At 40.4% G+C, this 60,948-nt stretch overlaps 4 protein-coding genes across 4 annotated transcripts in view; 3 read left to right on the forward strand and 1 right to left on the reverse strand.

Annotated features, from left to right (window-relative positions):
* Positions 1-18,603, forward strand: part of LOC309404144 (dermatan-sulfate epimerase-like) — a gene marked incomplete at its 5' end in the record, with an annotated part of 201,936 nt that extends 183,333 nt beyond the window's left edge. The window contains 4 exons of the mRNA XM_081998527.1: positions 8,380-8,633; positions 12,516-12,755; positions 14,255-14,462; positions 16,384-18,603. Of these exons, the coding sequence (XP_081854653.1) occupies positions 8,380-8,633; positions 12,516-12,755; positions 14,255-14,462; positions 16,384-18,145 (2,464 nt within the window). The 3' untranslated portion in view covers positions 18,146-18,603. The remainder of the gene's footprint in view (positions 1-8,379; positions 8,634-12,515; positions 12,756-14,254; positions 14,463-16,383) is intronic.
* Positions 18,604-32,507: 13,904 nt separating this feature from the next.
* CALHM6 (calcium homeostasis modulator family member 6) lies at positions 32,508-35,271 on the forward strand (the record flags this gene model as incomplete). Its single annotated transcript, XM_081998454.1, has 2 exons — positions 32,508-33,032; positions 34,855-35,271. The coding sequence occupies 2 exons, from the start codon at positions 32,508-32,510 to the stop codon at positions 35,269-35,271; spliced, it is 942 nt and encodes a 313-aa protein (XP_081854580.1).
* A 3,896-nt stretch (positions 35,272-39,167) lies between these two features.
* Positions 39,168-58,347, reverse strand: TRAPPC3L (trafficking protein particle complex subunit 3L; the record flags this gene model as incomplete). The annotated part of the gene is made up of 5 exons (XM_081997426.1): positions 39,168-39,287; positions 40,327-40,512; positions 53,205-53,304; positions 55,082-55,179; positions 58,306-58,347. The coding sequence occupies 5 exons, from the start codon at positions 58,345-58,347 to the stop codon at positions 39,168-39,170; spliced, it is 546 nt and encodes a 181-aa protein (XP_081853552.1).
* CALHM5 (calcium homeostasis modulator family member 5) lies at positions 41,260-45,098 on the forward strand (the record flags this gene model as incomplete). The annotated part of the gene is made up of 2 exons (XM_081997425.1): positions 41,260-41,799; positions 44,709-45,098. The coding sequence occupies 2 exons, from the start codon at positions 41,260-41,262 to the stop codon at positions 45,096-45,098; spliced, it is 930 nt and encodes a 309-aa protein (XP_081853551.1).
* Positions 58,348-60,948: the final 2,601 nt, after the last annotated feature.

The raw sequence follows: 60,948 nt of genomic DNA on the forward strand, positions 1-60,948 counted from the left end.
GGATTTGACTTCTGCTGACATGACATACTGCAGAATTTAATTTAAAAAAAAAAATCCAGTTGGATGAGTTTCCTCTAATTTTCATGGAGGTACAAAATAAATTTAAGCCTTATCAGAAAATTAAAGTGAATTTTGGTAGTGTGTGCAGTAGTTGGATAAAACAAATAGTTTAAAATGTCACACTCGTTATATGGCCCAGCATGTCTGGAGATTAAAGAGACTGACATTTTACATTTCATCTTTACATTAGCAAGGCTCCTCAATAGTCTACATATAGTTCAATATATCAGGATACAATTATGAGGAAGTTTACTGATAATTGATACATGCATGGAAGTGGCATGTGATTTAAGCGCTTTTGTCTTTTCTCATGAATTACAAGTCATTTTATGTCGCGTCATAAAGCACAACCTTAATTGAGTTCCCATTCACATAGGCTAACAGCGCTTGAGCTGTTTGTCATAACAACTGATGCTGATAGGCATGCTGCTCATAACAGAGCATCTGTAATTGCTACATCCTGGAATAGGTTTACATTTTAAAATAAACAAAGGGGCAATGGCCCATAGCTAACTATAACAATCCCCCAAAATAAATATGGGAACAGACAATGTTTTGGAGACTAGCAAGAGCAGGGAAATGTGGTGCACTAATATTTCAATAAAAATAAATTAACTTTAATGTTTTTGCCTGTAAAAATTAAAAGCTGACGTTAAGTAACTCACTTGGTTTTCCTGGGATTTGATATCTAGATGCTGTCTAAAATCCTAGGGAAAATTTGTCTTTCTATTTAAGTCATATTATCTTATTTTACAGAGAACAGAGGCTATAGAAGCGTTTTCTGGCATGTTATCTCTGACTGGCCCCTAGAGCACTCCCCACCAGAAGTGCGTTTTTGGCCGAGGGGATCTGTACTCGTGATTCTTTCCATATGCTGCCTCGGCCTGTTCCTGCACCGAGCGGAGTGATGTAATCGGAGTCACACATCATGCAGAAATAAAAGTCCAGTCAGATTCTATGTTTTGGACTAAGCAGTGAAAAACTCCCTTACTAAGCCCTCCTTATAAATAAATGCCTTAGAAGTTCACAAATTTTGCACCCTTCTTAGAGCAGGAGAGACGTCCCCGTTTGCAATTGCCAGACAAGGGGTTTTTGTACCTTTTTTTTTTTTTTTTTTTGGCACGTAGTTGACACACCATTTTTAAAGAGAAGTATGTTACCAATGCACAGTAAGGTGTGGGATTTGACAGCAAGCCTGGCTCTGGGGGCTTCATAGGGGAGATAATTACTGTCAAGCCCATGCAAACATTCCAAGGAAATAGCAGCAAGCAAGGAGAAGCTAACAGAGGCTTCAACATAACAAATCTGTTATATTGCAGACCTTTCTGCTATTTCTTATTAACCAGCAACCCTATAGCCTTCTGTTAGTCCCTGTTTATTGAAAGTATTGGAGCATGCTATAGGGCCGTTGCTGTTAGTATCCAGATAGTACTCGGTGTTGAACAATATGGATGGCAAAGTAAAAATACAGAAATATAAATAATTCAATGTGTAGATGAATGTATAACTAAAATTCACATGTGCCAGGCTGAAATAAAGCGAGTCTGTGCTGACACCACAAATTTAGAACATCTGTTTGACTCCCAATGATCAACTAGCAGTCACATTCAAAGAAAACTTAGGAGGTTTTCATAAGACTGTGACATAGAAGTTCATATAAAAGAAGCTGGGGGGATGCTGAAATAGTCTCCTACAGGGAGGAAGAAAAAGAAAAGGAAGGGTAGGAGGATGAATTTTGTATCTGGAATATATATTATGTTAGTCAGTGAAATGTCAAACCCTTGTACTGTTTTTATCTTTTTCATATGTAGCATTTAAAAATAGAAATTGTGCATGACTCTGAAATTAAATGGCTAGTTGGATTTTGAAGAGTTTCACTTACAGCTTCTTTTTTAATTGATAGGATGTCTAGGAGATAAACTGGTGCTGAAGTTTTCTGGTAGACACAGAGAGGTCACTTTGTGGCATACCTGGTATAAAAAATCGCTACAACAAGAGCTAGAGGTAATCTAGGGAATAACAACCTAACTAGATTTCTGTGTCTGTTTAATATGGCACTGAGAACTACTAAAACAGACTGAGTTCTTGTTTATTAATGTGTCAAAACAGAATGATCATGATTGATACTAACAGCAAACCCAGTATGAAAAGGACTTTCTTGTGATCAAAGCCAAAAATGAGCAAAGAGGGCCTGAAAGAAGCTTTAGAAGCAGTAGAACAATGATTATGAGGTAAACCTGTGAGGAAACAGAAAGAGGATAGAAAGTAGATGAAGATTTCCAAAGGAGTAAAGTTTTAGTTGTCTCCTCAATGCCTAAGCAGGATAACCTTCCTTTTATAGTAAGCTTTTAAAACTTCTGAAAAACGTTGTCTATATGTTGCCCTTTTTTTTCCATATTGATATTAATGTAGCCCTTTACATTGAACCACTCCTTTGCCTGTCTTCCCACGAACTGAGCTGTGATGAACAGGAGCATGAACAGCAGAGTGGCTGCTGCTGAAACACGACTGGTAAAGAGATGGGGGCAAACTTATTATGTTTTACCTTAGACACCAGAAATATAAATCATCAATTTTTCAAGGATGTTTTTTATTAACATTTTTGTTGTTGCAAATGACCAAGCACTTAGATTGTGCAGATAATGGCTTTTTTGGTTTTGGCAACCAGCCAGAAAAATGTGGAAAGGGTGAAAGCTGAGAGATTGTTTTGGATGAAACAGATATTTTTTTTCAAGGATTTTTCTTTTTTCTTTCCAAAAGAAAAATGGGAAGATATTGTTCCATCAGTGAAGAAAATATTCCATTTGAGCACAAGAAAATATTTTGTTTCAGAGGCTTTCTAAGAAAAATACTGAAAACTGAGTCTAGTTTATAAAATAAATGTTGGTGGTCTCATTCCCCTTGATACGTATACTCCCTCTGGCCACAGAAGAATGTTTCTCTCCTTTGCCTGATGGAAGGTTTAAAGCTGTATCTCCTTTCCCCAGAAGTGGGTCAGAACAATAGCAAGGGTCTGTGGAGTGCCAGGGCATTGCCATTGGCATCAGCCTTGGGAAGACTGTACAATTACACAATCGATTTCAGGATCAAGGGGTCAGTTGGCCCCATTACATGCCACATTTGCAGCCACACTTGACGTTTCATGTGCATTAAACTCAACCATGCTGTTAGTTAGCCACCATATCCGCGATGGACTGCATCAAAATGCACTAGAGGGCTGTCCTTGAACTAATTTTCACCTGTAAGCCTTTAGAAAAGAGTCCCGACTCATTTCCTTTGCATCCACCTAGTGAGAGTGAGAGGTTCCGTACTGGGGAGGGACTACTGGCGTGCTTCCTTCAGTCATTAGCTTAATCTGTCCTCAACCTCCAAGAGTTGTTCTGCAGTAAGTAATTTGTCACAGGAAAGTTTGGGGCATTAAACTTCAGGATGTGGATTACTTGTGTAGTGTATGTGTCAGGATGTGCTTAATGCTTCATTTTGCATGCAGTGATGCCATATTACTTAGTGACACAGAGGCTAGAAATCAGACCTCACACTGCCCGGAAGGCTATTCTGTTCTCGCGTTAGAGAGTGTTATTTTCCTATTTACTTCAATTTGGTTTTGGGCATAAACTGCAGCACAGGAATTTCCACCTCAACACGAGGAAAAACTTCTTTACTGTGAGGGTGATGGAGCACTGGAACAGGCTGCCCAGAGAGGTTGTGGAGTCTCCTTCTCTGGAGACCTTCAAAACCCGACTGGACGTGTTCCTGTGCAACCTGTCCTGGGTGATCCTGCCTTGGCAGAGGGGTTGGACCAGGTGATCTTCAGAGGTCCCTTCCAACCTCTACCATCCTGTGATTCTGTTTTGAAGAAACTATTTTTCTTGTTGTTGTTGTTGTTTCAAGGGGACACAGTACTGATTTTTACTTCCTATCCAAAATTTTATACCATTTGCATACTCATTTAGAGCATTGAATTGCCTTTAATGAAGGTGCTCTGTACGGTCTTAGCCTTGGGCAACGCAGTGCATGCGTGATGGTTCTTGACAACATAAACTGATGACTGAAGAATTGAGTCTTAACTCCACCTTCAGATTCATTGTTTGTTGTAGAAGGTGACAAATTTGAAACAGCCACTACATCACACCATGCTAAAATTCTCAACACATGTAGGAAAACCATACTACTTATCCATAATACCAACCTTATCCATGATCTCTTATTTCTCCAGTTTCTTCATGGAGGATTTATATCAAGCTCAATGTTTAAAATAAAGTAACAAAAATATTTTATGTGATACAGATCAAGAAAACTTAAAAGAACATGCCAGGCATGTATTTGTCCTGTGCCATTTACAGAATTTGTCCAGACATCAGTTCTTCATGCAGAATGATGCATATGGCTTTGTATGTATACAGAGTTTGATCATTAGGCAGAAAATTCATTCAGCACCTTTTGCTCTTTTATAAACCTTCTTAAGTTTCCAGATAGGCACCTCTTCCAAATACAGGTATAGATGCACAAGTGTAAAAAAAAAAAAAAAAAAAAAATGTTCATAACATCTGTAGGGATGTGTTTAAGGTTTACCTGTTATAATATGCTTTAGAATTTTTGGAACAGTGCCTTTGCCAAAAGTGTTTGCTTGCAACTAGTTGCTCCATTTTATTTGTTATAACGAAGCCACTACAGATATTTTTATTTACTTTGGATTCTTTTTTATAACATTTGGTACTTTTAAAATACCAAGGAGGATAATACAGCATTGAGGTGAAGGTTACTTGCTGTCTTCAGACACAGTTAATTGCTAAGCTGAGGTTCATACTATCTGATGTTAAGCTTTTACTCCTGAGAGGCTTAGAAAATCGTTGTTTTCCAGTGCAAAGCATTGGGATGTTTTTACCTATCTTTATTTGTATAAATACACACAACCTTTCTTTAATATTTCAGAGCAGAGTAGTTCATATCTAGCCCTAAAAACTCTTTCTTCGCATAAATACGTTCTGTGCAGGCCTATGGTACCATGCTTTCCCACAGTTTATCAGCTCGGCTGTTTACCAAATCTGACACTGGAGATCCCTTTGAAAAAATGAGAGCGTAATTTAGACACAAAAAGCATTTAATGCTTGCTACTTAACCATTCTTCTTGTGAATCATGTTCCACATTGTTTGGTGTACATTTCTTGGGTCCATTGAAATTCAGTTAATGGAGGTGCACCAATTTATATCGGCTAAAGAGTTATTACTTCAAGGGAGCTTCATTTTAAGAACAGATGTTGGCTGTGGTTTTGTATGTTTAGAAATGAGGGTCTTTAAATTGTCATCTTTAATTTTCTGTATTACTTCAGTGCATCTCCTCTGTTAAATTCTATACAAAACTTACTATACAGAATTGCAATTTGAGGGAAGTCATGACAAAATTAACTTTGTCTAGCCTGAGGCAGATAACTATGCTAGTATGTAGGCTTAGGATGCCTAACATAAGGTTTTTTACACTGAAGGTGTTTTGGGTTTTTTTGCTGAAGAAGTCAACAACTTAAATGCAGTCATAACTTAGCATATCCTATGTAGAAGAGCACTTTCTGTTTTATCACAAGTGGTGCCACAGAGACTAATATACAATCTTGTACTACAGAATTTGATGCAGTATTGCATTCAAAGAAAAATATAAAATTAGCATATGTCTTAACAATGAACTTTACAATAAATCAGTTCCCCTGTCAAGTCCCATTTAAGTTGAAGTCGGGTAAAGATCATTAAATTCTAATTAGCAATTTATATGTTGTTATAAGGATACTGAACTTTGAATTTAATGTCTTAAATTAACTCAAATTCCTTCATTGTTCTTTTCTTTCCCCCTAATGTATAGCTTAGCCTCAATCACTTTTTAATTGTTCCAGGCAGAGGCCTTTAAAGTGATAGTTCCTGTACCCATCTGAACTCTGATTTTTGAATGTGCAGAGGTTTAGTGAAAAGCAAAACTAAAAATACTTTAGAAGTTAGGTTTCATGATATAGCTGGTCAAAGGTATGTTCATGTGTCAAAGGATTTCTGACAGGAATCGTAGAATCACAGAATCATTAAGGTTGGAAAAGACCTTTAAGATCATCAAGTCCAACTGTCAACCCAACACCAGTGCCAGGGTGTTCTGTACAACCAGTGTAGAATGCAACTTCAATTTTATGTATATGACTAACATAATTTTAAAAGCTTTTTGAATGATAAGCAAAGATTAAAAAGCAGAAATAGAGATGCAGAGAATGAACTGAGAATGGCAAATAACCAGTTAACTCAGATTTTCAATTTCTGCCTCAGTGACACAGCATAAATATATCTGGAGAGTAGGAAGGGTTGCTTGCGCAGTTCAGCTATGTTTTCTTCCAGCTTACTGGAAATATGGAAGGAATGAGCATTTAGGAAAAGCATGTATATGTTTTGGCTTACAGGTCTGTAATTTTTTGCACAACAATTAAGCAAAAACATAAATAAGAATCTTACTATACCTGATTGGAAGCCTTCACTGATAAGTTTAGAGTTTGAACCAGGAACAAAACGATAAAGAGGTGTTCCCACCATTGACTACAGAGAATGGCATGTAGATGTGGAGAAGATGAGTAGTAAATTTCTAGAACTTTTTTCCTGATGCTTTGACAGTTATTTGTTACCACACTTATAGCTGTCTTTTAATATTGTTCACAACCATATTCTGTCAATGCTTGTCTGTTAACTAAGAAACAAAATGGTGCAAACAAAATAATCCAATCTAATAAAAACCCTGGTTCAGAAAAAAAGGTCAAATCCTGCTGCTCAAGTATGCATTCATGTATTTAATTAAAAATCTGTGAGATAGCGATTTCATTGAAAAAAAAAGTAAAAATGAATGTATAACTTCACTCAGCAGAAGATGGGATTGAAGCTGAGAGAAGGTAAACACTTAAAACTGTTGTAAATGCAGCTAATCAAAAAGCCTACAGAGGCTTTCCTTACATACAAGTATGAATGTGCCGAGTTCATTTGAGTTCTTCCAGTGGTGTTAGATGTACTGAAATAAAAATGAAAGATAATTTTCCTCACTTGTTGATGTTGCATTTTACCTTAGTTGCTGTGCCCAAGGCTGATGGTCATAATTTCTACTTGGTTCATTTACGCACTTTGAATGCAAATACATGCTCCTATAGCAGAATGAATTTTTTTAAAACATCTTACTTTTTGGGTTTTTTTTCTTATCTGCTCACACTGCTGCTTATACAAATAAAGATGGAATCATATTTATAGAATCATAGAATAGTTGAAGCTGGAAGGTGTACATCTTCAGAGGCACAACACAATTTCAACTGATTGCAGTAGGATACTCTCTTATCTCAACAATTTAAAATTCATCTCTGTAATAAAAAACATACTGCAAAGTAAGTGAAAGAAGAGAACAACGATGAGAACGATGAAAGCAACCGATGACTGTTCAATGTATCAAAGATTTTATTTTCACTATGTATTCCTTCATGGTTTTTTTGTAGAACCATGGCCTGAAAGTACTGTCAAGTCTTTGATACCCAATATATGCTTGATTTAAGAGAAATATTTGTTCTGTACTACCTCCACCTCCATTATGAATTTTCTTGGTACAAGTTTACCATTTTGCTAGGTTCAACGTAATCATTTGATACAAGCACGTGGTTCCTGGAAAATAATTTTGAGTAGTGGTGTCATTTTACCTCTATTTTATGTTAAACACTGGGTTCTTTTAATGCTATTAGGTATGATAATTTGAACTGTAGTCATGAAAGTAAATTTCATCATCTCTACTTCTAGCATTGAATGCATATGTGAAATGAAGAAACAGCATTGTGAGTTATTTTATTACGCTTGCTTTAAAGACGACTTCAGTCCCATAGCCACCATTCAAGAATTTAGCAACATTTGGCTCCCTTGGAAAAGAAAAAGATTGTTATGGGTTTTTGAAGGACTATAAACTATGGGATATTACTTTCTCACAAAAATGCTGTGAATCTTCCTTCGTATAAATAGATTCTGTTTCTGTACAATTGATACTCTGCATATCTGTTTCCCCTAGCAAAACCCAGAATATTGCAAACATCGTTTTAATATGTAACAACTTAATCTTCTAATAAAATTGATGAGCTTTGAAGGTTAATGTTGTATATACTTAGGAAAGAAAAAAATGGTCTCAGAGACTTGGTACATGGCTTACTACTGTGTTAAAATTCAACATGAATTGCCAAACTTCAGAGACATTAAGTCATGCACAATTCACAGTATGTTAATGGAGAAAAATAAGTAGGTGAAGCTCAATTAATTGGCATCTTTCTTTATTGACAGGCTAGTGAAGGACGCCCCATGGGATGAGGTCCCTCTCGCTCACTCCTTAGTTGGTTTTGCCACTGCGTACGACTTCCTGTACAGCTATCTTAGCAAGACTCAACAGGAGAGATTTCTTGAGGTAATTGCCAATGCCTCGGGATATATGTACGAAACATCATACAGACGTGGATGGGGTTTCCAGTACCTCCATAACCACCAGCCTACCAACTGTGTGGCCCTGCTGGCTGGAAGCCTGGTTCTGATGAATCAAGGTATGTGCTAAACCACAGGAACGTTTTTCTGAAGTGTATCAACTCAATCAGCCATTTATGCAGCAAAGTTCAGGAACTGATACAAATGCTTCGGAGAGTACAGCAGTATTGGGTTTGCTCTTTGGTTACTTAGAAAAATTTCATTTACTGAATCGAACAAAAATCTGTGAGCAGATGTACAAGGTATAATACATATGCATTTATACCTACACATACAAATTCAGTTGTCTAACTGATTCTGGAATTCTTACCTCACTGTAAGAATTAAAAATCCTGTTGTGTATCATCTGTCCAGTCCAGATTTACAGACAGGATCTTTCAGGGTAGATTATTAGTGATGCACTTGGTCTCCTTACACCATGTGTTGAGAAGGTCAGAAACACCCCATGCTCTGAGCTGGGAGCTAGACAACAGGACAACCTGGAGTTTGGTCCAAGACTTCTGTCCAGTCTCCCTGAGACAGCTGCAAAGGTGTAACTTTATCTACCCAAAGGCCACAGCTCAGGACCTTTCTTTCCAGCATCCTTTTCTATGGAGAGGAGCAGGGCTTTACCTTTTTGCCTCTGAACTGTGCCCTTGCACCTCCCAACCTTCATCCAAGAGGTGTCTGTGCCAGGTGTCATCTTCTTTCCTTTGGGCACTTAAACCCATCCTTCCCAGTTCCCAGGTGAATAACCTCACCTTGTTGCTTTTGGCTGCTCTGCCTGAGGGCTTTCCCTCTCCTCCTGTTTAAGTGATACACAGTGTAACCAAGAATGCAAGTCGTGGAGTCGGAGGGAAAGAGCAGATAAGAAATCCTGGTCCCAGTGGTACTTTAGCTGAGAGGTAGAAGTCATGGAGCCAACTCCAGCGTATAAGAATGCATCAGTATTTTATCAAGTGATTATTTAATATATGCCAGAAGTATTTTGAAAACACGATGCTCGATGGAACTACTTATTTGCTGCAAGTCAAGGCAAGTCTGGTTTCTGGATGCTGATGTACCTTACCAAGCAAAGGTACATCTGCACATCACTGGAGATTTCAGACACCCAAAGAAGTGTGAAAAAACAACTGTGGCATCTACTGTGTTCAAGGGGGGTGGGGTGTGTGTGTGTGTCATCCTTTTGTTAAGTGTTTGTCATAACAAGCGCAGTCACTGATGTGCATATGCTGAAAAGCAGCAAGAGTATGTGTGGGAGTTATTCCTTTTCCTCTTATCTTGCCTTCCACAAATTGAAGACTCAGATAATATTTATTCAGTGGGTTTTTCTAAATTCCTCATAATTCCATTCTTCCTCAAGCCTCCGTTGTTGCAGAAAGCTGGCAGTTTGCAAGATGACTCTGTTTTTCATTAAATTGTAGACCATAAGTATGCTTTATGGCAAACAATGGTAACATCACAAATAAAGTTGGGCAATATTTCTTTCACCAAAGGTTGGGGAGGGGGGGGCGGGGTTTGGGGGGAAAAGCAAATTCAGCAACACTTTAGCAATTTGAAAATAGTGGTGATATTTCAAATGAAAATAGGTCAAAACAGACTGTATATTTCTAAATGAAAATTCAGCTGTTTTCAGTATAGAGCAACTTTATTTTTTTTTAAATGGAAATTTAAATTGAGTTTTTCTGTTGGTCTAAATTCAAAAATAAAAGTTTTTTTAAAATTCTTATTCCAAGATGAGAGACTTTTTCTGAAGGAGGAAAAGAAAAAGGGAGGAAGAAGGGGAGTGAACATACTGTTCTTCCTGGATCAGATGCATAGCAATTGCAAATAGTGTATCCCAGTGTAGACCTTTCTCCCAAAAGCTTTAAACTCCAACTAACAATTTTAAACACAATTCAGCTATTGAAGCATGCAGAGACTAAATAGCCAGCTTAAAAACCTGTGAACATTATCATAGACTGAAAAATGAAACTAATTGAAATGAATTCTAGGCACACATATATAGTGAAGTCTTTGTAGTAAATAAAATATTTTAAAAAGTAAAAGTATTTTAAAAAAATAAAGTAAATACTCAGCTATTCAAAAAATAAAATTGAGTAAGGCCTAACTTGATATAGATACTGCATATTTTAGGTGAGATTTGTTCTGGTTTGTTGTGTAGCCTGACAGAGTATTGAGTCTCTTTCTTTTTTTCATTCTAATGTATTATTACTCTTTTAATATACTACAAGTGTAGGATTATACCATAAATATACACTAAGTAAACAGAACGTATATGCATCACAGTGGTAAATGCCCTGTGCTGAACCATGGAAAATACCATTCTTGCAAGTGCAGTAGTCAAAAGCTAGCTATTGTGGCTGTTATGTCACAAGGGAAAACAAGAGTGGAAGCATTTGGGATTTTATTCGGACAGACTGCTATGCTGCCAACTCCATCAGAGTAATGAAGTAGTGTCAAGATAGCTGTGAGTAAAGTAAGTGGAAGTAAGGAGGGCCACCTGCCCCTGTTGTTCAGGTCTTCCCCATCGTAGTTATCTCTTCAGCCAGCGCATAAAAATACCATGTTAGATTCAGGTTGTCTAACTTAGACGTTGCATTTTTTTTCTCTCTGTTAACTGAGCAGGATTTGGCAGCCTTGCCTAGCAGGATGTCTGAATTGCTCATCAACTCTGCTGAGCATAAATAGTAATTGTGGCGGTGAAAAGAAACGGTCTTAGTAGCAGCTTTGAATGTAGCTCATACTCCCTTACCCCGGCACGTGCACTTCATTCAGCAGGCAACGCTTCGCCACGTAATGGGGCGTAATTTATGCCAGCGGAGCTCTGAAGTCTGGTTAAATCTGTGTCCAGACACTTTGAGCTGGGTAGACTCTAAGCTGCCATATAGAAGCGCAAGGCAGTTGGTCTCTGTTTAGTCCTACGTCTCTAGCCAGTGAATCCAAAAGAAAATAAGAGAAGGCACGTAGCCTTTCCTCTGCTGGGATCCACGTGCTGACTTCTGCAATACAGAAATGCAGTGCTGAGGCTCTCGTGCTTGTGCTTGGTTCCTTGGTAAGATCTGAGAAGGTCTTCTTGCAACCTCTTCCCAGCTCTTGATTTGTGTAGAGCAAACCAAAATAGTAAGATCTCTGACAGTCTTTAGAAGAAGTATAATTGTTCAGGGCTTGTATATGTGGAGGCTGAAACTTAACCTAGTTGGAAGCTTGGTTTTATTCTGGAACTGAGGAATCTGCACTTGGAATTAACCATGCAAAACTTTTCCAAAATAATTTCTGTTTGGGTAGCCCTCTAGGTTGTACAATAAAATGAAAATGTAAGTAGAATGGATCATGTCTTAAAATAGAGCATGTATTAGTAGAATATCAGTTAACTGCAGCTGAAATGTAAACTTCTTTGTATTTTTAAACTCTGAGGGTCTCCTTACCATGCTGGTGATCATGCCAGTGAAAAATGACTGATTAGAATATTTGCATTATTGGAGCCCTCTAGTGGAGACTGTAAGTCTGTATCCATACGGATTTAATTTGAAATACAATAAATAGAATCATAGAATCATTTAGGTTGGAAAAGACCCTTGAGATTATCAATTCCAACCATTAACCTAGCACTGCCAAGTCCACCACTAAACCATGTCCCTGGTTTGGCGTGGCTCTTCCCTTTTTGCATGTCCTAAATGCATTAAGGAAATTTTCCTTTTAAGGTTGAAAGCATAATCCCACATTATTAGCAAAAGGTGTTTGATAGATTTTCCCTGTTCATGTGACTTTGCTTTGCTATGTTTAAATACAGCATTTTATTTTGCACCCTAGAACTACAGGGATGCTGCAGCGCTAGGTCATATTTTAGAGCTCTGGATTGCAGATTCCTTGCTGTAAAGGATCCCGCTATGGGAGTACAGATGCCATAATCTATGATCTATAGTGTTGTAATCAGATTTGCCAACATCTTTTTCTTTCAGGCTACCTTCAGGAGGCTTACTTGTGGACCAAGCAAGTGTTGGCAATCATGGAGAAGTCAGTTGTCCTGCTGCAGGAGGTCACAGATGGCTCCCTCTATGAAGGGGTGGCCTATGGCAGCTACACGACCAGATCGCTGTTTCAGTACATGTTTCTTGTCCAAAGACACTTTGATATCAATCACTTCAGCCACCCCTGGCTCAGGCAGCACTTTGCATTTATGTACAGGACTGTCCTTCCAGGTAGGTCCTTTGGGTAAATGAACATGCATCTTCCAGTTCTTGAAGCAGCAATAAATTTCATACTTGAAGTCGGCCACTTTAAATAAATAACATAAATAAATAAACGTTGTACTTGGATTTTTTTAAATAACCTTTTCCTTGGATTTTACCTTCATCATCCATCGAAACAGTGACATCCTTGTTTATCACTGCTTATTAAAGACCACTGTTTGTTAAACTCTGGCTTTTAAAACCAGTCAAAAGACAGAAATGTCATTTGGGAGAAAAAGCAATGCTTCAGAATTTGATTTCAGCTTTTCAAAATTTGAAACAGACCTGTTTCTGGGGATTTGTGCTTGAAAAATAATATTCTTCAAGATTCTTAGTCGTTTTTTCCTTTGCCAAAAATCGTCACACTAAAATATTAGATGAAAGGAATAGCAAATGATGAAGCCAGGTTAAATGTATCAACGAAGTACAGGAAAGTTTTATATGATCACCAGTTTTCCACAAAACATTGCAATAGATTTTTATACCATTTTTGTTAAAATGTTTTTCACATGGAAAATGTAATTGACTCAAATGATAGATTTCTTTGTGCAGGGGTACATGAACCATTTTCTTTTTTCAATGTGAGAGTTAAACAGAAATACTTGATGCCAGTAATGGGTCAATTTTGCAGACTTTTTAATATTTCTGTTCTTTTGCTGGATCTCTCCAGTCTCTCATAGTGTGTTTTAGCATCTCTTATTTGGACCTAGTTGTAACTGAAAGATGGAGATGTACAAACATGAAACCAGTTATAAGTTAATAAATATTCCTGACCCCTTCTAGCTTTCAGAGGAGATTTAGTTTCAGGCAGCCTTGCAAGCTTTCAATGATGCTTTTGTGTTGCTTATTTGCAGGACAATTCATTAGGAACTTATATTGTTCAAATTCCTGGTTAAAAAACACAATAACTTTATTGGCTATAAGAAGTCCAGATCTAGATGTATATGTAAGGGGGGATGAGTGCAGCTTTGGCGCGCCAGCACAGGCACGTAAGGAACTGCACTGACTCCATGTGAGACCTCAGGCATCTGCTGGGGAGAGGTTCCTATGAGCAAAGTGAACTCATGTTAGCTGTTTCAGGGTGAAGCTGAATTTTTTTTTCCTTGGGGGCACCTCTGTTTTTTTGCTTTGGAGAGTTTGGATTGACACAGGAAAAGTGAAAGCTGTAAAGAAAAAGTTATCTTTGCCAGATTTGAGTGAGGAGAGAAAGTGGATGGGTTGTTGCTTCTTACATTTTCTTTGACTGTCTGTAGGCCAAAGCTGAATAAGAAAGGTGAGTATTCAAGTTAGCTACAAGCAGAAGGAAACAGCTCCTGTGTAACCTGTTTACGGCTCATTTACAAGTAGGTCGATAAACATCTGAAGAAGCTGCTTCTGCCTGTAGCGCTTGGCTGCACCGTCATGCTCTACAAACGCATCTTTGTACGTTTATTTGTTCTTTCTTACATTCCTTTTCACTTTTTCCCAAGGGTTTCAGAGGACTGTGGCCATCGCGGATTCCAACTATAACTGGTTCTACGGGCCGGAGAGCCAGCTGGTGTTTCTTGACAAATTTGTCATGCGCAACGGCAGTGGGAACTGGTTGGCAGAGCAGATCAGAAGGAACCGAGTGGTGGAGGGCCCGGGGACGCCATCCAAAGGGCAGAGGTGGTGCACTCTCCACACCGAATTTCTCTGGTATGAAAGGGAATGAGTGGGCTCAAAAGGAATGTGACAGCTGTTTGCTATTAGCGATAATGCGTTATCTTTAGATTTGTATCTTTAGATCTTTAGCCAAGATCAGGCTGGCCATGTGCAACCCAGAGAGTCATTAGGCTCAGAAGAACTTCTTCACTTGACATAGATGCACAGTATGTGTTGCTACAGGGAACACCCTAATCTTGTCCTACATCTGCTTTTGTGTTTCCGTTGTCTATTGCTTTTATAGAATACAAGCAGTTCCAAAAGGAAAATTTGTATTCTTTGTTTTATTTGGTCTATTCTAATGGTTTTTAATCCATTGGTTGGTTGTACACGCTAATTTGCAAGTTATGCTTGGAAAAAGTATCATGATGGATGACTAGATCCATGTTTTCCATGTAATTTACAGCTCTGTTAACTTGTATGTCAATCTTCTAAAGGTAAGAAATGAAAAGACCCAAGAGACTTCAGATATACATATAAATTCCCTCAGTCTGTGGAGAGAACAAGTACGTTTTTGAGGAGTCAGTGTAGCTCTATTTCTCTCTCCCACAACAAAAATATTGTTGAATATATATTGTTTTACATTTATGATATGAACATTAGAATGCATGTTTATTAGGCCCCAAGCACCCTTCATCTTGTTATTTGCAAAATACAGAATCTTTCCTCTACAACCCTGTTCCATCCTTCTTTTCTCCTGCACCTCCATGGAAATCTTGGAAATTTATACTTAGAAAATTATTTTTGATGTCAAAGAGAAAGAAATTTTTTAAGAGCATCTAAGTAAAAAAAAAAAAAGGAAAGAAAAAAATTATCTGAATATTCCAGCAATTGCCTTTTCCCTGTTCTGCAGTGTTGCTCTTGTGATGAGCATGTCCACTTGCGTTAGAGTCTCAGGAAAGAGGTCTGCTTTTAGGGGAATCTCCATTGAGGACCACTAGATATAGAGCAGGCTCTCAGCATGGGTTGGAATTACTGGAAGCCATATGCGGGACATGAGCTGTGATTGTCTAGAGCCTGATGGAAGCTCCTGATCAGCTGTAGAGAATAAATCTGATGAGGAGCTGTCTAACAGAAATATTACTGGGCTTAATGATGGTTTCATTTATTTTGGTTGCTTAAAAACAATGCTAGAAGGTTAGGTTTTGTTTTCCGTGGTTGGTTGGTTGGTTTGTTTTTGGTTTAACTCCTGTGGATCAAATAAAACAAAAATTATAAGCATTGTCACCTTTTCTGGAATTAAGACCTCTTTTTAAACCAAATGTCTTGTGTCTTACAATTTATGCAAGAAAGCCATGCAAATTTTTCTTCAACCCAGTTGGAGAAGGAAAACTAACATAGACTAAGGGATATAAATCATAAAAAATTATCCTTTAAAATGCCTTTTCATTAATTTTTAGTTTATTGCTAATTCTGTTTGGAGACTCTAGACTTTTATAATCATCAGTTTGGGGAAAATAGATGTTCTGCTTCTCTTGGTTAAGTAGTCAGTAAATATGTGTAAATGTTGATGTCTGGTGCAAAATAGATAGTGTCTACAGCCTGGTCCTAATGTGCCTTTTTTAGAGATGTGTATTGCAGTCAGTAGCTTTATGGTATAAGACAAAACATGGCTACTTTGAAATTACTGGTACTCTTATTTTTGGATTGCAGAAGGATTGCTTGCTGTAAATGTGGAGCAGATGCTTTCAGCTATTATTCTGTAAAAAGCACACAGCAAAATTGTATAGGGATTAGTATGGTAAATATCATTGTAACTATGTGATTAGTTCACTCAAGGAGCATATATGTGGGCTTTGTATTGCTAGCTTGCTCCTTGATGTAAATATTGACTCTTTTTTTGAGTTTTGTACAGGTGCTGATAATGGAATCAGTCAACTGATTTTTAAACCCTTTTTTGTTGTCTTTTTGGCAGGTATGATGCAAGTTTGCGCTCCATACCTCCACTGGACTATGGAGTTCCTAAGCTGCATTATTTTGAGGACTGGGGAGTGGTAACCTATGGAAGTGCTTTGCCAGCTGAAATCAACAGGCCCTTCCTCTCCTTCAAGTCAGGAAAGCTGGGAGGACGTGCAATATATGATATCGTTCATAAGAACAAGTACAAAGAGTGGATCAAGGGGTGGAGGAACTTTAATGCTGGCCATGAACACCCGGACCAGAACTCCTTTACTTTTGCTCCCAATGGTGTACCTTTCATAACAGAAGCCCTGTATGGGCCAAAATATACTTTTTTTAATAATGTGTTGATGTTTTCCCCTGCTGTGTCCAAGAGCTGTTTCTCCCCATGGGAAGGGCAGATTACAGAAGACTGTTCCTCAAAGTGGCTTAAATATAAACATGACTTGGCTGGTGACTGTCAGGGACGAGTGGTTGCTGCCATGGAGAAAAGCGGGGTGGTTTTTATCAGGGGAGAAGGAGTGGGTGCATATAATCCTAAACTGAAGCTGAGAAAATTGCAAAGAAACCTCATACTTCTCCATCCCCAGCTTCTCTTGCTAGTGGACCAAATCCATCTAGAAGATGACAGCCCCTTGGAGGCAGCAACCAGTTTCTTCCACAATGTGGATGTGCCTTTTGAAGAAACAGTTGTTGATGATGTCCATGGGGCCTTTATTAGGCACCGTGACGGGATATATAAGATGTACTGGATGGATGACACTGGCCACAGTGAGAAAGCTACCATCGCCTCAAGGATGTATCCCCGGGGCTACCCGTACAATGGAACGAACTACGTGAATGTAACGACCCTCTTGCGGCACCCTGTCACGAGGGCCATTTACCTTTTCATTGGGCCCTCCGTTGATGTGCAGAGCTTCACCGTCCGTGGAGATTCTCCACAGCTGGATGTTTTTGTTACCACCAGTGAGCATGCCTATGCAGTGTACCTGTGGCCCGTTGAGGATGGCTCCCGCTCTGCTTTTGCACAGGTTATTGCAGATCGACAGAAAATTGTCTTTGACCGAGCCTCTGCCATTAGGAGCTCTGCAGTGCCGGAAGTGAAGGACTACGTAGGGATCGTGGAGAGGAACCTGCAGCATTTTAAGCCTGTTTTTCAGCAGCTTGAGAAGCAGATCTTGTCTCGTGTACGCAACACAGCTAGCTTTAGGAAGACTGCTGAGCGTCTGCTGAGGTTTTCAGATAAGAGACAGACAGAGGAGGCCATTGACAGGATATTTGCAATCTCACAGAGGCAGCAGCAGCAGCACGGCAGAGCAAAGAAAAACAGAAAAGTAGCCAAAGGCTACAAATTCATTGATGCTGTTCCTGACATTTTTGCACAAATTGAGGTAAATGAAAGAAAAGTGCGACAAAAGGCACAGACTCAAGCACAAAAAGAGTTGCCTGTAGATGAAGAGGAGGAAATGGAAGATCTTCTGGATTTTGCAGATATCACTTATGTGAAGCACAAAACTGGGGTGTCAATCAAAGGCCGATCAGGACTGGCACAGATGGTGACAACTGCTCGAAGTAGTGCCCCATCAATATCAGCTTCTTATACCCGCCTCTTTCTAATTCTCAACATTGCTATTTTTTTTGTCATGTTAGCAATGCAGCTCACATATTTTCAGAAGGCCAAGAGACTGCATGGCCAAAGATGTCTGTATGCAATACTTTTAGTAGACAGCTGTATATTATTGTGGCTGTATTCTTCCTGTTCTCAGTCACAATGTTAGCAGAAGACCTCTACTAGTCGACCAGTTTATGGTCATATACGTCTATGCAAAAGCATTAACCCTAATAGGGCCAAAGTTTATCTTTTTTTTTTTTTTACTGAAACATTCCGAATACAGCTGGGGAAAGATTGGTTTCAGACCAGAAGGGATGGAAGAATAGGGCAAGCAATTAATATCTCAGAAAACGTAAGTACTTAATAAGTACTCCTCCTTTGTCTTTTGAGTTGGGCCTCACATCTGAGGGAATGTTATGCTTTGTTCATCAGAGTTCAGTAATGTAAAGTTGTAATTATTTTTTTGGTGAGAAGAGCCCTCTTAATAGATTTGTTTCTAAGGGCTTTCTTTTTTATACAGAATTTGGTTTGCATTTAGTGAGTCTTCATTTCAGGCTGCTATGGATGTCTCTGGACATTCTCTTAAGAAAAGGATATTCAAACACAAGTAGGCAAGGCAGACTTTGCAATAGATCTCATTTCTGTCTGCCAAACCAAAGAATGCTTCAATATGGGACACTCCTGTATAATTATTGCAGACCTTTACATCATGTCATCTCTTCCATGCTTTACAGTCTGGCACGGTGGGAAATGACAATCATGTCAGTACTTGCCGAGTGAGAGGCACGACGCCTAGTAGGCACTAGCAGAAGGCAAATAAGGGGACAATTCAAAGTATAAAGGAACACAGTTCTCAGGAAATAAACCCCTTTATCTTTCAGTCAGGTGTAGACTGTAGAAGGATGAATGCTGTAGGGTCTGTTCTCAGTTTTACAAGGCAGGGCTTCAGAAAAGTTTTCTGTAGTTTGAAGCGTGTCTTAGTAGGGAAATAATGTCCTAGATCACTGCCCTTTCATATGCAATTGTAAAAATGCAAACAAAAAAACAAAGCGATCCTGTGGTAACCTCAGCAATTGCCAGAATGGAAAAAGAGGTATTAAGGAAGTATTTAATGTCTTTTTTCTGTTCACATGGCTAGAAACAAAGGACAGTTAAAATTGCATGAACAGCCTGTTCTCTATAAAGCACCAGCAAGGGTTCTGCAAGCTCTTGGTGTCTCTGGGTCAATTATTTGGGGATTAGTGGTAAATGGAATCATGTGGTTTATAACAAAAATAAGTTTGACATCACATATATCCCCTTCTGTTCATTAAACTGATTTCAAAAAATCATAGCTATTTGAGAGAATAGAAGCTCTATGGAATTGGGGCGTATCTGTATGTCTTTACAGAAAAACAATTCTTCCAGTACATTTGCTAAATAAAAACATTGTAATTGTCTCTGTGGAAAAGTTGTTTTTCTTTGGTTAAAATATTTGCCCCGATAATTACAGTAATGATGTTCATCAGCACTTTGTTCAAACCACAAACCTTTGTTTCCTCTTCCTTACACCCGTTTTTGTTATCTGCATTGCTGTTGTTAAGCCTTTTGCGAGCCTGTGTGTTGAAATGTGATTAGCTTTCCTCGTCTAAACATCTTCAGTGAAAAGATCAGAATATTTTCACTAGGTTTCAGATACTGAGCCAGTTCTGAGCACTGTATTCACGTATATAAGCCCTACTACAGTAGGATTGGATTTATCCAATGAAATTTGGTACATTTAGTCTGAGCAAAGATTTAGGACCCCAGTTAATTTCTGATCCATGCATAGTCAGTGGAGGAAGAGAGCCTTCAGAGGGCTCGTTGGTCCACCTAAGACCTGAAACAGCTTCAAGACATACCTTTCCCTTTTCCCTGATTTCAAAAGGCATGGAGGGTGGTTCATCGCCTATTTCAAATCACCCAGTTAATTGCTTAAGGTGAAGGGAGCCGAGTCTGGGAAGTGTCACCCAATATAGCTCCATGTTTGTAGTGGTGCCTGGTGAAAGTATGACTAGATTGTGACAGGCTGCGTATCGCTGGATCTCATCATTGCCGACAGGCCTGCCTTTGCACTGTGATGAGATGAAGACATGCAGAAATAGCTGTTGGGTTATGTTCAGTTTCAAAGACACTGTTTTTTAATATTAGGTGATACTATTATTGGCCATGAAACATTGGAAAATCAAGATGGAGGTAGCATTGCAGTTTAGTTATACGGCCTGGCACATCCCTCTGCTGTGAGCCGGTGCCATAAAATTGCTGCACAGAAATTCAGGGAGTCATTATGCCTTATAAGCAAATAACCTGTGCTTGGGGCTCCAGGTCCTCTTTGCAGACATAAGAACCTTCAGGAAAACAAAGAGCTGTGGTAGCTTTTAGCCTTTATCAGGCTAATGTCAACAGTGGAGTTCATACAAATCTTTCACTTTTTTTCATGTCCATGCACTTTTGCCCTGTGTCAATTTGCTATTGCTTTGAACGATCAGCTATAGAAAGTCAAAGTATAGCCCAGAAGGCTTTTGAGAAATACCTGCATTTCTTGGTCTGCTTTGTAGTGTGCCATCTGAGGTCCAGTATGGGATTTGTGTATCTGTCATAGAATCATAAAATTGAATCACAGAATCATTTAGGTTGGAAAAGACCTTTGAGATCTTCATGTCCAACTGTAAACCTAACACTGCCAAGTCCACTACTAAATCATGTCCCTAAGCACCACATCTACATGTCTTTTAAATACCTCCAGGGACGGTGACTCAACCACTTCTGTGGGCAGCCTGTTCCAACCCTTGTTGACAATGCTTTCAGTGAAGAAATTTTTCCCAATATCCAATCTAAATGTCCTCTGGCGCAACTTGAGGCCGTTTCCTCTTGTCCTGTCGCTTGCTGTTGGGAAAAGAGACTGACACCCACCTTGCTTTCAATGCAAATGAAACTGCAGAATTGCAGAGATTAGAAAATAAGATATGGTTGTGCATATTAGCTCTCATTTACACTATGCTGCTCTGCACTGTTCTAGCAATGCAAAGAGAAAGAGATGGTTGCAAGAGCTGCCCATGCTCAGAGCCAGGTCTTAAAGTAGCTTTTAAAGCAGACCAGCATTCAAATGAGTGTGCATACATTGATGGAGTGAAGGGAAATAAAATGTAACAGTGCATCCTCCTGAATGGGAGACCAGACACATTTCAGCATATAGTGGGAATCCAAGAGTTTTCCAGCCTGTGCTTGGTTTGTGTATGATACCTTACTGTGAAAGATTTATGAGTTACCTGCATATGACTCTCATGACTGGCCACTCTGAGCTCCACTTACACAGAGGTAGCTTTGATTCAGATAGGGCAACTCAGCTTTGCTTCGACTAGTGATGATGAAGCTGTAATTGTGCTGAGTATATTTCGGATACAAAAAGAATCTCATGTACTTTCTTACTTATTCTTTTCCCAGCCAGAGCCTTTAAAAAGTCACTCTCCAATGGTTGTGGAAGGGGTTTTTTCCATATTTTGACTCCATTCTTCTTATCCCTCTTCTTCCTTTTCAAAGATCGTATCTTTTTAATGGAACTTGAAGCAAGTGGAAGAACAGATGGTTCCATGTTGTCAGCAAGCAGCAACTTAGGCTGTTGGCTAGAAGTGTCTGTGTCACAAACTAACCAGGAAGAAACAGCATAAGCCTTCAGATGGCAGCGTACACTAAAGTCTGAGCAGCCCTTGCTTTACTAGCAAGTGCAGTGAGGAAAGAGCAGGTAAATGGGATCAGCCCCGACAGATAGCCCTGCTGGCTGGTGGGAGGGCTGGAGAAGGCTGGTGTTCCACAACACTTGCAGACATAAGAGAGGATGATGTCCTCACCTTTGTGTCCTTTGTGTGAAATGCAGGAGAGAAGCAGTCTCAGTGAGGTCTATGTCCATGGCAGAGGCACTTTGCACCAGTTTCATCTGGACTGGGTATACTGAACATCTTTTGAAACATCACTGTATGGTACCCAGTAGCAAAGTTATCTTTCACTTCCTATTTTAAACGGAGTCACAATACTGAAGTGGTTCTGGCATATGCCTCTACTCCTGCTCTTAGACCGCTTCTTTCTGGTTTCTAAAAATGTTAATTTTCTGCATCTCTGGCCACAGGAAAAGATGGCTATCCTACATCTGGCTGTATGTGGATGGGTTCCCGCTGACTTCACTCAACTTCTCTTCAATAGCTGATGTTCAGTCATGCATGCTTCATTTCAGGGCTGTGCTCTAAATTAGTCTAAAGTTAATTCAGTGTATCCCAAAGAAAATGAGTGGGAAATCGGCCCACAGGTATCAATCTGTATGTTTGAGGGTAGAATCTGCATCTTAGATTTTTTAATTATTTTTTTAGTCCATCTGAAAATTATGTATGTTATATACATCATTGTGACTAAAGGAAGCAAAGGGAATGGAGCACATTACCTCATTTCTTAAAATTTGTAAGATCAAAGCTTCTTCTGAAGGATTATATGTCTGAAATACATAAAATTCTTCTGTTAGCCTATGTATTTTCCACTGTTGAAAAGTTTTTTCTTAGTGTTCGAAAGTATATAGTGTTTGGCAAATATCTGTATTTCTACACCAGGACACTACATTCACATTTAGTCTTAGCTGGGATCAAACATACTTTTGTCTAACTTTAATCCCTTTGCTCTGGCTACTCTTAAAATTCAGTAGGGTATCTTCAAGGTGGTAAGTCAGACTCAGCTAAGGAAGCCAAGATGTTATTTTCTGTCCTTTCTTGGCAGTTGACTCCAGGAACACTCTGCAGCAGGAGGCCTCTGGGATCCAGTGCTGGATTTGTCCATATTGTCATCAGTATACAGACTGTTTCTAATCAAATTCAACCTTGAAACAAATAATGTCAAAGCACTTCAAAGAGCGAGCCCAGGACCCTTTCAAGGATGTTGTCTGCTTGAGGCAAGTGCTGCAAAGGCAGGCAGAACTGGATCCAACCACACAATATATGTGCATTCTAAAAAATACCATGAAACACAGGATTATCATTGAGTCTTCCTCAAAGCCAGCATCAGTTTTTCTCGTGATAATAACTAATACAGAAGGGTGACTGATTTAACTTTGTGTTTGCTTCGGTTGCTACTCCAGACTGCATAGCGGCTGCAGCCATTTAAGTCAACAGGAAAACTAATAAATTTATGAGTATTTAAATTTTATCTGCAGTTTTCAGTGAAACTGAACATAGCTGCAGTGGCCATAGGATCCTAAGGGGCACACAAATCCATATATGCAAGGCCATATCCTCTCTGCTTTAATTCGTATTAATAAAAATAGAAGAGAACAATGTAAATCATGCATTGTGGTAGTGATGTTCTTGTGGCAATGGAATTATGCAGTTAAATCCCACAGATTTGTTCTCAGTCAAATTCCAAAAGGCAGAAAAAAGCAAAAGAAATGCTGTTGGCAAGCCTTTATATGTCAATATTCTCCACAAGAATGCCTACAACACTACCAGAGTTACTGTGGGTATTCTAATTATACTGAAAGACAAACGGTGGGACCCTAATAGTCCCCCTGGGCCTCGGTGATGCTGTGAAAGCTGTGTTCTTTTCCTCTATTCTCAGGTAAGCTTTAACGTATAAGCATAAGGTAAGCTCGGACTTCAGAGCTCTTCAGCTCAGCATCTAGTTCTGGGCTGCCCAACACACAGTCCCATCCGTTTGGGCTGCAGATATTCACCAGTCACAGAAAGGAAAAGCACTATGGGGTCTCCTAAGAAAGACAGCCATGAGAAATGGGCTGTCACCACCATCTGTCTGGCTGGTAGCCTGTTCTGTGTATGAGAGACCCTTGGGGAAGACATCAGTCCGGCAAGGTCTCATCATGGTGGTGACAGCCTACTCCCAGCTTCCCAGGAGGGAAGTTCTAAGAACCTCTGACACATGGGCAGGCAGCAGCGTACTGATGTTCATGTGAACAGCATACACACAGAAAGGTTGGCATGTGTCAAGCCCACTACACAAGAGTTGTACCACATCCAGTCGTTTGACAGGACAGAGACCAGTATGTATGTCCTCCGTGGTATATGTAATGTATCCCACTGCAACAGTAGATTTGGGCATTGCCACTTAAGCAAAAAGTACTTTCTTTTTTCTCATACATAAACTTGCTGTGGGCAATAAGCCGTGGCACAGGCATATGCTTCTTTGAGAAAAGAAGCTCCCAGTCTTGTTATCCAGTTTGCCATTTTATCCCAGTGTATCTAGCCATTCCTTCAGAGAAACATAGGTGTAGCATTTCCCCCAGATGCTACCTTTCCTGCGAGGTTCCTCAGGCTGATAAAAGAAAACAGCGTTCGTACCATTTATCATGATTTTCCAGAAGATAAGGGACTCAGAGAAAAATTGTTTGGCATTTGAAATGCATTGTTGTGTAAGATATTTAGCATGATATTGTGGCCTTCTTTCCCTTTGACTTGTACCCAAAAACACCAGTGATTTTAGTGTTTTGACTCCTAACTGACCCTGGGACAATCAAGAGGAAAGCTGTCCCCCTCCAACCCCCAGGGCTGTGTTACCAGGAACAATAATACATGGCAGAAGGATATACAAATTTATGACTTTCCCCCAAAATATTATTAACATACATATTTTCACCAGTAAGCACTTTCACTCCAAGCATTACACATTCAGTCTAGCTACGTACCACCACCAATTGGAAGGCAATCTTCAATGGGGTGGAATGATTCTAAAATCATGAGTATAAAATCCCTGGGTTTCCACTTTGTCTTCATAAAGGTTGTAACACAGGAAGCTAGGAATGCCGGGAAAGATGGGCTGGCTGGATCTGCCCACAGGAAATGCCAACAAAGGAAACTTGAGGAGGATGGGGTGTGGAAACTTCCCTAGCCTGCCACATTGCTGTGAGGGTAAACTAGATGAATTCAGCCTGTGGCAAGAGAGAGTAGGTGATCAGCATATGCATTTATTTTTCTCCCTAAAGAACAGGACTATCCTTAGGATGAGGAGATGAACTCTTCAGACTATACTAAGGAATGCCAAGTTGCTTCAAAACTTAGTAAAGATGCTAAAGCAGTTATAGTAGATCTTAACTGAAAATTATAGTCTAGAACTATATTCACTTCTCTCATGCTTGTCTTTTTTTATATGGCATAACCATTATTTTGATCAAGTAAATGAAGGCAATGAAGGTGACTGTGATTGACCCATCAGCAATGATGAGATCCCATTTCCCCAGTGAGTGGTGAACAGGATGCAATAGATTAGCCTCAAAACGTCATATATCTTACTCTGCCTCAGAAGGCCCAAGGCTCCATAGGACATTCCTCCAATAAGCTGTGTGGAGGATCTGTCTCTGACACCAGAATTGATAAACTCTGGTAAAACACAATCATCTTGTGTGTTGGACTCGATGATCAGGTCTTTTCCAACCTGAACGATTCTATGATTCTGTGAAGTTTCCTCTGGTGGACCCAACTGCAGATTGCTAGCAATGGGAAAATGGGCAGAGGACCAGAGTCCCTGGGAGGGCACTTAAGTAATTCTGCCCTTATGTAAGGTAGAGGAATATAGAAGATGTTCAATAATGCTATAAAATACTCACAGCTGCAAATGCCTTGCAAATAAAATGACAATGAAGATGGAGTATTTGAGCGTTACAGAATAAATGCAGGCAGACGCAGAGACTTGGAAAGTTACTGCTAACATAAAATATAGGCAACTGGGAATGCATTCTCCTTATGCCCCATCTTTCATTCTTTCCTTTTGAATCATATCTTCTTATTAAAAAAAAAAAAAAAAGTTTTTCTCTGCCAGTTACAATGTCATAGATTCTTCCAAGTGGCAGGACAGGCTGACAGCAGGACTAGCTGCCTATAAAAGGCAGGCACTGAAAGTGCTCTTGTGTATAATAGAGTTCAGCCTTTAACACAAGCCAGACATAGCCACCGTAGAGTCTGACACAGCTCATACATTTGCGGTAAGCTGAAGCAGCTTGGGTATTCTGCAGGTAAGGAATGAGATTGATTAGAAAAACTATATGAGCAAGTCAGGTTGAGGACCAAAAGCCAGAAACTTTTCAATTCTGTAAGAACAAAACTCAGTTACAGGAGACTGAGACCATTTCTAGACATCCCTCGTGGGCATCACTGCTGAATGAAGAGCGGGACAAATGTTCATTCTGCAGAGAGAAATGTATACTACATTTTAATTATATGCTATATCTAGTATATCATGTAGGCTGTTTGATGGGAGAGGCGTTGAAAAATCTGTGGTGAAGTCTAGTCACCCATCATTTCCTTTGACAAAGTAGTGCTTCCTGGTGAAGTTATATTCCTCCAGGGGTACGTTAGAAGTAGTAGCTGTTGCTATAAATTTCTTTTCACTGGCAAAAGTGTATAGGATTTTTGAGCAGTTTCTTCCATATGGATGATTGGTTCACCTGTCTTCTAAACTTACTAAGAAGAAATGACTGGCATCCCTTAACGAGAAGATTCATTAGGTTTCTTTTTTCATTCTTAACTTGGTCACCTGATTTTGCCCGGAGAGACAACTGAGAACTTCTTGGCATAACTAAGATAGCTGTATGTGGACAGCTTTGAATGGGATAGAGTCTCAGCCTCTTTCTTGTCAGAAAAAAATTCTTAAGTTAAAAAATTTGGGCAGCAAAGGAGCCCAGGATGGGAACCTGGTGGTGGGGAAAGGGGTGTACTACCATGAACTGAAGAACTAGTTAATGATTTAAGTTTGAAAGGAGGAAGAAGGATTAATTGAATTTAAATGTACAGAGCATATTTTGTAGCATATGATCAGAGAGTATTAGGTCACACACACAGAGTGAAGAAAGCAACGACACGTAATACAAAACATTTATAAAAAGAATATAGAAATACTTCAGGTTTAATGTGCTTAAATTTGCAAAGGAATTTTATGGCATTTCATTTTCCATAGTAAATGAAAAAGGCTGAGCTTTGTTTTCTTAGAACTGACTACCCAGGGTGATTTAGCTGATTACAAATGAGTTAACTCTATAATCTGCCTCACTAGGGCTGCTTAATTTCATCATAAAACCTGACAATTTCTACCTTTCTAATCCTATGAAAATATATTTTTTTACAAACTCAGCGAATATTTTCACTTAAACCACAGCCAACAATTAAAGAACCACGCAGACTTCTTTATGGCACGTAAAAATTGTAGATTAGTATAGACTGAACAGTAAAGCCTTCACACTGGTCGTTGCTATAGGACACTCGGACTGGGTTACAGGACCCTCCCTGTCCAGAAATGAGACCTATAGTGGACCTGTAGTGTTAAAAGAGCATCACTAAATAATGGCAAGAGAAAATTAGTGCAATGGCTTGCGTGACTCTGTATTGGAGCTCACCCATCCGAGACTCCTTCAGAGCTACGCTTGGTTTTGCAGATCTGGCTCCTTCCTGCCCACTAAAATTCTTTTTCAGCCAAAAACTGCTAATAAATGTAATGCCTTAAAATACCAGTATGATGTACACACATGCTTGTAAGCTGTACATGCCCCATCACAGTGCTACTTCTCAGGCTGCTGCTCTGCTAAGTAATAGTACTAGTAATGATTTATGTGGTGCCACTGAGCTGTGTGACACTTCACAAACATGTAAGAAGGCTTCACAAACCATAAAGTCAGAATAACTTCCTCAGTTTCATGAATGGAGGTAATGGGCCTCCAGGGGAGGTCAGTCCACCTGGAGGGTGGGCGCAGAACTGCCTGAGGACAAGACCCCCACTAGTGAAGCATTAATTTCACTTGGAACGAGACAAAAGGTGTTACAAGAATTATCCTAGAATAAAAAGACATTTCCGTATGTCTTTCTGAACTGGGCACTGAGAAATGCAGCTTACAACTCTTTCACTTGAACAAGTCCAGTTGTTATAAAGAGACAACCCACTGGCAGCGCTGAGGTGCTCTTTTCCATTTCATCCATGGATATACAAGATTTTGCATTAATATTGTGAGGAGGAAGTTGAGCTTGATAAGACTAAAGACAGGAGTTTGGGACAGGGTGGGCCTTGGCTGGAGCAGCTAGAAAGATAATTTGTAGAAAAAAAACCCCAGCCTTTTGCTATTCTGAACAAATATCAAATGTCACAGCAAAAAAAAAAATAACCTATTGCAAGGACTTGCTAACATGACTAAAACAAGATCTACTCAATATGTACTTGCAAAGCCCCGCCACACACGCGTGCACTGCATTTAAGACCAGTATTATGCATTTAATACAACCACAGAACTAGTCAGGCTACGGCTTTTTTCCACCTAGAAAATGTTTGAGATTCATTCAGCTGCAAATGAAAGGGTAGAATTTAAAACATCAAAGAGAAACTTGATAAAATATTAGACGAGTCAAGTAGTTTTCAGCTGACCTCTTCATTTCCATAAAGCATATTTCAAAATTAAAAGATGTTTCAAATAATAAAAGTGATTATTTTGTTCTAAAAATGTCTGTCCTTCTTATTCTGGCATTGTTTTCATCCCCTTTGGAAGACATGAAATTTAAGGCAAATCAATGCAAAGACAATGATTAAACTGGAATTCTGGGTTCTTTTAACAGAAAGCTATTTTTCTGAAGACTTCCCAGTTAACGCTTTACGGTGAGACGGGCGTTAATCTAGAGGGTAAGAAAGAGCTGCCCTGAGAGAACGATGCTCTGAGTGAACAGGACGCCAAAAGCCGCGGGCCCGTAGGGCTCCGCGCTCCCCGGCCCCTCCAGCTCTCCCGCCCGGGCCCTCTCCAGCCGCCCCGGCTCCCGAGGCTCGCCCGGCCCCGCCGCCCCCGCTTGACTGCTAGAGCAGCTACTCCCCTGCTCTCCAACCAGGGTGGTCTCTCCTCCCTCTCCCGCCTCTTTCCGCGAGTATTTACTGGAAACGTGTTCGCTTGGAGGGTTAACCCTTTTTTACACAAACCTCCCCTCCCTTTTCCCAGAAAGCTTGTTCCTGAAACCGTATTTTATTACCGATACACAGACGACTGCTAAAATCAGGCTCAGACAGTGAAGTAGCCGGGTCTCTTGGCTGTCCTCTTTCCCCTGTGTGGTCGTTGTCCGCATCAGGATCCCGCTGGTCGTTGGGATCCCTCGTTAAGCCAGTGGTGCCCAGAGGCACCCACGTCTCTGTAAGGACATGCCTTTGCAGCGTTTTCGCCTTGCTTCTGTTATTGCTGCCCTCCTGACATCTGCCAAGACTTTCTCAGACATAGTGAATTCTGGTTTCAAGATACGCTAACCATGGCCTCTAGGTAGAAATCAAGTCAACAATATTTGCCAATCATACGAAGTTATTCTAGCTAGTTAAAAACAAACCTCTGCTTTAAAGAACTGCAGATATACTTTACTAGACTGCTTGACCAGAAAGCAAAACGGCAGGACAAATTCAGGGTAGAGGAAGTGGTGTTCAAAGTGAAACCAAATCCTACCTTCATATATACATTGATAGACTCAGAGCTGACTTCAGATTACCCCTCAGGACTGAGATATTTTTATTATAAAACATAGCTTGCTAAAGTGTCAACTCAGTGCTTCACAGATGATCAAAAAGCAGTTAAAATTCTAGAAATTATTGCAAAGAAATAGAAAACAAAATCATGTCAGTATGCTGTTGTAGCAAACTGTGATTCATCTGCACCTTCAATGCACTGCAAATATTGTATACCCCCCATTTCCCCTCACGTGAAAAATGATACCTGAATCCTAGAGAATGGTTCAGGTGGCAACATGGATTAAAAAATAGTATACAGAGCTATACATCAGACAAGGAATGACTAAATACATTAGGGGCTCCTCAGCCGAGAAAAGAGGGGGCTATGATGAACATGTATAAGATCATGAGTGGATGGAGAGACCAGGTTAGGGATCCACCATTGTTTCTCTTCCCCTAGATGCTTGGGGGCATCTAACAGGGTAGTATCAGGTTTAAATGAAGGTTAAGCACGCTTGTTATACAATGTCTTGGATGTTAAAAAGTCTGCATGGGTGAAAAATTAATCAGACAAATTTACAGAAAAAATGACCAGACTAACTTAACCTTCAGTCTGATTCACTCTTTACTGGTGTCGTTGGTTTAGCCCCAGCCGGTACTAAGCGCCACGCAGCCACTCGCTCACTCACCCACGGTGGGACAGGGGAGAGAATCGGAAGAGTAAATGTGAGGAAACTCATGGTTTGAGATAAAGACAGTTTAACAGGCAAGGCAAAAGCCACGCACACAAGCAAAGCAAAACAAGGAATTCATTCACCACTCCCCATGGGCAGACAGGTGTTCAGCCATCTCCAGGGAAGCAGGGCTCCATCACGCGTAATGGTTTCTTGGGAAGACAGATGCCATCACTCTGATCGTCCTCCCCTTCTTCTTCCTCTCATCTTTATATGCTGAGCATAACATCATATGGTATGGAATATCCCTTGGGTCAGTTGGGCTCAGCTACCACTACCATGCCTACATTGCCTCAGAGAGCTTCAGCTACATGGCTACTGTGGAATAATTGCTGGAGGTGACCTAGAAATCTAACTTATATCCATATTTTAAAGAAAGGTACAGCACTGAAGAAGCTTCCAGGGTGTAGTGCGGCTGATATGCAAGGGATCCATTCCACAGGAGTTCCCTAGGCCTCTAACCTTACATGTTACCACACCAGGGGAACTTGGTGTGCTGACTCTAGGAGGAACTGTGCGGAGGGTGGAGCGGAGTGAAGACACCGTGGCCAGGCTCTGTGAGATACAGAGAACTCGAAGGTACAATGGAACCGATAAGCTGCATATTCACTACCCTGAGCCAACGGTCTGTCATGTTTCTGACAAAATGCTGTACTTGGAGTGAACTTTGCTTATTATAATATCATTATAATACTAAAACGCACACCCCTCTCAAAAGTTACCCACCTCCCAAGGTGCGACCACCCCTCAATGAGCGTGCGCATTGAATTTTTCCTAGTCTGTACCTTTAAACGCGAAGCGAGAGAATTCTGCAGCAATCCTGATAAAGGTATGTATGACTAGAGTCACGCAAGCTCCACCTGGACGACAAAAAATAATATAAAAATAGCTTGGAGAAGAGAATGTTAGGGAAGATACCATCATCATGTACTACTCTAACTTCTGGGATCAGTCGACAGGCTGAGCCTCTCTTCACCCCCGTCGGGACGCCTTTGAGTAAGATTTGAACACTTGGTCCTACCAAGTGCCTCCCCGGGAAACTTAGAAATCTCTATAGAGGCACTTTACATCTTTTAACGCATTTGTAGCCAAGCGGTGTTACTCATACTTTTGGCATTTGCACGTGCTTTGTAGGCAGTGAATTTATCGCCGGCAATCCAAAGAACCTGTGTGTCTGCTGCTTTAATAAACTGCACTCCTCATTAATCTAGCCGTGATAGTTCTCCTAGAACGTGACCAAACCCTTTAAGTGTGGCCGTGGTAATTCATGGAACGCGACTAGACTGAGGAGGTGTATCACGTTATTTGTGCATCCGTAATCGTGATAGTTCAGTGTACTGAACGCGACCGGACGTATAGCGACAACTTGGGCTACTTTAGCCTTTAACGCAATAGAAAAAATTGGCAAAAACCAGAGCTTCGACTTCCTTAATTCGGAGTGTCAGTTCACCTCATCTACATTTAGATGAGACAAACCTTAGCTAGGAGCCTGGTCGAGCTCTCGCAGGACGTGAGTGAGACCTATGGGCTCTGGGAGCAATTGTTTTCATAGGCAGCTTAGTCTTCCAAGCTCAGGAATCCCTTCCGGATATTTTTCTTCATTATGCAAGCCTTTTCCATCATTTTTCCATCTGCTTAGTTTCTTCTGGTTTAGGAGTGTGGTTTTTTTCTGGGCTACAAAGCTGCCACTACCTGCTATGGAGGAGGGAGTCCAAAGTCTGGTTCCTGGCAAATGGTGCCCTGGTAGCCGGAGCTTCAGTGGAAACCACTTGCTGTGTCATTGCTATGTGTGCACTGGCTAATTTGCTCTAACTACTTTAAAAAGATTAATCGATTGGCTTGAAAAATTAAGGTGATTATAGTTGAATTTTCTACCATAAGAGAACAAACCATATTGTGTTGCTAATAATAAGGCAGGATAAAAAAACTGTACACAGTTCTGGGTGGTTTTCTCACATTTTATTCACAATTTGAATCTGTTGCATCACTCAAAAGCTTCACTGAAAAGATGATGTCGTTTAAGACATTGGTAGTTACAATACATGTGTGGACAAATACAAACTATTTTTGTGGAAACAAAGATAGATCTTTGCTATTTTGATGTTGATTACTCGGGTGGGTTTCTGCTGTGGTCTCCATTTGACCTTGACACCGCACAGCGAGCCTGTGCTCTTCTGTTTCCTCTGAGGAGAGCTACTTCTAGCCTCACTGCGTCACTAACAGAAAGTGAAAGCTCTGCGAGCTTCACATAAGCCGTGGGAGCTTCAGGACATTATTCTTTCTCTTTTCCTCTCCTGGCTCAGATTTTTCTCTCCTCAAAGTAAGAGAAGGCAGAAAATGGATAAGTTACGCGAGGCCCTGGATTTCTGCATCCGCCACCAGACCGTTCTGGGTTACAGCGTTGTGTCCCTGCTGACAGCTATCAGTGAGCACATCTTCTCGTCCGTGCTGTTCAAGTGTCCCTGCAATTCGGGAAACATGCTGTATGGCCTCGTCTTTCTCCTAGTGCCTGCCTTCATCCTCTTTCTGCTTGGCTACCTGATGAACCCCAGGACCCGGCACCTGCTGACAGGCACCTGCTCTCAGAGGAAGTGCAGACTCTGGGGAACCCGCACCGAATACTGCCTCGCGCTGATACCGGTGACAGCCAGAGCCTCGGTGGCCCCCCTCACCTGGGTTGCGGTGGCCCTGCTCAGAGCCAGCTTCTACGAGTGCGCGGCCAGCGGGAACGGCCTGATAAAGAACCTCGTCTGTAAAGATAAAGGACAAGAGTGTCACAAGCTGCTGGTCAAAATACCCTGTGATCAGAAGTTATCAGAGATGGTATCAAGTGAATTCCTCAGTCTTCAGGCACAGTCCCAGGTAAAGTCTCCCCACTCTTCTCATCACCCTACAGGCTTCAACTGCTGGGGACTGTAAAGAGTCCTCCTTTCTCACACTATACAATTACCAAAAGTACACGATTAACCAAAATTCATTAGCAAAAAAAAACCACTGCCAGAAAGGTAGTAAGTGCATATTTGTGCAATTTTCTGGCTTTGCATGGCCACTGTTTGGCACTGCCATTTACGAAATCTCTTTCAAAGCTGGGCAGGGAACCAGCCTAGAGACCAGGACTTTCCACAGCACGCTTTTTCTCATCTAACTTAGGTGTGGTGTGAGTTCTTCTCTTTTTCCATTTTTACCCCTCTAAATACCTCCAACATTTGTAAGTGCACATTAGCTGAGGGGAAGCGGAGGTCACAAGTAGAGAGGAAGCTGATGTCTCGTTGCAGCAGAGAACTGGCAAGTGAAAAAAATAAGGACAGCTTGTTTGACTACGAATCTCAACGCTTGAAGCTATTAATAATTTCACACTTGTATTCTAGAAGAATAGTTAAAATATGTATCTGTCTTGTTAAAGTGTTCTTGTGCTGAAAGCAAACTACATGATCAAAAAAATAGCACTTGTGGGTGGATTTTTTTGTTCAGAGTGAAATGAAACCCCCAGATTTTGGCAGAACTCCAGTATTGTTTCTAGGTTTGTTTGGTCATTGTCTTAACTGCAGTAGAAAAATCAGGTTTCATCACTTTTTCTCAGGAAAACTTTAAGGCTAGTTAATGGAGTTATGTTTATAAGAGGTTATAATTACTTGGATTTTTTGTAAGTTCCTGCTTAGTACAAATGATTATTAAAACAAAAAAAGTGTTTACATTTGTTAAATATTTAGGATGCTGCTCCTCCAAGAAAAAGGCTGAAAAGGGGCAAACTCTATACCATTGCATTCAGATAGGCTAAGAAAGGAGCAAAACTGAGGAAGACTGACTGTTACTGATATTGTGATGAAATCCAAAAGAAACAAACCAGTCAAACAAAAACAGAAAAAGTGTGAGAGCATTTTTATTACTGACAATTATTTTTAATATCTGATCTACTTTCAACAAAATTAAGAACCAAAAAGAACACCAACTCATTTTTCTTTAGCACTCAATGTTTTTCACCCCAAAAAAATCAGCCTGAGGTGAAAGGGGACACTGTGAGATCTCTGCCTGGAGCTTCCAGCTAAGTACCGCTGGGCACTGGAGGGACCAGCTAGGACACCCGCTTTAGGTGGGGCCTCTGAGGTTTACCTGGGGATGTTAAAATCATGAAACAAAAATGAATTCCCATATTCAATAAGTCAAATCCGTGTCCTGCCTAAAAACTTACAGGACACAACTTTCCCCGTGTGCTGTGGCAACTGGCTATTTTTTGCGGGCTGAGACAATCAGGGAGAGCAGCTGCTTTCCAAGGGCAGATAAAACAGTCGGCAGGAGGTCGCATGTGCGGTGCCTGAGGCAGGCAGAGCGATTCTGAACCCTCCGTACAGTAAATCTGACCACAACTGCAGATACTGCCAGTCAGTATCTTGCTTTTCAAGTTAAAAAAGCTGGATATAACTGAGGAAAGCACTTCACCTTCTCTTTTTTTTTGGTATTGATCCTCAGTCCAACGGGATCAGCTCAGGGGTGCAGAGCTCTGTAAGGCTGGCTGAAGTGGGTGCATGGGATCCCCTCTTTCTGCAGCGAGCAGATGTTACAGGCACTCCAGGGTGTCTTCATTTACAGTTTTCACGTCCACTTTCACGTCTGCTTCAGTGTTAAGTTGTACACTCCTACACAGACCGTGCAAAACCACCATTAACCCACCTATCTGTTTCCCAAGGTGATAGGATGGATGCTGATAGCCAGCATCATGGCTGTGGCGCTGATCGCAAGGTGTGCCAGCCACTGTTGCTCCCCGGTTAGCTACCCTCAGCTCACGTTCTGGGAAATTTACTTGAAAAAGGAAGAGGAGCTCTTTAAGATCGAGGCTAAAAAGCAAGCAACCAAGCTGGCAGAAAGAAATATAAATTGCTTTTTTGAAGGCACTGCCCCAGCGCAGTTCCAGTCTCCCAGCAGCGAAGACTGGCAGAAGATTTCATACTTGTGCACCTTCAGTGAGGACGAGCAGTATTACAGCATGATGCACAAGCACGTCAGCACAAAGGAAGGCAACAACGTTAGACCCAGGGAAGGAGACCAGAATCCCACTGCTTTAGAAACTGTGGATGAAGCAAGTGCAAGCGAATCAGGGTTTTAACAAAACAAACTCTTTGCGATGCTGGCGATCTTTTAACCCTACTGGTATAAGAGTCTTATTCTGTGCTCGTACTGAAATCTATGCGAATTGTATGTAAAAGCTGATAGTTGTAACCCTCAGCACGTTGGGTTTTAAACAGGCTTTATTAATTTTGCATAAACACATTTGAATAAATATATCTGTCACAATGGGAGTCTTCCTATGTTGTTGTTATTTGAGAAGAGCCACATATGTAAAACAATCAGCATCCACAAAGGTGTCAACACCTACTATGTCAAATTACTAACAAACACCTTAAGGGCATTTAGCAGCTGGAATGACAATACCAAACTTTCATACCTGGCAGTTATCAAAGAGACAAAAAGGAATGGAAGTTTTCATCAGAAATTCAGCTTATTTTATTAGCTCCCACTTGACAATATATCTTTCACTGGAGCCTAGAGCAAGTTCTAGACTAAAATAGTTACTTTCAGTCAATTAGTTTCTGAAGGCAAGGACTGTATCTTTTAAAATCTGGGAAGCAATTAGCATTTTGGAGCTACCTGTGCATGACAAAGGAGTCCACAGGAATGACTTCAGCTGCCTATCAGTCTGAATAGATGAGCAAAAAGACTCCAGCCATTTTAGCCCTATATGCTCAGCAGTTTTAGGTAATAAGATTGAAACTGAAAACTTCCATGGTGGTGAATTAGCTCTACTGCTCAGTTCCTGTAATTGTAAAACTCTTTAATGGAAAAAAATAGGCATTTGCATGCTGCAGGGAAAACACACCAACATTAAACTTCCTGTTTATATTCCCTTTATATTTTTTCTATTTTTTCTGAAAAATACATCATTATTATGGGTTTTTTTAATATATAATATTACATATAGGGCTGTGGTCCTAGCATCAGTACCTAAGATACACCTGGATGTCTCTGCCAAATACGCTATTTAACTTGAGCAGAACGGAATCTAAATGCAAATTAGCATGTCTTGAGAGGTTAGGCTTATGCATAACATGGCAGTATAGGTGAAGCTTATATTAACAAACATTTATAGCATAGCTACGTTCTTGCTCAGCGCTCTTTTCCTTCCAAGAAACTTGATGATAACAGAGTACCAAGCGTCCAGTTTCTCACTTGTGCCTCCAGAAAACATGGTCCAGTTAAAAATGTTCCATTTTACATCTCATATTAAAGAGTTCATTTGTTCATTGATGTCTAGAGAAAAATAAATCTACTCTGGAATGTCATAAATGGGAAGGAATCAGTGTCCTGGCCCCACTGTGATCAGTGCCAAAACGCTTCTTGACACAGTGGGGCCAGGCTTCACCTTAGCGACATAGTAAAATACTTCAGGGTAGACTGAAAGCCTCCAGGAACACGCCATGCCTTATTTCATTTCCTGATGGGAAGCTGCAGTGAAGACACCCTCAGAATTCCTGTTAATCCTCTCAGTTACATCTGGGTGGGCTTTTGCCACTTCCCACTCACGGTCACGACTGCCAGGGTCTTATTACAAAAGCTGCCTTGGCTTTCCAGGGAAGACACAGAGCCAGCACTTCTAATTAAAATCAATGAGCAAAGGCTGTAAATGGGACTGCAATACATATCTTCCAGTTTGTAGGCAATGATGGCAGTCTATTTTCCACAGATGAAGTGACTTTTGGGGGAAGGAAAAAATTTGTATCTATGTATAAGGATAGAAGCAGATATTTATATATTGGTTTTGTATGCAGTCATGTTTGAACTTTGATTTTTCCTCAGCTTTATGTAACACTCATATCTTCTGTACATAATTACATTAATAACAAAAGAAATTTCAAAGAGAAGCTTCAGCACACTTGTGAGTGCTCCGTTAGCCACCTTCAAAAGAAGGGCCTACGCTAAAATGAAATACTGAACAACACTTCTGTGAATATGCTACCAAGCCAGACAAGCAAAACACTGTATGTGCATAGGGTAGCTTATGTTAGCAACTAACGGTAACATAGTGTGGGACACTATTTTTTCTGTTGTTTATTACCGCTTTTCTACCTAGTATTTATTTACTCCATCTTTAAAATACAATGGGCAAGGTGATCCAGTGTAGGAAGAAAATACAAAAAACACAGACAGCGTAACAGCTGAGCCGAGAGGAGTGATTGCTGCACAACCAGACGCAGAAGCGTGATACGACACAAGTGTGAACCAGCACGCAGTCTTAGTCTGGCAGTGTCATGTCGCCTCTTGCCTCCATCTCAAGTCTGTGCTGCCTTGACTGGCTCAGGCGTTTTCATGTCTTCAAAACTTACCATGTCCAAGTAGAAGTAAAGATTTCCTCGGGCTGTTTATTCTGAAATACTGAAACCTAAAGAAACAGCTTTGATGTCATACACGGAGCATCACTGCAAATGTTCGCCGTTGAGGGAAGGGAAGGAAGCCTTGGCCACACCAAAGCCAGTGTGGCAAGACTGAAAAAGCCCCAGAATGACACTAATAGTCCTTGCTTTAAAAATATCGTCACATCCAGCCCTGACTTTGCTAGCAGGCAGAAACTCTTTAACAGGTTGAGCTGTAACACTACATCACCACTGTACATCACTGTTAAGACAAAGGAAGAGAGAAGGATTATGATGAGGATTGTACAGCTCTGGTGGGAGTGAACCCTGCTGTCTCCAAGGTACGAGGTGTCCCTCACTTGGCAGGATTAAGAAGTAAGCAGACTGAGGGAAAAATAGGAGATGTGGGTACAAATCACAGTGATAGTATCAGAGATAAATCTGGGCTTCACTGAGATGACTTGAGGATCTGTATTTTGATTTAAAACAAGGGCTTTGGTGAGAAGAAGGTTAGCTGGGCTTGTGGGTAGGGTACTGTGCTAGGACTTGGGACCTGGGTTTTTGTCCAACCTTTACCCAGATATCTTGCATTACACTGGACAACATTAAACCTTTTCTGTAACTGAGGTCTCTGTGAGGCTGCTACTTCTCTACTTCAAAGTCATGGTGTGGTAACAGAAGTCCATTGCCAAGTGGCAGATGTTCAATGGCCAATGATGAAGGTCAGAAAAGAACAGACACAACGACCAGCTTGTGTAGCAATCTCTGAATTTTTATTCAAGCTTCCTTAGGTGAAGTACAGATCCACAAGTGCCTATACATTAAATAAACCATGCTTTGTTCACTTTGGTCATAAGATCAGTGCTCTTGAAGAGAGAAGACTGACATGAAAAGGCCCATTGCTTGAAGCGACACATGCGTTGCTGCAGTCATCAGAGTGCTGCAGCCTGGCGTATGCATGGACTGAACAGGCATGCCAGCAAAACTGCATCTGGGGCTTGAAAGAGCCGTAGGCAGCCAGCTCCTGCCATCAGTGAAGCCGCATCCCTCCCTGGTTGCAAAGGGAGCAGGATGTCCGGTGTGGAGGACAAGGACTGGCAAACCACTACACATCCGAACAGGCACATGGCAGCGAGACACTGCATACAGCAGCCACGGCGAATTAATTAATTATTCCTGACCACAACCATTCACAGCCAGGGAGACAGAGTGCCTCTCAGCAGCCACGCTTCTAAACATTACCAGCAAACAAAATGGGAAAAGGCCGTCATGTTTAGCTGAAAACAGCTGGTGTCCGAATGACTATTTTACATCGAGTGCACTAAATAATGAAATAAAACCTCCGTTGAGCTCAAGAGCATGGTTAGTGCGAAGGAAGGGCAGGCCGTTCTGATCTTTTACACTGATAACCGTGTCATGACAATTAACACTGCTCTGCCCCTGCTCTGTCCCTCCTCTGCTGCCCAGCTCTCTTCACATCTCAAAGGTATGACTGGTGCAGCTGGCCCAGGGAAGCCATCTTTACCCTGCATGTCTTCTTCAGAAACAAAAGGTGCAAAATATCGCTCAGCAAGGGTTTCCTCCAATACTCCTTTCATTTATTTCTTTTGTGCTTTCTGTCTTCAGCCTTCCTTAGAAATGTAATTCCTATTTCTGTCACAGCATCACCCTTCAGCCTGTCCTGGAGGAAGGTAACTTCTGCTGCTAAGTGAACCTAGAAAGAATCAGGTCGTATCAGTTAAGCAAAGAAATGTCCAGTTTTCCCCAGTATAACAAGCTTTTTCTCCCTCTCTTACCACAAGGGGACCCCCTTTCTCAGGTTTCATAAGAAACAGATTTCTAGATTGTTTTAAAATATCTTTCCCAACAAAGTTCACAAAAAAGGAAGTTTATGTACACTGCAATTTGTGTAATACATTACCCTTCATTCCAGTGCTTTGTTTTCTTCTAAGAACCTAAACTGTGTGCTTGATGATTCTGTGATCACAAAATTTCCTGGTCAGGTGCTAACACTTATGATGTAATAATAATTAGTCTTATATTAGATACTATAATTCTGAGACTGATGTACATACATAATACTTGTACAGCTTTTGCTTTCTTGAAACATAAAATATATGATGAATTGGATACTGAGAGAAACATAAAGCAGCCCAAAAGTTATCTTCCAGAAAATACCACAGATGCTGTACAACTCAGTGACTTTCAAATTGTGCCCTTTGTTTATTCCTTTGCAAAAGTCTTAAATTTATAAACAAAATCTGGAATCCCATGTGATACACTTCCGATGCTTTGGTTTTAACATTATACTCATCCACGTTTTGTTCTGCCTTTCAGCAGGAGCTGCGGTAACCTGAGAATATTATTTATCTTCACGTATTTGGAAAGAATCAGGATGGCTCTTACTGGTTACACCTATGCAGGAAAGTAAGACAGGCTCAAGGAGCCACGGGGGAGTCCAGCATGCCCCCCTGGCTCTCCACATTCCGTGCTGGATGGCTGCCCGTCCCGCCTGGCTTTTGCACCTGAGTGAGCCACCGAAGAGCCAAGCAGGGACAGCATGGAGGTGAACCAACCTCTGTGCTTCGCTACCTCAGGATCCAGGAGCAGTGTGGCCCTCTTTGTATTTATAGACATTTAGTCTGAGAGACAGATTCAACATCACTTAATTTCCTTCATTTATCTGAGCAAGTGGGTTTGCTTTCCTCTGCGTATTAACAAAGAATGGAGACAACAGACGTGCACTTCCTTACCATTTCCAAGGCACCTCGAATCACCCCGCAGAGGAGGTTACAGTAGCAAAGTGATGCTCGTTCTGCTGGCAGCTCCTCCACAAAGTCCACTAGCGGGTTTTTGTCCAGGATTAAGGAGAATTCATTTCCTGCGGCACTACTGCAGCTCACCCTAGGGGTGACCCCAAGGTACATCTTGAAAGCAACCTGCAAAAGGATGAAACTCTGCTCCTTGAATCTGTCGTGTGCAAACCAGAGGGGAAACTTTAGGATGCAACATCCTGTAGGCCAGATTTACCCCAGGAAAGTAGGGGGAAGGGCCAGACAGGCTGGAAATCAAACTAGATTTGTCTCTTCGGTGATCAGTTTGAGCCAGAGATGCAAATCTGAAGCTATGTGATAGTCCAGGGAAGTAGAGCAGAAGGCTGCTTATTTTGTCTTTGATGTTCCTACATTCACAACCCCCATACAAAGTGGTTTTACTGTTATCACCCATCTGCTTTCAGTCAAGTCGCACTCCCCTGGGACCATTAACGTCCATATTAGGTCCTTCACTACATTGCTGGCAACTTTGATAATCACAGCTCAAGAACTCCTGCAACTGGTGAGTGTGTGTTTTCACTCCATCTGCAGTCACAAAAAAACAACCACCCACCAAGACGACGACTGCCAAGACTGCAAACTTACTTGATTATACAGAGCATTGCTTGCTTTCCTTCCCCTACTGATGAACGTTACAGTAAATGTGCAACATCTGCTCTGCTAATGGAGGGGTCCCCTGTGAGCGTGTTTCTCCAGACAGTGACATCACAGCATTATCTAGACAGCGCATACGCAGGCAGGCTAGCGGCAGGCTGTTCTTCCTCCGGAGAGCTCGCCCCTGCTACACCACTACAGACTGCACGACCAAAGATAAAAGTGTCTTGATTTTTACCTCTTTAGTGAGCACCAAACATGGATGGTTTCCAAACAATCCTGAAATTCTTTATGAACCGGAAGACCGCTATAGGTTACAGTTTTATGGCGCTGCTGACAATGGGAGGTGAACGCGTGTTTTCTCTTGTTGCTTTCAGATGCCCCTGCAGCAATGAAAACTTCAGGTACGGTTTGGTATTTCTCTTCTCCCCAGCTTTTGTTTTGCTAGTTATTGGATATTTTTTGAACAGCAAGACCTGGAAACTCTTTACAGGCTGTTGGGTGAATCCCAGAAAAATATTCCCCAGAGGGAATATCTGCCATTTCTTTTACATCTTTGGACAAATCACTTTAAATGCTCTGGTAGCCCCAGTGATGTGGCTTTCTGTGGCTTTGCTCAACGGGACTTTTTACGAATGTGCCATGAGTGGCTTGAAAAATCCTGCCTACTTACATGCAGTTTGCCACAGCAAATCTGCAAAGTGCTTTGAAGAGCTACACAAGGTAGCCTGTGACAAAAGCTCCATGCCCTTTTCAGAGAGTGACGAACTGAAACGAACTCTTCAAGCACAGTCCCAGGTAAGAAAAATAAATAAAGAGCATTATGCAGTTTGTACTGCTGCTGTGATTGACCTGTGGGAGATCCCGATGTCAGATGCTAAGACAAAACCGTTGGTTTCATCTAAACAAAGTTTTGGCATGATGCAGCCTTGGGCAATACAATCAATCCATCTTTTAGTTCAGTTTGAGCTATGCCATACGTCCTGGGGGCCCCACTGACAGAAGAATCAAAAAGACCAGATAACTTAAAGCTTTCTTCCTGAATGAAGATTGCTCTAAAGAGAAAAACTACTGGATTGTTTAGGAGGCTGAATTAACAGATGTCACCCTATTAAAGGGGTCTGTCCTATTAAAAAATCCATACCACACTCTCCTATTTTATACCATCATGAAAACTATAATGAAATTTTAGGTCACTAACATTAGAAAAATGCTGGAAAGTAAGATTTGTGACTGCTTATACAATATGTTTCTGTTTGTGTTCTTCATGTTCATGATGCCAGATGAGAGCATGTTTTTGTCCTGCTTGGAGGAGGGAAGAAACCCTAAAATAAAACAAGCAGAACATGCAAAACTGAGATTGTATTACATTTTACTATATTCGTGTGATACAGTTCTGCTCACTGCCTTGTAACATAAATAAATTCAGAGACAAATAATCAAAACAAAGGGGGGAAGAAAGCTAAAGAAAATGATGGAAAGAAGATTGTCAGCAGGAAGGAAAAACACTCTGTGGAGCCAGCAAGTTTTTGTCAGACAATTGTATCCATCTGGAACCATTTCCTCCCCCAAAAGCTGGTTTTATTTTCAAATCCTCATGCAAACAGGACTGGAATGCAGACAAAGCCTGCACTGCAGACAAAGCAATTTATTTGAGAGTTTTAGATGGAAATAACAAATAGTGCTTAAGACTTTAAGTTGTATGTATGGGAAACAGTGAAGGACCAGTGACTCAGTTTATAGCATGAGAATACATGGGTTCATTCTCCAAGCTGCAAGAAAAGTGAAAAGCTGCTAAAAAGAGCAGTTTCTCTTCCTTCATAGAAAAGAGAAGCAGTTTAATTTCTTTCATAGAAATCATCAGTCCATACAAAGTGACTGGAAAAATAAAAGGAAGTGAAGCTCTTCTTCCATACCAGTCCCTAAGAATAATTGTTTGTCAAGCTTTTCTGTTTCACATATTTCACTGAGGAAACTTTCTTTATTCGCTCATCTAGACACAGAATTTTACCAGCAGTTATTTTTTTAACGTCAGTGCAAGAGTTCACATGAGAAAGGTTGCAGCTCTCCATATCATCACCATTAAAGCATAGGAAATCAGTTCTGGTTCATATGGGTCTCTCAGACCGAGATTTGTTCTACACTGGAATTTGTTCCAGTGTTTGAAAATAAGTGGGGTTTTTTGCAAATGTTACACATTGCAGTAGAGTAGGTGGGTAAAACTATTAGCTAGGCCAGTGGCACAAGGCATGAAAAAATTGTGTTCACACGTCTGCTCTCCTTAGAGGAGAACATCCCACAATAACAATTTCAAGCACATTTTCCACCCTCGGCCCTTGCTCTGATCCTAGAAGTAGTTCTTTCTTCTAAAATGCTCTTAACAGAATTTTGTCAAACACTGAAGTTACTACAAAAAAAGTTGAGTGATGCTGGAAAAGCATATTTCATGAAAAAAAAAAGTTCTCTGAAAATACAGCATCTAGTTCTAATCAGTGTGTAGATGAATTGGGCTCTATTCCAGTACCAACACAGACCTGCCAATGCACAGGCTATTTCTTCTTTCTCATGACATCTCCTCCCAGCATTCTCACAGGATTGGGCAAGAAGGTCATTTTAAACCAGTTTTGGCATAAAAATGATTTTCCATTACAAAGGGCTTATTCATTGAAGTCCAAAAAAGTTCACAAGAATAGTGTAGATTTCAGTAAGTCTCCTGGTAAAAGAATTGGGAAATGCTTTTTAAGACCAGCTTTTATATTCCTATTAGCTAATTAATGCATTTGTTGGGTTTGTTGGGTTTTTTTTTTAATTAAAAAGAAGTCTGAAAACACCACACCTAAAAATGGTCACAGTTTAAAAGGTTGATTATCTGGGACAAAAGTTACTTAACCTTTTCGGTTTTGTAGTTCATCACAATTCAGAATCATGTCTTAATCCTAATTCTTGCTGGGTAATTTTATTTAACACTTTCAGGAGATAGAAAACAATTTACCATCTAGTGATTGTGGTATTTTATTCTCCCTACACACTTTTCCCTTTGTGTGAAAGAATTCAGTGAGCAATTCCAATATACTACATGCCAGACTGTTACAGTTTTGCAATAAACTCTCATCAATATCCTCTCTAAATTACCCAGACACTACTCCTGCTCTCAGGTCCGCTCTGTTTTCCGTATAGTTCTAGTCAGCCATAGCACTACTTGATTGATCATTTAGACCTCTCCTAGGTTTTTCTTCACACACAGTCTTGTAGTTGAGGTCTGATTCAAGATCATCTGTCCCTGAACCTGCCACTGCCATTGTGCTGGACATGTCTCTTCAGCTGTTGATATCCGAATTCCCTTTGTTATAAAATGGGATGGGGAGGCAGCCAGACTCTAGTATAAGCCAACTTTTCTGGAGCATTTTACCTTCCATTGTAAAAATCAACCCACTTTGGCCTTCCTGAGAAAGAGACATCAAAATGAACGCTATAGAGAAACCTCAATCCTGACGTCTTCTGCTTCCCTTTGGTCTCCATGTGGATGCCCCATTAACACTAATGTCAGGCATCCAATGCAAACTGGGATGAGACACCCACAGTAAGGTCCCAAGAGGAGAGGCAGGCCCTCCGTACAAAGTGTGGTTGCTCTGGCAGACACTTTTGATTTAAATAGCATTTTCACTTGGGCCTTTTTAACCTGAAATTCATTTTTTTTTTTTCCCCAGATTTTAGGCTGGTGTGTGATAGTTACCACAGCTCTTCTCTCGCTGCTAACCACTTGCTGTGCCAGCTGCCAGTCAAAAGTCAGCCACCTCCAGCTGATGTTCTGGAAGGTGTACACAGAGAAGGAGAAGGAGCAACTGGAGCAGATTTTCCAGCTTTATGCCACCAAGCTGAGCGAGCGAAACCTGGAGTGTTTTTTTGAGAACAAAGAACCAGAAGCGATTCCCCTGCCAGCTTTTCAGGCATGGGAAGATGCTTCTCAGCTCTATTCTTTCAGCAGTAGCAAACAGCATTATAGCACAATTCACAGGCTAGTTGAAGAAGGCCAGAAAGAAATCCATGAGGAAAGAGAGACAATGCTGGACTTTGTAGACAGAAGGGAAATACCGTAGATCAAAGATATTTTCAGCTTTTTTATATCTTGCTAATACAGCATACTTCTAGCTGGTTTCATCTCTATATTTTTTCACAGTGGCCTCTCTCTTCTTCATCACGTTCCTTACCAGTTACAAACCTGCTCCCAAAGGATGGAATAAAATTATTTCCCTACATCAGTGAAAAGGCTGCAGTCCTCCATGGCACCTAGGGTTCATGCTCTGCTAATGTCACTGGCTCCGGATCAAGAGCTGACAGCAAAAGGAGATGAATAATGACTTCTGCAGGAGGGTTTTAACAATATACTATGTAAAACGCGCTATAGTACGCTCACCCTATGTAAATCAAGAGACTATCATAAAGTAACACCATTTAAAAGGTGTGAATATAATAATAGAAATGTGTGTGGCTTTCTGATAGCCCACATGAAGTAAAATTTTTGCTTCCAGGTAATTTCCAGGTTCGGCATTGTTTTGAGGCACCAGTGGTCACTCAAGGCATCTCAGTGTCTTTGGGCTCCTGTTGTACCTAGAATGCCACCGATGGTCACATTGATCTGTCCTGGTCTTCCAATCTCTGAGACATCTGCTGGGGACATGGGGCAGTGACCTCCACTAACAGTGAAGTGCCAGGCAATTTTTTAGACAAATCTTACAGCCAAAGTGTAGGGTACCAAGAACGTGAAATTACCAAACGGTTCAGCATTTTTGTGTTTTTGTTAAAAAATAACATATTCTTTTGAAACATAAGCAGTTCTTGCTAATGCTTTGTTACAAATGTGAAAATGCATCACTGGTATTTTGCCTCTGTACAGTACTTGGTATTATCTTCTCCCACTGAGAATTTCTCTTTGTACAGGTATAAAGCTCCTATTTTGAGTGGGTTTCAGGCACTGGGTGCAGCCTGTAGAGTTATGTAATATTGTTTGTACTGGGCCTGCAGCCAGTGTACGGCAGAGGGCCTGGAACGGAATTCCACATTTTAAGACAAAAAAATATTTTTGCAGCAGGACGATTTTCATTTTTCTGAATATCTTAAGAAATTTACTGTCTGGAGCAAGGGGAACAGGCAGGCAATGCAGGTGAGGCGACTGCATGATCAGTGCTTCTGACAAATGCATTTCACCCCAGAGACCTACACTTTACCTCAACCACTTGGAATTCACCACGTGGCTCTCACACGGGGTGTCCAGAGTCTTTGCAAATACTGTATGAAAGGACAACAAAGTTTCTGCCAAGTTTCTTTCCCTGGGGTGACTGGGCAGGCTTTTATGCAGCATTTTACTGCCAGTCTCCCTGAGTCTGCAAAGAATTTTTGCTCTGCTCAAGTCAGGCTCTTATCAACAAACCAGGGTACGCTACCCAACTTTCTCATACTCACGGTGTTTCTTCAGCAGAAAAAAAAAAGCCTCTATCTGCATTTACAGACCATTACTCTTTTAAAAAATAAAATCCAAGAGCCAATTCCACTGTCTGCTTAGAATTTTCTTTGTGTGTTTTGAAGAACTTGTGGTCTTTGAGCAAATGTTTTAAAGTTTTTTATTGCAGCTGACTCACTTTGCAGCAGACTTAGAACATGTTATATGCCTAAATGTATCTGCTGCAGCTGAAAGCACAGAGGCAGCACCACCAAAATGAAAATCACAACAGCAGGCACGTCTGACACCATGTCTGGTGCATATGCATTTTTCTCCCTGGGCTCCTCTCCTGGTATAGCAACTATCTAATTCCAGGATACATGTCCCTTCCCATTTGTCTGCTTTCTCTTTCTTTATGAGAGATGCCCCAACATCTACTGCCCAGCCCCATTCTCACCTCCACCCTACATGCAAGGGGAGAGGAGACACCACCTAACAGGATGTCCTCACTACCTAGGACAAACTTCCCTTCTCAAAGCCATCTTTCCACCTCCTTCCTCACTAGTACCACAGAAAATGAAAGCAAGTGGGGATGTAAAGGGGATGACACTAAGTAGGTTAAGGAGCTCATCAAGGAACATGGGAAACAAGTGAGCTGATGGAAGGATGAGGTCTTCACTGTGATATGAGAGCTGGGACACAGAGGCAAAAGCATAGTTGGCAGAGGGAAAGATAGGAGGATAGGGAGATCCCACTTTGGGCTTTTGGCAGCCTCTTCTTCCTCAGGAGAAAGCTCAAGCAAAGCTCTGCACCTGAGTAGCCAGAACCATCTGAAACAGTAGTGTTTCCCAGCCTGGAAAAAAAAAAGCAACAAAAAGCAAGGTGCATTCTCCTCTCGTCAACCTTACCCTGCTTCATGCTCACAGGTAACTCATGTTGAGAGTGTCTCCACCTCCAAAAGCAGCTGCTGAATGTTTAGAGCTGCAAACCTGTGCCTGGTAGGAGCCTAAGTTTCTCACCAGCCCTTGTTCCCAGGGCTGTGTTACTCTGTGTCGTCTTACCAAAACACCTGTGACAATGCAATTGCCATGTGGATGCTGCAGTACTTCTATAAAAACAGACAAAAATAAAAGCCAGTTTGACCCTATGTTTTCAACAGGAATGTGGTTTTGACAAATTTAACCCTGTCACTCATGCATCTATCACAAAAGCTGTTTTGTATCAACATTCTCCCTGAATTAAAGTTCAGTAGCTACCATGGCAGCTCAGAAACAGGCGAAGACTATTGTCAACAGTACCCAAAACAAACTGGAAAAAAAATTCCAAACAGCAGAATCAACATTGTCTCTTGGAAATATTTTGCATTAACTTTGATGTCCATCAAAATATGAGTGCACAAATAAACAGGAAACTTCTGCTCAGCTACCTGTGCTTTGTCCTTCAGTTTACTATTTCTTCTCCTCTGTGAGAACCCAATTTTCTCATTTAAATTCTCTTAACTCTTCTTCTGCTACTGCTTCATCAAATTTAAAGTCTTTGTTACAAGAACAAAAACTAGTTAACTGTGCTAGGCCCTCATATGCTTTCAATTTAGTTTCAGCTGTACTTTGCATTATGGTATGACAAATCTGTCCAAATTCTATTGTTAAAATTTCCTCTATAAAAGAGAACTTGCATGGAAACTATGCAAAACCAGCAGCTGGTTTGCAATGGAGGACCAAATTAAGGCAAAATAGCAAAGCTCTAAAGTGAAAATTGTAAAAATGTCTCAGCAGAATAAATAATTTAAGTACATAGATAAGTAATTCAATGAATAGATATGAACATTTTTTTTAAAAGCAGGCTATGACTGGACAAAAATTCCTTTAAAACTACCATATACAACTTCCCAGAGGGTAGAATACAGGTCTTTTCAATCTTTCTTTGAGACTCCAAGACAGGGAAGTAAAACGCATGAGTAGTTTTGAAAATTGCATCCATAAATCTGTTTCATTTCTATCTGTATGAAATGGAAGAAAAAAGAATATCCATTTAGATATGTACATAGGCTCATCATCAAAATAACACCCATATAAAGCAAAATCTCTCTTTTGAAAATGTTACCTGCAACTCCTATGGGATTATACATTGCCTAATGTCAAACAAGAAATCTATGCAGTCAGAATTAAAAACGTACCACTGCTCTTTTTCAAAGTCTCAACCAGCATCTCATCTTTCTCAAGCAGTGAGAATAAAATTCATTAACATTTTGATGGTGCTCAAATACAGTCTAGAATTACTGAAATATTTAGAAGGCCACTAACTTATCAGTCCCTTTATATACTACTGGGGACTTTTCACTACAAAATATTGTATGCATAAGTAATATTGTAAAGTAAGTGATAATACAGACTGTTAAAAAAATTGAAACCATAATTTCAGATGACATAATAACAAGATTAATGAAGGACCAGATTTAATCTGCTTAGAAGAGGAAAGGCAGCCACAGTAACATTTTTGCTAGCATATTTTTCATTCTTAGTACTTTTCCACAGTCAGTGTTTGGGAAGAGCAAGATGCTTTAAAGATCTTGCCATCTGTTGCTGATTCCATGTAGTCACAAACTTCTCTTTACTTTTTACAGTGGAGCACTTAATTTTTTAGTTTACTGTCTACCACTTCACACAGTAACCTGCTGTATGCATTTCCCTCTCACCGCTGAGATCTGAAAAGCATTTACCAGTTTCGTAAATTCTGCCAGCTTCTGTCACACTTCAAAACTGGCCATATGTCACTATATAGGGACCTTGTGTGGCAGGACCTACCATGGGAAGGTGAATCACATCTCTCGACCTACAACTCTGGGCTTGGGGGTGACATGGTTGGATTACCCCAGCCCTGGTAGTACCCAAGGGCCTCTCTACAAGCAGTTGCAGAGACATAACGTTTGCTGCATTCCTGGAGTACTGAGCTTCCACAATAAAGCCCATCTCTCCAGCCACTGCTTTTAAGCATGGGATGTATCCTTAGGCACAGCACTGTATTAACACAGCTACGGAGCTTACGAGCTTGCTGTAGAACAGGGGGCACGGCACGGCTGCTGCCACCTGCCTTAGGTGCACTTTTCTTTTAGTATTAATTTCTTAATAAGGCAAGCTGTCCAAAACTCCTTGTTTTATGTTTTTTTCCTTTGCTTCATCTCTTTCCATTTCCACAGGGAATGCCCACAGCCTGATCTTACAGACACGCACACAGACACTTCCCAGGGCACGGCGACATTGAGCTGTAGCAGGTAACAGTGTTCTAGAATTAGATCTAAAACCAGACACTGTTTATTTTTTGCATCACTTTCAATCAGATCAATGATGCTAGAGGTCTTGTGAGGAGGAATTGAAGGAAAAATTTGATTTTTTTAGGATTATAGAGCAAAATTATCACCCTCATTTCAAAAGTAATCCTCAGTTAGATCCAAATTCTGAATCCAGTCTTGGACATTACTTCTTCAGCTGAGCTTTGTTCTTAATACCATTCCTCAGTTGGTTTCCATTTTCTTATCCCCATTTGCCACTGAGCAGAAAACCTACTTTTAAATGGCCTGGTTTATCTTTTTTTTATTCTACCCCAACTGTAACCACGCAAAGTCACAGCACCAACATGCGAAGTCAGTGAGCACCATGGGAACTCAGCTTAAAAGGACTCACTTTGGCTCATCATCAAAACTTATTGGCCTTTCTCCAGACCAGTATAAGCTAGCAGTAAATCCCAGGCTTTGCGGTCTGAACCAGTGGTTGAAGTTTTAAGCCCTCAGTCACTGCCTTAGGTGCACCTTTCTTTTAGTATTTATTTCTTAATAAGGCAAGCTGTCCAAAACTCCTCATTTTATGTTTTTTTTTCCTTTGCTTCATCTCTTTCCATTTCCACAGGGAACGCCCACAGCCTGATCTTACAGATTTCTCCTTTGCTTTCCAAAGGACTGCAGGATAACAGCTACGTTTACAGGACGTTGGGCTTTACCTACTTGAACTGCTTAACTGCCTTAATTACTTTTACTTTGAACTGGTTTTACTCCTCACACTCATCCTCAAACAGATTTCTACCTTAGAAGAATTAATGCAGTTATGTGTTTAAGCACTTTCTCCTGGCTGAGAACACTACTGTTGAAGAGTTAAAGAGATCATGTAAACAGCTGTGTGATTCTGAACTGACAACTCTAACAGCATATTTGCAGTTACTCGCTGGGTCATTTTACGTATGTTTTGTTGGTATGTGCCTCAGACAAATGTGCTTGAAGAGTATATAAAAATGTTTTGCCAAAGAAATGTGAAAAAGCTTTCCGTATCACTTTTGGCCTCAGAAAGGTTATATTTCTACTACAGAGCTCCTCTTTTAGTTTGCTACAAACAGTCTTTTCAAGAGACTGTGTGCTTTAAAGTTTGAGTTTCTTTTGAAGTACAACCTGCAGAGAAATAGTGTCTTTTTCCTTACTTTGATGGTCAATTTCTCACTGTATTTTGTTGTTGAATCTCTGTACTTAAGAATGATGGCTCAACTGTATTAAAGCACTTGTAAATAAGGGAACTATGAGGAACAAGACCCTGAAAACCAGATATCTGGCATGTATGTGAAAATTCAGAGAAAATAAAGTACAAATACCACCTAGAGAAGAATGCAAAAGTGAACAAAAATGTGATTTTGCAGCCTAGTGTCATCCCTTTAATGAGACAGTGTATTATAATAGTGATTGAAATGCTGCTTGTCTCATGGTTTTCATTCCACTGCCCTCACTATCTCTAATGGATCCTCTACCCCGGCTCAGCTCCTCCAAAGGAGGAGCTTTGTTATACACCATCCTTATTTGAGACTCCAAACTTCAGTAAGAAATTTAGTTTCCACTCCTTTATGAGCTAATGGGATCTGGCTGGCTTTTGGTAACGTCACCTGCTTCTGCTTTAAACTTTGGCAGACCATGGTGTATGTTTGTGTTGCGCACGTGTGCACTCTATAGCCCTACCAGCAACAGCAAATGCAAAGAGGTCCTTTATCTATTTCTGTGACAGCCATCAGTTCCTCTATGACAAGCATTTTGGAATGATAGCATAACTTCTGTCCCTCCATTTCATTCAGATGTAACGTAGGTATTTCTGACATGGTTAATGTCAGCAGGATCACACATCACCTGATAACATCCACGTACACGCTGAACTAAGATAATCCTGTAAAACCAGCATATACTGGTGCCTTAGTTCACGGTATAGAGACCCTGCTGTTTCCTAGTTCCGCAGTCTGCAGTTAAGCATAATGCTCACATTTAGCTGATGCTGCTGGTAATTCTCAAGCAACCAAAATTATGCCAGGCATATTTTTGTCTCCTAAAATGAGCCAATGGAAATGAATCTCAGTCAACTAACTGATGCCCTGCTCTGTCCTCTTCAATAACTACCTAGCAAACTGTTAAAAAGTGTGGTTAATTTTTGCCGTTGGGAAAGGCCAGGCATATCTTCACTTGCAACACTTCATAGCTGAAAATCATAAAGGATAAAAGGGATCAGTCACCATGACCTGATCAGGTATTAGTCTGAGCTAACTCAATATCTATGAACTACCACCTCAGATTACCACCCAGACTAAAGAGGCTGGACTTCCTACGTATTTCTCTTTGAGCTTCCCCAGGAAATCTGATTTGCCCATGGGGGCAAAAATACATCTTTAGATCCCCATGTATCGCCACTAAATTTCCTCCTAGATCTTTCTTGTCTGACAGTAGTGAGAAAGACTACCCAATAAAAGAGAAAATTCCACCAAAGGCAGCGAAATTACCCACTCTGATTTTATCTTTTTGATTTCATTGTTAGATTTGAGGGTAGTGAGGAAAACGTTCCTGTCATTTTCCTTTCTTACAGTTCTTCTCTGCTACCACTGAGTCTTCCTTTTGCAGAAAAACCTGCAGCTTATTCCTAATATTACCATTTTAAGGTTAAAAAATATCTAAGATAATTATGGAGATGCTGAGGAGAATCACATGGCAGGAGTAAGAAATCAAAGCTTAAGATCTATATGAGATGGTTAAGGCTTATGCTCTTAGAAGAAGAAAAGAAGTGAGGGAATAGAGGAATTGTATTTTGTTAAAACTAGATCGTTTTTTGTTGTTTGCTGCGTGCTCTGGTAAGAGTAGAAGAAATCAGCTGAAGCTGCAGCAAACAAAAATAAACTTTTTAATTCTTCTAATAGAAAAATACCTCAGAGGCTACGAGGAACAGAATTTTAGTTTCAGCTTAGCAACTGAATTTAAGGTCACTTTAGGTCAGGCTGGCAGCCTCTCACAGGTGGTATCCCATTTTCTGTCCTCTGTCCTCAGCTTAGGTATAAACTAATAACCATGTGAAACAATTCTGTGGTTCTGATGACCCTTTGTGGTAAACTTACCCCTGGGGGTTTACCAAGATTATCTGCAAAATTCTTATCTCACTAAACATCACATTTTTTGTGTTCATTTGAATGTTGTTTTTTTTCCAGCCTGATGTAGCACTATGCTACAGAGGTAGAAACTGATGCCTCCTCTCAAGGTCAACCTCTGTGAGCTACTAGTTGATATGAAGTTGTAGATAAGGAAAAGGCTGTATTTCACCCAGTGGAAGCATGGGAGTGTGGAGATGAGTGTTTGTTGACAAGAGAATCATGATGTAGCAGAAAATGTAGATAACTCTTCTGGAGCAAACTGATAGAGGAGGAGGGAAAAGCTAAGACCACTGAAGCCGATGAGGCTCTAGAGAATGTAAATCTTATTTACCTGTGCAATCATGTCTGCAGTTTCAGAATAACTGCGGCACTTTTTCACAGCTGAACGAGCTAAAAAATCATCAATCAGCCTTACACCAATGCCGTATCCCCTAAGGAGAAAAGAAAGAAAGTTAACATTCAAAATGGGGCACTTCTTTCCACCTGCCATCTCCCTTATCTGTCTCCTGTGCTTTCTCAGCAAAACAGCTGCATGTTCCTCAATGAATCCTTTGAGGACAACAGATTTTGCTGGTCCAGATTCCTTTTTCTACCACATTTTGCAGCACAGTGGGATTGTTGTTGAGGTAGTCATTTAAGGAATCATACTCCTTTAAGCACAATACTCCTGGAAAGGATGATATGAATGTTGTTTATGTACACATTGTCTATACATACATTTATATTTACATATATGAATAAATATTAAAAGTTAGCTATATAATATATAAATAATATACAAATAACACACCTGATTAATACTGCTCTGTCACTAAAAATAGGATAGGATAACATAGCACAGGATTTTATCCATTCCTCTGTGATCCTCAGAGTTCATCTCACCTTGCCTCTGTCAAAGAGAACAAAGCAACTGCCCCTTCAAGTCACAGCATTCACCTATGGGCTGGTAGGGAGTTCAGCACATCCTGGGCACCCTCACTGCAGCATTCAGGTGCCAGGAAAACCCATAGGATCACACCTGATCTCTTTCACTTTATCTTCTTACCTCTTCACCTCTTTTTTTCCTTCTCCTCCACAATTCCCTCTTTGTCTTTTTTCTGACATAGCCTCTCCCTTCATCTACTAGTTGCAGAAAGAATCCAAAATTTGCTAGTTAATATACAGTTTCAGTACAACACCACCTTCCTTTTGTATTTAAAACACTACAATTTCAGAGAAATTAAATAAAAAAGGATGGAAGTTAATAGAATTTTTTAATAAAACAAATATTCGTTCCTAGCTCTCGCACATTAATAAAGGTTAGTAACTACGTAGTGTGCAAAACAGCTATGCCTCCAAGCATTTTTTGAAGAAGAGATTGACACAAATGTTATGAAAGGATGTCAAGTCAACTCAGAAATGTTTTTGAGGAATTTTTTGTTTCCGTTTATGTGGATGTTGGCAATCTCTGCCTGTTTATCAGAGGCCCTACACCCTCAGTGAAGCAGCCTGAGCTCAATGGAGTTTCTTACTGATTTTGTACCACATCTTTGACAAGAAGCCAAAAAGTGATCTGATGTCTAATGTGATGACAAGACCAAAAACTGTTTTAGGCAGCATGGAGTTTAAAATTGCAGTATGTCATGCATCAGAAAACATGAAATATTTATTTATTGCCTAAGTGTCAATATCAATAATGTTGGTAAATATGTCATCAGCAGTTAGAAAGGTATTTATTGGTGATGTACATGACTACTTAGATCCTTTTCAACTTTTATGCCTTAGATTTGCAATGTCAAATGAATAATAAATTGACAAGCAGCTATTTGGCAACTGTACAGTGAAAAACACCCTTCTCACTATGGATTATATATGTACATATATAGAGAGAGTGACCTAAGAATACTACTCCCAACTGTCACGGCTCTGCCAATCTATGAGGTTTCTTCCTCAAGCTGAGATGTTTTCATCTTCACACAAGTAAAGACAGCCATATTGCTTTAATGAAACCTGTCATTATTTTATCAAGTCTTTCTCTTTATTGAGAGAAAACCAAAAAGATTTTATAAAAACAGCTATAATAATAAACACGCAAGGAGCAAAATACGTCTCTGCATCTTCTAAAACTAACCTGTAGTAATTTCTGCCTTAGCATCAGAAAATGGTCTGTAACATATAGGTGGACAAATAGCATTATCAATAAAGTTGAATATTTAAAGCAGTACTTACATTCTATCTAAACAGGTGTTGACATCTTCATCTTTTTCATAGTCCTTGCACAGCTGGGCTACCAAAGCCCCATATGTGAGTACAAAAAGTTCTCTGCTCTGCCAGAAAAGGTGGAAATCAAAATGAAGCAAACTAGAATCAAACCTTTTCACACTTTTGAGCTGTTACTGTATTAAAAGCAATAAAAATTAACATTTACGTTAATCAAGAAACTTTTGTCCATGGGTGTGTGATCACTGAAAACCACAATTCAAGTGTGACAGAGTCTGACTTGATCATCACTTGAGCCTCTGTGCAAGGATTTTGCTTGTCAGAAATACCATTTCTTGGGATACAGCTACTTTCACCAGGTACATTCTTGCATCCTGTAATAGCACATATGTATGTTGGATTGATAAATGCTGTCAAATGCCATCCAAGATTAATGACAAGTGTTTAGTTGCAGGAAGAATAATTGAGGCAATGAGCTATTAGTCCTTTTACAATAGGAACAACAGTGTATACACTAAAATTCCAGTTCCTTCACGAAGGTATGGTTGATCTGATTCAGATCACCAGCTGCTTCGCACCCCCCAAAAAAGTACATAAAAAACATTAGCTGAGAGCAATGAAAAAATACTATAATTCAGCACAAGTGTAAAGAATAACAAGCAAAGAAGAAAAGAATCAGTCCCATTGACAATTCCCGTTCTTTATCAGACTTTACAAGTAACTTGAATCACTATCAATACTAGTTCTCCAAATGCCTGGACAATCTCACTGTGACATTATTTCTGCATCTTAACACAGAAGACGTGGTTGGTTTGGCTCCACTGCATGAGCAAGAGGAAGGGCATGGGGGAGGATTACAGCCACCTGTCCAAGAAGCATGGAGAGCTACTGAAGAGCTTAAAGGCGTATCCCTACACAGATCCTGTCACAAGCACTAGTCTGGGATCTTTAGCTGTGCACCAACTGGAGGAAAGTTTTCTTCCCTCCCTGCCCTGCCAGATCCCCTCAATGGCACTGCAGAATTGTCTGTATTTAGCAGGAATAGCAGCTGGCCTTTAAGGGAGAGCCTGGGTTGACTCTAAACTTCTTGGACAAGAATTAATTAAAGGAAGTGCTACAGGCCTGTGGCATGTGGGCAGACTAGAGATGATTTTTGCTTATAGCCTCTGGAAAAATAATAGTGAATACCAATGAAAACGATAGAACAAATCACACAATGAAAGGAAGAACATCTTGGTGGAAAGACCTCTTCCTGGTCCCATTGCATGAAAAGTCTGGAGTTTAATCCATGTTCCCATTTTAACAAGTCACTGTTCAAAGTCTTAAGTAGTATGGAACCATTGTGTAAACTCGCCTTGGTGATAACTCCTGTTTACAATAATACTGCACACTGCCAAATTGTCATTAACAAGTTTTTAACGGAGTAAGTGGATGTCATACAGGTTCTGTATTGTTCTAGTCTCAGAAAAAAGTCTGTGTTGTAAGAAGACAAATACCTTAGAGAAACTTAAGCATACTGTATCAACATAATTGTATTTAGCAGCCACTCTTGCAATCAGTTGGAGCATTTTTCCCATAAACTTATGTGTATTAACTTTAATTATATTATAGTCTTTTTTTTTTTTAAATGGAGATCTCTGTCCCCTTTTCAGAAATTGGCACAACATTGTCCTAAAGCTTTCTGAAACTTCTCCACTGCCCCAACTTCTGTCAAAAATCACCACTAACCATCCAGACAGCCCTTAAAGCTCTAAGTTCCTGAAGAAAGACTTGTGTGGTATTGAACCATACAAATAAAGAACAAAGACATCTTTCTCTCTGTGTTTCATTTAATGACTAGCTAAGCACAGAGGCACATAAACTTACCTGGCATTTTCTATCTCTGACCATAAATCTCTAAGCACTTAGACCTCTGCTTCTGAACAGAACCCAGCCTCAGAAACTTTGTGCCCATCTTTTCTAAGCTTGTTCAGAACCTCACCACTAAGGATAAAGTAAAAAAAATGCAGTTAAGTGCCCAGTGAGACAGTCACTTTTTGTTGTCAGTCTTCTACAGTTGCCTATATTCCCTTTTCCTTACTAGCAACTTTCTCTCTCTTCAGTTTGTTATACATATGTATACATATATACCTGTGTCATAATTATACTTTTAGATGCAAACATATTATCTTCAAGACACAGTACTATTATTTTTTTTTTAAATCACTGTGACCTTATTTCTGCATTATGTCACTTTTTTGTTTTGTATTTGTGGTAAAATATTCCTAAACAGTTAGATTTTCAACCACAGATAAGAGATTCTGAGGAAACTTGCTATTTGAATTTTTTGTATTTCGACACACCACTGCCAGAGAACAAGAAGGAGAATAACTGGTATCTTTAATGGCACAAAATACTGCTTTTTGTGACCATGCAGTTTAAGAAGCCCTCTTGGGAAAGTCTTGCATGCAGCATGTTTAAAACAACTGCTGGACCTTTAGGAGAATATTAACATGAAGTGCAGAAGAAGGAAGTTTTGGTCTATATAACTTCCACTTGGTAGAATTCTGTGCTATGTGATCAATGGTCAAAGCCAACATTCAAAGACAACGGTTACAGTTTTACCATTGTCTCCCCAAGAATCAGATTTCGGCCTTAAAGCCAGATGCTGAGATCTTGTGATGGTACACTCCCTGTGCACAGAAAAAATGCAATATTAGGAGGATGAAGAAGGACACCTGCTCATGCAACATAACCCCCAAAAGAAGACATGGTCTGCTATGCAGGTGGCACACAATGGGCATCAGGTATGCTGCAGTCCCAGATGAACCATCTCTTCCTGTAACTGTTCATGGGGTAGAGATGTGGCCGGTGCAGCTTCTTTTCTTCAAAACAAGAACAAAGTTCTGGCCTCAAGGATTCATGTTGAGTGCAGGACTGTCTGAAAATCATTTCATGTCATAGGCCAGGTAGCTGGAGAGATATGAAGGCTCCTAGAGCAAATCTCAGTATTACTGCTCAAACAGACTGCTGTCACTGCTTAATAGCTGGCAGCCTGTTGGCAGCTTGCAAGGGGGTCCCACTGCAACCATAAATGCTGCCAGCGCCTCTGTTCTCATACTGGCAGACTCATCCCCATCCTTTCAGCACTTTCAGAGTATTCGTAAATTTGACTGTATAAAACACATCAATATAATAATAGCTTATTCTTACTCCATGCATAATTTCATTTGCACATTACAAAAATGTCTTACTATTTTGTGGTTCTCCTGCTTTCTTCCTGGTGGCCGAGACATGTTGTTTGTGTAATGCCTGACGTACTTGATTATCAGTTTATGTCTTGTCTTCCTCAAGCAGCATAGTTTTCTCTCAGTCACTGCATTTCCTCTTTCTCTTCTCTAATGTTTTCTCCTTTATGCTCTTCTGCCTTTTGCATGAGGTGTGTTTGCTGCAATCCGTAATGCTGCTGATGCTCCTCCTATTCTCTACGTGTACTGAACCCTTTGGGAGAAATTTGACTGGCAACAGATCTGTCCCTGTACACAACAAAAATAACTGCTCCATCCATAAGAATGATTTGTAATCAAACACACAGCAGTCAGCCATGGGAAGCCAAACCGGGAAGCCCCAAGAGATTCACAGGTCTTACCGTTTTAGGGACAGCAAATTCATTCTGTTGTTTGTGTCAGGTTTTGGTGTTTGGAGAGTTAACAGAAGCTCCTTCTCTGAAAAATAAAAACACAATTGCAAGATACTGCTGCACAGGGTAATTAAAAATTGATCATCTTCAACTTACGGGAGCTATAGTCTTCTGTCAGCTCTGACTGCGTTAGTCTGGTGAGTTAGCGTCTGCCTAGGCAGGAGCAGTATGGCTTACGAGGTTACTGCCACCATGTTTCTGCAAAGCTAGCAGGACAGATCTAGAGCACCCAGATTCACAGAGGAATAAACTGTGTCCCTGCTACAGCTGCCAGCTTGTGCAAATGGCATTTTCATTAATGAGGTTTCTAGGGAATCTTGTATCATTCGTAACGTATTATAAACCCTACTTGTAATTTATCCCTGCTATGAACATCCAGGAAGGTTCGTCTTACTTTTTCCATCTTCCTCTGATGTAAATTTGGCCTATCCTGTTAGTTTAGATTTGCAAGAAATTTAGACTATGGTCACTAGTTAATTTAGAAATTAATCAGTTAACTCTCTGTCCTTATAGGACTCATCTCCACATATATTCCCACTGAGTCCTCTCAGGAAAGGAAGTAAAAATACCTGGCCTCAAATGAATGCCATACTGTTATTAAATTTCAATTCATTAATAGATCTGGTGCTAGACTAAAATTACAGGTATTAACTACTCCAGATACAAGGAAAGCAGCAGATGTGATTCATCTGGGATAAGAAGGAATAATTTACTTTAAAAAGTGGTAGTTTAAAGTTATGACACAACTCAAAACAAAAAATAAGACATAAAAGGATTTTCAGCTTTTTCTGTGGAAAACATGGTCATCCTAACAGCTTTCATTTTACACAGAATGTGCTGATGTTGACAACTTTACAATATAATAAGCCTCTTCCATTGTTTTCTAGGAACCTTTCTGCCCCTTTAAAATCCAACTCCATTTTATAGGTAAAGCTATTGAAGTTTCTTCCCATATTTAAATTTAAATAAATTATAAAAGCCAGGCATTACAATTCTGTAGACAGTTACTTGCATTTCTAAATCGAATCTGAGGTGGGTGTGTTTCTCAGATTGTCTCCAACTAGTGACAAGCACCAAATATATCTCTCATTGCAAGAGACATCCCATATTCCATAAGAAAGTGTACTACATTGCATTTTAAAAAACATCTTTAGAAGATTATTAGCATAACTTAACTGCAGTGAAACCATCACAAAGCACTTAAGGCTACCCCTAAATGAGCACTATTTTATTTATCCAGTTCTAAATATAAGGATGAATTATTTCAGCCTGCATTATTAATACTACAATCATGAAGGAACACTATGGACCAGACAGTGCAATGCATGGTAAGAACACATCAGCACTGTTTAGAAAATACATAAGTGCACACGTGTATACATGTAAATTCACAGGTATAATATGATGTATTAGGTAGAATGTACTACATTTTGAAAGGTTTGTACATGATTGAGAAAATGGGGATTCAATGGCTCCAGTGAGGGAAACAAGTCAATGGTGGATTGCAGCCACATCTTCAGGAACTGAACAAAACCACCTTCTTAATGTTAACTGTCATCTGACTTGCAACCCTGTGAAAAGAGTAGAAGTTAGCACATACCTGGCACATGTCTTAAATCTTAACATAGACTTCTCAGAAATAATCCAAGGCAATCTGAATAGTGAGGAAGTTAGCATCACCCTCCACCTCCCTTTCTGTCATGCTTGTCAGGAGAGGATTTTAGCCTTCAGCACCAGGAGGGTTGGTCTGGCATACTATTTGAGCATTAGACTACACCAGTATGGAGTAATCGCTGAGGGGCAATTTGGAAATTTACCCTCTAAGAACAGCATTGAAACAGGGTGGAACGTAGCTAGTGTACAATGAGTCTGTTCCATGGCAATTCCCTAGGCAACCCTAGGTGTTGGCAACATCAGGGGAACTTGGTGTGCTGACTCCGGGAGAAATTGCATGGAGGGTGGAGCAGAGTGGAGACATCGCGGCCACGCTCTGTGAACAAAGGAATTTAAAGGTACACAGTGTGTACATTAATAAGCTGCACATGCGATGCCCTGGGTCAGTGACCTGTCAACTTTGATGAAATGCTGTACTTGGAATGAACTTTGCTTATTATAATATCATTATAATACTAAAACGCACACCCCTCTCAAAAGTTACCCACCTCCCAAGGTGCGACCCCTCCTCAATGAGCGTGCG

The sequence above is a fragment of the Phaethon aethereus genome, assembly GCF_964289735.1.
Source record: "Phaethon aethereus genome assembly, chromosome: 3".
In the NCBI taxonomy this organism is placed as follows: Eukaryota; Metazoa; Chordata; class Aves; order Phaethontiformes; family Phaethontidae; genus Phaethon; species Phaethon aethereus.